General features: G+C 44.4%; 1 protein-coding gene across 4 annotated transcripts; it reads right to left on the bottom strand.

Annotated features, from left to right (window-relative positions):
* Nucleotides 1-11,449: 11,449 nt before the first annotated feature.
* Nucleotides 11,450-46,062, bottom strand: TMPRSS4 (transmembrane serine protease 4). Of its 4 annotated transcripts, none has more exons than XM_045838957.1 (14): nt 45,836-46,062; nt 33,488-33,610; nt 29,752-29,782; nt 26,185-26,354; nt 23,484-23,639; nt 22,356-22,485; nt 19,739-19,843; nt 18,747-18,787; nt 16,387-16,546; nt 14,954-15,120; nt 14,106-14,204; nt 13,776-13,918; nt 12,427-12,576; nt 11,450-12,011 (listed from the first exon to the last, which is right to left on the bottom strand). In XM_045838957.1, the coding sequence occupies exons 4-14, from the start codon at nt 26,210-26,212 to the stop codon at nt 12,000-12,002; spliced, it is 1,191 nt and encodes a 396-aa protein (XP_045694913.1). In that variant the 5' UTR covers nt 26,213-26,354; nt 29,752-29,782; nt 33,488-33,610; nt 45,836-46,062; the 3' UTR covers nt 11,450-11,999. The 4 variants fall into 4 exon arrangements, with proteins under 4 accessions (XP_045694913.1, XP_045694920.1, XP_045694906.1 ...); XM_045838964.1 differs by having other exon boundaries at nt 26,241-26,354; XM_045838950.1 differs by lacking the exon at nt 33,488-33,610.
* Between the last annotated feature and the right edge of the window lie 19,382 nt (nt 46,063-65,444).

Genomic DNA, 65,444 nt, shown 5'->3' with positions numbered 1-65,444 from the left:
AATAGATCTAGCTGTAGGATAGTATTATAATTTGTGCTCCCATTCTCAGGCCATATCTCTCCCCCCCTAATTTATACTGGGGCCAAACAGTGTTACAAAAGAAAACTAATCTCTTCTTTTTTAAATTTTTGGGGTCAAATTTATCCCAGTTGCTAAGAATGCAACCCAATGGTGATTTGGAAGGGATGGAAGATGTAGTTCCCATCTCGACTGCGGTGATCCTAAGAGAGAAGAAAACACAAAGATACTCCTTTGCAGACTAGAGGCGTCCCTCTCTTTGCTGCCCTTAGGAGATTCCTAGTGGGCCATGGGCGTCCCCTGGGATCCCACCGAACTACCAGACGTCTCTGGCGAAAGAGATTCTAGTGAGAAAGATACTCCCTTGCAATCGAGAGGCGTCCCCCCTTTTCTTGCCTCAGGAGCTTCCTAGTGGGCCACAGGGCGTCCCCTGGGATCCCACCGAACTACCAGACGTCTCTGGCGAAAGAAATCCTAGTGAGTGTCGGCCAACAGAAATCGAAAAGACTTGAGAGAATCACCACAGTCTACTTTTGTCTCTAACTATTGGGAAGGAACCAGTCCTGCATTCTTGAGCAATTGCCTATAATCCTGAAAATCCCAGACTCTACCCTTGTGGCCCTAGTACATTTCCATTTCTGTATTCTTCATCTACGGGGACCCTCATTTTCCTGTAAGCTTTAATATCTGGGGAAAAGGAAGTGTCTTACTAGAAAAAATAATTTCTGGCCCTGTAAACCATTAAGAGGAGCACCAAGATGATCTTATTATAAAATGACTCTTTTCCAGATCACAAAGAAGACCCTTAAATATTCTATGTAATTTTCCAGAGCTTTAAGAAATTGTGCCTGTGTCTGAAATCTCCCAGAAGGGACCTCAAGCCATGTCTAAAACACCACCCTTCATACTGGAGGCGTATCTCATGGAGGGACAATGAACTGAGAGGGGAAATTAAAATACCCTTATAGAAACAAGTAAACCACCTTAGAATTCCAAATTCAATTAATTAGGTAAAAGTGGCTCTATGCAGCCATTCTAGTAACCAGCGACCAGCAGGCACCTGTTGTGCAGTTCTGAGCGATGTTGCTGCTTACAATGATAGTATACACGTGGCAAAGATGGGAGTGGCTCATTCCTGCAACTGTACTTAGCGCTAGCCTAACAATGACCCCAAGGTAGATATCTTAGTACAAAGACAGCAGGAACCCTTCATACATAAAAGGCAAGTGGGGTGTGAGTGAAGGTATAAAGACCAGAAGTCAGTTGGGGAGGAAAAGCATAAAAGACTGTCCGTGGGCCTGATGAAAAGACTGCAAAAGGAAGTCATAGCGCAGGTGAGGTGGTGACTGATATCCCGCTTGGAAGGTCCGACTATGCCTACTGGGGAGTGGCCTCGGGGTGGGGGCAGTGTTTTGTGCTTTCCACAGTGTGCCTGACCGTTGTGCGGACATTTTCTTGTACCTGGCGGGGGACTAAGGCTAACCCCTGCTCCGCATCCAAGTTATCCTATCACAGGAGTCTTCAAGCGGCGGGCGCCCTTGTGGCTTTTAACTGCCCGACCTGTGCCCGCAAATTAGCGGCCGACCTTCCATCACGGAACATCAGAGTCACCGAAACAGAATAGGTGATAACGGAAAAGGGCATCCCGGGTGTCAGAGCAGCAAAGGGGGGCTTACCACTCCGGTGTCTTCTCCTAAGCTGGCTCGCCAAAAACTGTCACAGGTGTGCACAGGTGTGCACAGGTAACCAGGTTCTTAGTGATCGAGAACAAAGAATTGAACCGAACACACAAAGTTTATAGCATAAAGAAAGAGGGGAGGTTTATTAAGTGATAGTACACACCACAGGACACAGGAGTGAGCCAGCTCTGAGCAGAGGAAAAAAAAGGGGCACGTGGGCTGGGGGGATTCTATTCTTATAGGGGCAGAAGCCCCCTGCTAGTCTTTGGCGGGCTTTTCCTGCGCAGGTACAAGGAGTTGGATTTCAAAGCTACTGCGCATGCGTGGTTTCCCATGACTTTCTTGATTGGCTACTGGAGAAGGGAGTCCCACAATGTTATTTCATTATAATGATATTATAATGAATCAGGGGTAGTGCGCAGGCGCATTCTATGATTCAGAGTTATCCCAGAAAACAGGAACAACCCGTCTTAGGGGGTCTTTGTCATGTATAGGTGTTTTCTACCTCAGCCCTGTGGGGCCTCGGGAGCTTCCTTCCTGACTACCTCCTGCCTCACTTCCAGCTTTACTGGGCTGCCATCATGAGTCTGTGCAGGGGTGGCCCCATGTCGTGGAGCCAGTCATCTCCAAGCTCTCATGCAGGCGCTGTAACTAGCAGGAGTTACCTCCCAGTTACATTTTGGGGGAAAGTTCCTTCCATCCCCCTGGCTCAGAGCATGGCCACAGCTATTTAACATATCTATGAAACCAGTTAAAGGTTATAGATATGCTAAACGACGAGGCCAGAGGTTAGTTGCAAAGGTTAGTTGCTATGTAAAACAGCTCTCAATGGTCCTGCTCCGTGAGTCCCTTCCCCCAACTCACAGCTGTGGTGGAGTGTGAGGACATCCTATATATCTTTCTAATATTTCCTGGACACCTTGAGTTCTGGACCCCATTACAAATCCTTCTTTCGGGGGCCCCCTGGCTACACCCTCCTACAAACCCACCACACTAATGGGCTCAGGCTGCGTTCTCTTCATCTCTCTCTCATGCCTCCCCTAGTACCTGGCCCAAGTTTGTACTCAGAGCTCTATCCTTGTTGGGAACTGCCCTGCCTGGTATCAGAAGCTGTAACCCCCGCCAAGGCTAAGGCTGAGGGAGTGGCCTTGAGTCCAAGGCCAGCAAGGAGACAAAAGCTTATCTCCCTGGCAGGAGTGCTGTTTCTGCTGCTTCATTCATAACTGAACCCCAATGCTTGGTCAATTAACCAATGACGGGTAAGATTCCCCAAGGAGGGAATGATCTAAGACAGGCACGATCACATGGGAGGCCCCCAAGAAAGGACTTTGGGGGCTATAGCAAAAGGGGGTAATGGACCCTCGCTCCTCGGCTTTGATATAGCCTGAGTCCTCATTGTCTGGGAGAAAATATCCTTATCTCTTGGTTGCCTTAGTTTCCTTGCTCCACCTAAGCCTGAAACAATGACAGGGTTGTGCAGCTCTGTACTGGAAAGGGCGGGTTCCCTGGGTGATCAGGCCTAAGAAAGAATATGTAAAATCCTGTGAAACCTGCTTTGTTTAGAATGCTCTCAGTTGAATGATAAGGGTCCAAGGAAGAAGTAAGTTTGTTCCTTAAAGTTTTACAGCTCTTTGATCCTGACTCAAAATAGGCCCTCAGACTTCCTTGTTATCTATTGTTTGATCCTTACTTCCTAGCAATGAGTAATGAGCTTTTACCTGAATTCTTGTTCAAATGAAACCAATAAAAAGCCTCTCCGGAGGGGGAACGAGGTGCTCCCCACATGAGAAGTGGCCATGGCGCCCTCCAGGAGAGAGGGTGGCCAAGGCGCTCCCCCCATGAGGAGTGGCCCTTCTGTTCCTATTTTCCCACAGGACCTGGTTGTCTCTGTGTATGTTTTTAGCATGTTTTGACAAACATCCGCAGCCGAGATGGATACTGCTGGCTGGTATCTTCCACATATCCTGGTGTAATCACTGGCATTTAGGTAAAGACCTTCTTATGGAGAGAGCTCTGGACCCAGAGCTGCAACAGCCAGGCCCATGTTCCAGCTTATCTTATGGGATTCAGCTCCCTCACTTCCTTGTGGAAAGATTTTTATCCACCAAACTTCTCTCCATACCCTCCCTTCTGGAAATGATGAGGGTCTGCTGTAAGAGTCTCTGTGTTAGTCATAGTATATTGTCTAGTTTCCCCTTGGCCACCCCCATGGAATCACTTATGTCCTGAGTACAGAATGCAAGGATAGGCACATCTTAGCACAAGCCTAGATCCAGAAAGAGCACAAGCACTTCAAGTTTCACTGCTGAATGTCACCCTAAAGCATTCCATGGAAGTATTTTTATAGTATCTCTCTCTCTCTCTCTCTTTCTCTATCTATCATCAATCATATATCTATCTTTCTTGTATGTGAGGTCTGTCAGAAAAAAGTCCAGCCATTGTTGATATAATGAGAATGGTTTGCGTGATATCAATGTAATCTGGCAGCCAAGGAGAGTGGACTGGAATGCACATGTGTGAACAATGATGACTTCACTGTACCAGTCAGTGGGGTGGTAGGTGCCCTTGAGTGAGCATGTATACTATGTGGCTGTGGCATTCAAAATGAATGAGCATGTAGAGCAACAGATCTGCATCAAACTTTATGTTAAGCTTGAACATTCCCCCACAGAAACTATTTGGATGATTCAGAAGGTTGCAGCTATGGGCAACAGGTGATTGGAAATTTCATCATGACAACACACTTACTCATGCATGCATCACATCCCATGTATTGGGAATCATTCTTCCTGGTTTCAGGAGCTGTAACCTTGCCGACAGGTGAAAAGGCCCCATGGCTAGGGGACCTTGGGACCATAAGCCACTAAGGAGACAAAACTTATTCTCTTGGCTGGGGCGTAGCCTCTTCCCCCTTTACTTCACCCTGCTTGGCCCCTGGAGGATGGCTGGATAGTCAATGATGGGTAAGATTTGGAACAACCTAAGATAGGCACAGTCATGTAGGGGCCATCAGGGAAGGATTTAGGGGATTATGGAGTAGGGACAAAAGACATTCACCACTCAGCTTTATCATAGTCTGGGTCCTCATTCTATCTGTAAAAACTCTCCTAATCTTTTGGCTGTCTTGCTTCCCCCACATGATTTAGGCCTGAAACAATGCCGAAGTGGGGTACAGCCTTGTGCTGGAACCAGTAGTTCCTAGCAGGGGTATGGGGGGGATGATCAGGCCTGAGAAAGAATGCATAAAATCCTGTGAAACCTGCTTGGCTAAGAATGCCCTCAATTTAAATGTTAAGGGTCCAAGCACAAAGTAAGTTTCCCCCCACCCCAGGTTTTATGGGTGATTGATGTTACCCTGTCTACCAGACCCTGACTCAAAAGGACCCCCATGATCCCAGAAATATTATTTGTAAACCATACCTCCTTTCTTTGATATGCATCCCTATGCAAGCTAAACTCAATAAAAGCCCATTGAGAGAGAGGCTCAAGGCCCTTGTCCTCTGAGAGATTGGTCAGCATTTTCTCCCCAGGCAGATCATGTCTAGGTAGACTTATTTTTATCTGCTGTGGCTGGGAGAGCTCTGCTGGATGGAGCTCCCTGACACTCATGCAGAGTCTTTTGGTGAAACATCAAATCACCCAGGTGACTCAGCAATCCCTACAGCACAGATTTGATCCCTGTGACTTCTGTCTTTTCCTATAACTAAAATCACCTTTGAAAGGGAAGAGATTTCAGACCATTGATGAGTTCATTAAAATACAAGGGGGAAGCTGATGGAGATTGGGAGAATTGTATGAGGTCCCAAGGCACCTACTTTGAAGGGGACTGAGGCATCATTGTCTTATGTACAGTGTTTTTTGTATCTTGTATCTTCTGTAATAAATGTCTCTATTTTTCATATTACATGGCTGGATACCTTTTAGACAGACCAGATCATTTTATGTTAAGTAAATTTTTCTTCATAATTTCTGTTGTTTTTTTTTACCTATAAGTTACTTAGAAGTGTTTTTAACATCATACATATATTTATACTTTAAAAATTATTGTTTGTGATTACCTTATAACTGAATAGCAGTACGATCAGACAGCTTAATCTGTTTGATAGTCTTGCTCAGGTTGCTTAGAAAACTTAAGTTTTCTAAGTTAAACTCACATTTCTTTTTAAAGAAGCATTTTGTTTTAATTTCAGTACCTAGAAAATAATTCATGTTCACATTATATAATATTTGACACTGATATATCAAGGACATATGCAACATGACAAGAAATGAAGAAGACAGAAGAAAATATTTAAGCAATTTATAGATAAAGGGGCAAAGATACAATGGATTGCTGTTCTAATCTTTCCTACTCCTGAAGCCTGAGCTGCAAACAAAGAAAGAAAGTAAGAAATCATCCATGGTTTCTTCAGTGAGGAGACAAGAAGAGGACGTCAGAACTGATGTATAAGTCTCTGCCACACTTTCCTATCTATTGTAAGTTTAACATCTGAACTCTTTATTAGGCTCAATCCCAAGGAAGCAGGAGTATGGGGAAGGGCAGCCTGGAAGGGACAGAAGGAAAGCAAACATAAAGTCTTGTGATACTGCACTGACCACAGCTCCATAAGCAACTCACTAATCGTCGAATCACAAGGATTGTCTCTGAGGAACCAGGGCTGCTCTGAATAGTTCCGTCTTGGAAAGAGGGGTAAGTAATTTATCTGTTGGATTCTTCCTGTCTCTTGTCTTTCAGTAATCAACATTTGTCCCATTAGACAATAATTTCCAGGCAGCCCCGGGGAAACAAGAGCTCTGTGAGTACAGCTGCTGGCTCTGGGCATGTGAGTTACTGTGGTTCCCACCATGGTGTGACAAAGACCACCCAAGCCAAAGCCCAGCCCTGTTTATAGGGAAGGTGGAGACCAGTGTGGTGTTAGGAGAAGAGGTGATGGCAGTTGCCACCATTTTAGAACCAGGGAAATGAAAGGGGCCAGGGCTGGGTTGGCCTAAAGCAGGAAATCAGGCCAATGACTACAGCCTAGAGGTGGGAGAGTAGGGGATGCAGGCAAGGCTGTGTGGAAATTGATGGGAACACCAAACTGGGTCTGGTGGGTGCTCATGCTATTTTTGAAATGGATTGAGACTTACTTCATGAACTAGTAAGTAGTTCATATTGATTAGCTAAGTTTTTCTGCAAAGACGAAATTTCTTCCTCACAATCTTGAGCCGACTTTGCTACTTGGTTGTAGATTTCTATGGCAAAGCAGAATGCTTATTTTTTTTCTCTTAAAAACCATTTGAGAGTAGGAAGTTGGTATTATAGCCAATGCCAGTGGTGACAAAAGGATTGCTTTTCTTCTTCTTCTTTCTTTTTCCTTTTTTTGGTTTACAAGTTTTAACTTATTACCTTCCTGGAGAATTGAACTTTTTATGATTATGTACTGACTCTCTTTATCTTAAAGGCATTTTTGTCTTTTTGTCTTAAATCTCTATTTAAAAATAATGTTTATAAAGCTTCACCAGCTTAAATTTGGCTGAGTAGTTGCTTTCATATCTTTATCAACCTTTTTAGTTTTATTGGTTCTGTAATGTAGTGTTTTGGGGTTGTCTCATGAATAACAGGCAATTTAGTTTTACATTTGTATCCATTTTGATTATATATAGTAGGCAGTTTAACATTTATTGTGATGTATTGATTTTTTGATGATTGATACTTTTGTTTTTACTATCCTACTTTGTACATTTTACTCATTCCATTTTTCTGTGCTTTCTTGTCTTCTCCTCTTTCTCCTCCTTTTTTTGAGATTGTTTGATTTTTAGTTTTTCCTTAATGTATTTCTTGTTATTATTGTTTTGGAAGTTAGACATTCCTTCTGTTCTTTTGAGCATTTAGAATACTATAACTACACTTTATATAACATAAGTTTAATCAGCATTTAAACTTCCTTATTGAGCAACATAAGCACTCCAAAATATTTTAACTACAACTAACCTTCCACCTCACTTATATACTATTGTTATTCTGTATTTTAGTTAGGCTTTTAAAATGTAACCCACAAAATAGATATTATTTTATATAGATGAAGTTGTTTAGATTTATCTACATTTTTACCAATTGCTTCACTATTCCTTCTTGTATATCAGTTCTTCCTTTTAGGATCATTTTTATTTTTCTTAAAGTATATACTTCATATAGTCCTTTAGAGAATGCCTGTTGGTATTAAACACTCAGTTTTTTCTTTCCTAAAAATACCTTTACTTCTTAAAACTGATTTTATTTATTTTTAGAGAGGGGGAAGGATGGGAGAAAGAGAAGGAGAGAAACTTGGATGTATGAGAGAAACACCAATCAGTTGCCTCTCATATATCCCCAACCAGGGTCCTGGCCCACAATCCAGGCATGTGTCCTAATGGGGAATTGAACTGGTGACCTTTCAGTTTACAATATGATGTCCAACCCACTGAGTCACACCAGTCAGGGCAATGCTTTTATTCTGGAAAGATAGTTTTGTAAGGTTCACAATTCTTGATTGACCATTATTATCTTTTGGCACACTGAAGATACAATTCCACTGCCTTCTAGTTCCTTTCTTCCTGTGGGGAAATCTCCTGTTAGTCTAATTGTGGTAACTTTGTGGTACTGTAGGTGATCTTGGTTTTCTCTCTGGCTACTTGAGAGTTCTTCTCCCTTATCCACCATGTGGTGTTTTGAAGTTTTCCTATAATGTGCCTAGGTGAGGATTAGTTTTAACATTTCCACCTTGTTTATATGGGTATACATACATTCTGGTGACATATGCTGTATTTGTACATTCATATCTTTAATCAGTTCTGAAATGTCAGCTGTTGTCTCTTTCGATATTATCTCTCATTTTTTCTATTTTCTGTCTCTGGATCTCTAACTGGATATGTTAGACCTTATCCTTTTAGCTTTCATTGTTCCTAGCCTTGTTTTCATATTTTTTAAATCTCATCATCTCTTTCTGCTGCAAATTTAGTAATTTCTTCAATTTGATTCCCATTCAGGGTACATACCTAGGTTGTGGGTTTGATCCCTGATTGGAGTACATAAGGAAGGCATCCAATCGATGTTTCTGTCTCACATTGAGACTTCTCTCTCTTAAATCAGTAAAAACATCCTCAGGTGAGAATTAAAAAAAATTAGTTTTTATTTCTAAAAGCTCTTATTTTGTTCTTCAAATCTGCCTGCCATTTTTGGTTGATTATTAAAATATCCACTTTTAATAGAAACTAACAAGTGTTGATGAGGATGTAAATGTTGGAGATACTATATTAAATGAAATAAGCCGGACACAAAAAGGCAAATTCTGTATAATTCCACTTATGAAGTGCCTGGAGTAGCCATATTCATAAGGACAGAATGTAAATTGTGGTTGCCAGAGGTGGGGGCAGGTGAGATATGGGGGATTATTGTTTAATGGTTATACAGTGTCAGTTTTGCAAGGTAAAAATAGTTCCGTAGATGAATAGTGGTGACGGTTGCACAAAAATGTGAATAAAAATACCATTGGATCATATGCTTAAAAAAGGTAAGATGGCAAGTTTTATGTCATGAAGGGGGACTCCAAAAAACTGGAATTATCTTTTGGAGGGTGGGCCCTTTCTAATACAGACTTCTCCTACTCAGGTGGGTGTTTTAGGAACCCATTTGTATCAGTGTACAGCTGCTATTGTGACAGACTATGTTTGGCTTCAGTGAACTCAGTCTTTTTTGAAGACTCTTTCAAACTCTTTGTCCACACTGTGCTGAATGTTCAGCAGTTTTTGACCAAAAATGGTATGACCTCCATGTCCCATCCTCCCTATTCACCCAATTTCACCTGAGCGACTATTTTTTGTTTTCTCAGATGAAAAAATTCATCAAGGGGAAACATTTTACCAATGTGAAAGAGATGAAAGAAAAAAAGGTAGAAGCACTAAAAGGCATCAAAATTGATGAGTTCAAAAACTGTTTTGAGCAGGGGCAAAAAAAATCTTGATAGTTGTATTGCATCAAATGGAGAGTACTTTGAAGGTGACTGAAGTTTAAACATGTAATAATAGATACACACTTTTTTATAAATAAATTCTGTTTTTTGGGTCCCCCCTTGTATGTGTATTTTCTTACAATTAAAAATAATTTTAAAATATGGACAAATCAGCTTTGGATTTATTTAAAAATTTCACAAATTATCATTATATTGGAGGCCCTATAGTCAGCTGTTTATAACATGAATTCTGGAGTCAGAATGCTGATGTTCAGTTTCACAGTATGTAACTTTAGGAAAGGTATTTAAAACCCCTTGTGTCTTAGTTTTCTTATCCTTAAAGTGGGGATAAGAACAATACTTAGCTCACAGGTTTGTGTGGGTATTAAATGAATCAGTATACAATGAAACACTTGAAATAGTGTCTGGTATTCTGCAGTTTTAATAATTATTATGATTATTTGATAATTCTAACATCTGAAGTCCTGGGGATTCTAAATTTGCTGTTTTGGTGATTCCTATTCATGGTGGTTTTTTCTTTTTAGAAAAACTTGGCAGATCTTTGATTATGAACTCATATTTGGAGAGTCTTTGGGAATCCCAAGTCTCTAAATTTGAAATATTTTCCTTCCTCATTACATTTGACACCTGTGACCACATTTGTTTCCTCCAGTTGTCTCTATTTCACTTGGGAGTCCTAGGTTCAGCTTCCCTCCCTACAGTGGATCTGGGTTTAGTTCTGTTCTCAGCCTTCATATTGGGTTACCCTAGGGTAACCCAAAACTTTAATTAGCTGTTGCTCCCAGATCTCCACCTTAGTTTCAGCTCATGATTCTAATGGATTTATTTATTTATTTATTTGTTTTTGAGGATTTCTATTATGTCTTAAATGAACCTAGTAAGGCATTAACAAGTATATTTTATCTAAGATCTGAGTCAATTATAGCAAGAAGGTCCTCAGAATACTGGGGCATTGCCCTGACTGGTGTGGATCAGTGGGTTGGGCATCCTCTTGCAAATCCTATTGCCGATTTGATTCCCAGTCAGGGCACATGCTTGGGCTGTAGGCCAGGTCCCTGGTTGAGAGCGTATGAGGGGCAACAAATCAAAATTTCTCTCACACATTGATACACATTGATGTTTTTGTCCCTTTCTCTCTCCCCCTCCTTTCCCCTCTCTCTAAAAAACAAAAACAAAAGCAACCCCTCCCCAAACTGGAGCCTCCATACAGTGGCCAGAGAAGTCCACTGGGGCTTACTTTTCTGAGTGCAGAAGCTCATATTCCCAGAACCAATTTTGGGGACCACTTCATACCTAGCTGGTGACAAATAACCTTTTTAAAAAAATTAATGATAAAAACCACACCCAGGGCTCACTAGATACATAGAAGTTAGGCCTTAGAGGTGCATGATATTTTTCCAGCCACTTGGGGAGCCATAATTTAATGTCACCCTTGAATGCCTAAATCATCTCCCTCCCAAACCATAGGTTATCTCTGGCCCATGGCTGACACCACAGGCAGTAGGAAGGGAGGAGGGCAATGGGAGATGGCCTGAGTGGGAAAGAGACTTGTTCACTGTGGCTTCCCCAGTCTGCAGCTCGCTATTGCTCCCATTCAGCAGCCCTGGTCTCTCTGTCTCCTTTTCTCCAATCCTCTACTCTGAGAATTAATTGTTTCCCCAAGGCCTGTCCCTACCCAGGCCAAAGAAGAAAGATTGTGGTTCAATAGTCCTAGCTCAGTTCTTATTTAGCAACCCAGTCAAACTATGGCAAAGACTTGACATACCTGTTTAATAAAAGCAGCCATATAGGTAACAATAACAAAAACAGTAAATACGGGTAGCTGTGCCAACAGCAGGACAGTGCATTTTACATCACAACTGGTTTCTTGCCCAGGTAGATGTGGGGATGGGTGGAGAAAGAGAAAGCTGGCTCAGACCCTTTCCTCCCTGCATTCCAGCTTTTGGTGATCTGGGCTCTCACCAGAAAGTCTACTTCTATTTAGTGGAGTGGGGATGTTCCTTCTGAGCTCAGCAATGCCTTCTGAGACTGGCTCAGAGACTGGCCTGTTCAGTGAGCTGTGTCTCCCTCCTTGGGATATTGGGAGCACTGGGGGTTGGCTGTACTGGAGCTCCTAACTTCGTCTTGAGTGTGTGTGGGCTATGGGGTCTCTTATAGGAATGGAGGCCCTTTGTTGCACCTAGAAATGCTGAGGCTGTGGGTGGAGAGGTGTGCCCAAAGAGGCTCTTGCTCTGTGTCTGGCTTCTGGGGGATCCCCAGGTGGGCAGGACAGGGAGGAAGCAGTTTCGAGCACTGTGGAGGAGCAGCAGCATCATGATTCAGACTAGAATAAGAGATCAATGAAGAGAGTCATGCTTTGAAAATGGACAAAACAACAATGTGTGCACAATTGATTTTCCTTTCCTGAATCTCTTTGCTCCTCTCTCTACCCTGTAGGGAAGTCTCATAAGCCTTTCTACTCCCCTTCTCATCAGAATCTGTTCTCTGGAAAGTATCAGATAGTATCATTCTGCCAGAAAATTGACAATGATAAGGTTGGGTATGCATTTAATGGGAATTTCTGATCTAAGGAATTTCAGTTCTTAGTGGTGGAAGGCCAGGCTGTTACTTACTGGTAGGGAAAATTCTTTGGGATATAAAAGGTCTCAGAGCCATTTAAATTAAACCCAAGGATGACTGGGTGTCCTAAGAGTAGAGGAGGGAAGGGAGGGCACAATAGATAGGACAAACATGCTTACCTTCCGGACACTGTAGACCCAGTTGAGATAGGCTGTGACTTTGGTGTATACTCCTGGGGTGCTTGGGCCCCCGCAGCCATGGCCCCAGCTCACGATGCCCACAACTTGCCACAGGTCAGAGTGATACATCAGGGGCCCACCGCTGTCACCCTGTGAGAGGGCAGAGGAGGGGCTGCTGGGTAGAGCAGGTGGCATAAGGTAGAGGGGTGGGCTTCTCCTTTCTCCCCTCCCTGCACTGGCCCATCTCTGTCTGCTGGCCTGCCTCGCTTGACCTGCTCAGACTGTTCCTGAAGCCTAGAACGTCCTTCTCTTTTGGGGTAGAAGAGTTCTGTTGGAGGTCAAGTAAGTTGTGGGTGTACCCATAGCCCCTCTCTTGGAGATCCACAACTCATACCAGCAGACTGAAGGCTCTAAGGGGCCTTGTAACAGGGAAGCCTGGTTATCCCAAATTTCCCAAATTTATTTAACCACCTATGGAGTGCCTATTTCATGCCAGGCAGTGTTCTAGATAATTGGGTTCAATCAATGAAAAGAACAAAGATCTCTGCCTTCAGGAAGCTTAGAATTCAATGGAGGGGGAGAGAGAGAAAGAAAGAAAGGGAGAGAGGGGATAAATAATCATACAAGACACACAAAAAATATCAGATATGAAAAGCTCACTTATTTGGGTGTCTGTCTTTCCAGCACCTATAACCCTTGAGGCCTCTTCCCTCAAAACTCAATAACATGGTGGCCAAACTGCTGTTTATGTGCCCCTATCCCCGACTATGAGCTCCCTGAGGGAAGGCACTGTCTTCAAGCCCAGCACTTACCTGGCATTCAAGACACAACTAAGAGATGCCTCCTGAGTGAAAGAACTGAATGACTGAGAATGCAGGTGGGAGTAGGTTCAAGGGTTTAAAGAGGATATCTCAGAAGATCGTCTGGGGTGGGGCAAGAGGACCTAGCACCAGGACTCATCCAGCATGAGATAAGTTTTCTCTAGTGTGGTTTAGTAGCTTAAAGACAGTTATAGAGAAAATGACCTGGAATTCTTGTCTTCAAGAGACTTATTCCTCTAGATGATGGAAGGGAGGGTAGGTGGGGAAGGTAACCTCACCTTAGTATGTGAAGTACATATATACACTTAAAATCTTTCTGCATGTGTCCATCCATCTATCTCCCTATGTTTAGCTGATAAAATTCTTCTTTCCATGTTTCTCTCCTTTCCTCCCTTCATTAGACATTGAGAACCAAACATATGGTACTCAACAGGACTTTGTGTGAGGCATTCAGCTTTTGGATTTTTTGTCTCTCTAGGATCTACATCCTTATCCATAGGATTCCCTCATGACCCTTAGAGGACTCACCTGGCAGGTGTCCACACCACCCTCCAGGACACCAGCACACAGCATCTCCTTGGTAACTTCCCCCTGGTATGCATCCTCTGCATTGCACTGAGTCCTGTCAATGACCTGGACTGATGCCTGCAGCAGTATGTCAGACATCTTCCCTGGGAGGTTGAAAACATACTCACATTCTCACCCTTGCCCTCTCCCCAAGTCCAGGATAATACTGTGGGTTATCAGGCACCTTGGTGTTTGGATCTCCAGGATGGGATTTTCCTGATGGATGATCCTCCTTCCCATTACCTCTGATTGCTGCTTTCTCTGCCCTGTGATCCTGAGCCTAGGACTTACCTCCACCCGGCTCTGTAAAGCCCCATCCGATGACCCAAAGTGGGGTGGCTGGAGTGAGCTCCTCATCAGAGAAGGGCAGGCAGATGGGTCTGACTGTGCCTGCCAGGAGCAGAGGAGACCCAATGTTCAGCAAGCCTGGTGGTTAAGCATTTTGTAACACAGTTTCCACAGGATGTTAATAGAAGTGATAGGAGAAAAAGGGTTCTGTGGTCAAATATGTTTAGAAAATGTGGGTTAAACACAATAAAATTAATTATTTAAAAAATTAAAAATTCTTTAATATACTAAAGTGCTCCAAGAAAGAGAGCTGAAGTATAAAAATGTTTCCGAAATTTATTTGAGAATAGAACCTTCTTTTCCCCAAGAAGCAACATTTGGAAATGCCGATCTAAATATAGTATAAGGATGAGCCATCTAACAGAGATGTTCTAAGATTTTATGGGCTGCCTTAACAGTAGTGAGTTCCCTAACTCTGAAGGAGAGTGAATGGGTAGAATGAACACTTGGCAGGATACTGTACAGGTTCTTGGCATTGGTTGGCGGAGGATAGATTAGATGAATTCACAGCTCCAAGACTGGATGAATTTATGATCCTCACTTAAGATGCTCTACATGGAGAGAACAGCAGACCATAGAAGCTCTGGTAGGGAATGGGGTGGGATGTCAACTAACAGCTGGAGGAGGCCTCATGGCATTACTGGTGTAAGTCTGGTATATTTGCTGGAAACAAATGGGCAACTGAGGTCTTGAGAGGAGAAGTGATGAGCTCAAGGCCACTTAATGAGCTAGTGGCAGAGTGGGGACATAACCTAACCTAAGGGGCTCTGTTCCCAAGTGCCACCTCTTACCTGAGAATGTGAGTGGGTACTGCAGCTTCACAAGAGCAATGTCTTTCTCTTTGGGGTATGTGATATTGAGCTCAGTGACAAAGATCTTGGCCACAGGCAGGGATGGGAAGTTGCCCATTTTGTCTGAGCCAACTCTCACCTTCCAGTTGGACACATCAAGATGCTTCCTGGGGGCAGAGACAGTGGGGTTAGGGCTTGAGCCAAGCATGAGTAGGCCTTGCTGAAGGCTAGGTCCCCAGGGCCCTGGGGATTGTAGTGCTAGAGGTTCCTGCCTTAGGAGGTAATGATGGTGAAGGCAAGGTGGTGGAGAAGGGACAGTTAGAGGAATCACCCACTATAGATCAAATTCTAAAAGGGGACTTGATCTTTTTTTCTCCAGTGGAACCTACTCAAGAAAACTTCTAACTGGAGGTCTGGGGAATGGGCCATTCCCACTGCCTGAGCTCTGGGGTCTTGGCATTGTCATCTGCAATGCTGTGCATTATTGTTGGCACTCATGTAGTACTTGCAGTGGTACTGTGGCCACTTATCTTATGTACTTGTCTTCCTTCCTTCTGACACTAGATGGTTTTCCAGGAAAGGTTTATAGCTTTTGTCAGATTCTCAAAAACATTTAAGAACCACCGGCCTAGACCGTGAGTTTCTCTAAGGCGGCAATGGTCCCTAATACTATAATGCTTGGTCCCTAGTAGGGACTCACCAGATATTACAGGAATGAATGAATAAAAGTAAAGAAGTCCTGGAACTGGTCCTTCCAGGGGTAGGGGTAGGCATCTCTGCTGGGCTGGAAGGAAATCTATACTTTTTTCCCTTAAGTTTCTGGACATAGTGAGGGAGTGGTAGTGACTCTAGATCCTAGAAACACTTCCTGGAAGACTAGCAAAGAGGGAGAGAGTTCTCAGGTAGATGGGAAAAGCTTTTGTGGAGTGAATGATATGAGATGGACTGAGGACACTGGGTTTCTAATGGTTTCTAACTTGGAAGAGGTCAAACTTGGTGATCACCATCCTCTGCTCAGAGCCCCAGTGAGGGGGATATTATGTCTAGCATCTTATTGGGGTGGCCACAATCTAGGACATAGCTTTTAAGGGCAGAGTAAAGGGCAGTGAGGGCCACAGAACACAAGTCGGGAGACAGAGAGCCAGGCACTCAGGCTCCTCCATGGCTTCTTTATTTTTATTTTCAAGATTTAATTTATTTATTTTTAGAGAGAAGGGAAGGGAGGGAGAGAGAGGGAGAGAAACATCAGTCAGCTGTCTCTTGCATGTACCCCAACTGGGAACCTAACTAGCAACTTAGGCATGTGCCTTGACCATGAATTGAACTAGTAATATTTTGCTTTGTGAAATGATGCCCAACCCACTGAGTCATATCAGTCAGGGCTCCTCCATGGCTTTGGCTCCTATAAGGCCTCCTTGCAGAGTGGTCCTTACCTGAAGCAGTGGGCTGCTGTGAGAATCCAGTGTGAGTCCAGGATGCTCCCTCCACAAATGTGTTGTCTGTTGTACTGGATACTAACCTGCCAAGGCCAAGAATCCACCGAGGCCTTCTCCCCACCGACCACCCGAGGGGCCTTCAGGCTCTTCCCACAGGCTGGACTCAGCAGGAAGGAGGGAGAAAGCAGGAGTCAGGCTCTCGAGAGATGGGGCTGCCTCTCCTTAGAGCCCAAAGTCTATCCTGAGCAGGCTGTTAGGAACAGGAGCTGGTGGTGAAGGGGATCAAGCCAAATTTGAATGATTCATGGGAGATATTGAGTGTCCTAGACCACAGGATTTCCTCCAATCTCCCTCTTTTCTTTTCAGGTTTGGATGTGCTTAGGAGTTTATATTGTGAACATGGGTGCGTCCATTGTGCTGAGAATTTATGACCTTCAAACTAAACTGATGCAGAATTATGAAAGTCCCACCCAGGTAGAGTGTCCCCAGGCCACTCCCACTGAGTAACAGTAAACAGATACCCACAGGCTGCTTTGGGAGCCAGAAGTAGGAAGAAAGTTTCAAAAACTGGTTCTTTCCATCCTAAAATCACCTTTCTCCAAGTCTCTTTCCCCTTTCTGAGTGAATCTCCCAATTTGACATCCTATTTTCTTTCATATCTCACTGTCCTGGCTTTCATATTTGACCCTGGAAATCTTAAAAAAAAAAACACTTCCAATTCCATCTCCCTGCCCTGTTTTCAGCCTCTTCAATCTTCTGGCAGTCACTGCCCCATAGCTTTTAAAGGGGAAAGGCTACCAACTTTTCTGAGCCTATGCTAGCCAGGGACTTTACCAACACCACTGAATTCCAAACAATGCTTTCTACATGTTACCTCACTCACTCAATCAGAGCGCTTCGGCATCTCTCTTTGTTTGTAGGGTAGAGTTTAACTTCCTGGCAGCCTCCTGCTCTCCTTATGTAAAGTTTCCATTTAGCCAAATCAATATGCTTGTAGCTTCCTACATAGTAATTCTGTTTTTGTTCAAGGAAGCCCCTATCTATGAGATACTATCTCCTCTCTGTTTATCTAAGTCATTGATTCATTCAGCAAATTTGTACTGATAGCCTACTATTTCTCAGGGATATTAAGAAGGGAGTGATGGACAAGACAGAAAGACAGACATGGTCCCTCCCCTCCTGAAGCCTATTGTTCACTCTTCGATACTTAGCTTGAGCACTACCTCCTGGCCACTCAGTCCCTGGGGAGTTCCCTCTCTTTGACTTTCCATAGACTGCTCTGGGTGTTGGCCAGCCTTTCATTATTGTCATGCTTCTGTCTTGTCTTCTCAGTGAGACCTAAGGCTCCTCAAGGGAGTATCTGTGACTTAAGCTTTTTTGTAACTTCAGTGCTATTCAGCTCAGCACATCAGATAATATGACTGTTAATTCACTAATTTGTTACCATGTGTTAGCCCCCACACAGTAGCTATTGTGGGGGGTGGTCACATGATAATGACTAAGTCTTAATGTCCAAAAAGGAAGTACATATACTGCTGAACTTCAAAGGCAGTAATGATGGCCTTACTTTCTGTCTAGTTTCCAGCCATCCTTCTGGGCTCTGCTCATTCTTCTCCAAAGAGACTGGTAAAATGAGCTGGGCCACAATGCCTGTTTTCTTTTCTGATCTCTTCTGTTAGGGCTGGAAGTGGGGGGCTCCTGGGATCCTCTTGGGCAGTTGGACTAAATGGTTTCTTGGAAAAATTAATCTCAGAGAGGTCAAGTGAATTACTCAAGGTCACCCTGGAAGCCTATAGGACTGGTGCTCAGGTCTCCTGAACCATTGTGCAGCTCTCTCTTTAGCATGTCAGTTGTGACTTCTACTCAATTTGGTACTTTCCACATGTGGCCTTGTGCCTCTTTCTTTGCTTAATTATTAACTCCTGAGGATAGTGGCCACTTCTTTTACTTTTCTGCTTCCAACCAGCACCTGAGAGTGTTAGACACAAGCTCAGTGACTCTTTGCTAAATGGAATGTGGATAATCTAATCTTAGATAACTGAGCTGATTGTGACAAAGGAAGTTATATGGGCCCTGAGCAGGAATGAGAAGTGTAGGGGCCTCGTCCTACCCTGTCCAGTTTTCTTACTCTCTCTCCACTCAGATTGTGGGGCTATGTGTTGTTGGTAGGAGGAAGTTTCTTAATGTCAATCACTTGAAGGAGCATTGACCTACAAGTCCAAGGCCCAAAGAAGTAATGTTGGGACAAAAACAGAATGAAACTTGAAGTCTGAGAGATTTAGGAATGAGAGTGAAGGTCTTTTGTCATGCTCACTGCTGGCCCCGGACCCAAACCCTCCGAGATGGGACGTACTCACCAAGGCACTGCAGGGAAACCAGGGAGCCTGAGAGACAGGATCTAGAAGGGCGACACAGGGCCCTGAGTTTTCTGCTCCTCTCTTGGCTGGGAGGCAGGAACTCAGGTCTTTTGGCAGTACTGAGTCAAATCCCCTCCCAATCTGGGAAGTATGGAATCTGCATAGGGGGTCTGTATAGAAACTACATTGCCACTCAGTTTAATTTGATTTAATTTGCTTGGATTCAACACCTTCCAGTGAGGAGCATCTACACTGTGCTAGGTCCTGCCTGAGTCAGAACCCAAGTTGGGCTCTCGGCAGCCTGAGATGGAAGAGAGCAGAGCCTGGAGCAGTGTCTGCTGCTCTGCTGGCTTGCCACAGAGAAGAATGGGATTTCAATGAATTTTAGGCAAATGATCATTCTGTTCCTATCCCTGTCCTTTTCAAGATTTACTCTTTGATAAAAAAGCAGCACTCAGTAACATCCCTGAATGTTAAGAAGCCAGAATCTTCTCTGAGCTTGTTTGCTGCAGGGGACAGTTTTCATTTAGATGCTGTGCTCTAATTCACTGTAGTGAAGCATAGGAAGAGACCATTGACAAAGGCCTGCAGTCTCTGCTCTGGAGAGTTGGGAGTGTGGAGAGGTCTTATAGTGGCATGGGTGAGTGGCAGGGAAGGACTAAGTAGCCTTTGGATTATTCCCTGTTGGTCTTAATAGAGAACATAAGGCAGCAGAAAAATAAATGGTTTTGCTCTTCAACTGGTGGAAAGGCCACCAAGGTGGCTTTTGTGCTGGAGAGCTGTTCATTGTATTCAAAAAAGAGTCAATGCTGGAAATCTCTCACAAATGTGATTCTCCACTCTTGGTATCTAACAATTTGCCTGGCCAGGAGTTCTGCCTGTCATCTGGTTTACATGCCCCTGCTGTGTCTGTTCAGGGTGGGCTGGCTGCAGCTCTAAGGGCATCTCCATGTGTGAGCCTTCTGTTCACCAGAGGATGTCCTCTCACTTACCCACTTGAATTTTGCACCTGAAGGTCCTGGCTGTTTGCTGTGATTTCAACAACATGTAGATCTTGGACTGGACCAATCTTTACAGCTCTGAAGGTGGGTTTGCCACTCATGTCAGGAGAGAGAGAGAGAGATGTGAGTTAGGGCAAAAGTTTAGAACAAGATAGTGGGACTAGCCCACATTCAGGAGAGAGGGTGGCAGAGGATGTCTGGTGGGGCATGGCAGGGAGGTGGAGGTGGTCTTGGACAGTGAGGGTGGTGCCTGCTTTGCTATATGATTAGATATTCCCTTGGCACCCCAGGATTCAACTTTAGGCACAATGCTGTCGTAGCCTTGTGTTCTTGGGTGGGCAGGCTTAATCCAGAACACAAAACTTTGAAGAAACATTAGGGACACACTTTCCTAACTCCCAGCTCTGTCCCTATTTCAAGTGTTGCAGCAGTTTCCTCTGTTTCACAGCAAGGGGAACAAGGAGGCCTATGTACCCAGGAAGAACCCAGGTTAGCTCCCCCTACCTTGGAGGGAACTGGAATGTGGATATTTGGTTCTCTGAGGCATGAAGTCTGAATTTTGTAGTACAGGTACATTTACAGTCCACTTGGAAGTAGAACAGGACAAGATCAGTCTTCACATGAGTCCAAACAAACATTTCTCTCACTTGGACCTCTCATTTTTTCTTTCTGCTAATCCATGTTTATCTCCTTTCAAACCTTGGGTTTAAGTGTTCCTCCTCCAGGAAGACTTTCCTGATTAATCCCATCTTTCCAGTTGTTCCTGTACTCTTTTCCATCTGTTGCATCCTTCCCTATCCAGTCCACTAGTACGAGCTCTGAATGCAGGGCTCAGGCCAACCCATGGCACTGGCTGAATGATAATTCTCACATTTGCAGCTAGGAATCTGGCACTACTTGATGGCACTACATTTGGGAGGACTAGAGCCTAGCAGTACTCAGTTTTGTGTTAAGAGCCCTCAAGACCGGGGTGCTTGTCTTGGCTCTGACACTAGCCTGACAGGTTAAACCCCTTCTCTGGGTCTCTTTAAGCCTCACTTTCCCCCTCTGTAAAATTATGGGTGGACCAGATGATCGCCAGAGTCCCTCCCACTTCTAACCGACTAGAATTTTGTGGTGCTGGGACAAGGAGGACCCCCAATGCAGTTGGAAGAAGAAAAGTAGAGAAATCTGAGACCCAGGGGGTACAGTGATAGAAATGGACAGTCCCAGACAAGTTAACTAATGTTCACTGATTATATCCTGATGACTACTTCTGACCAGATTTGATTTTGTAGGTGCTCCATAGCCAGGTGGTTTGGAGCTCCAAGATAACAGAGATTACAGGAGCCTATTACCTTAACAACTCTGAGGGACACCCTATTTTCATAATCAAGCCACAGCCTGCTTGCTGGGTACAGCTGATTCTGCAGTTGGCTGGACTGTAGCATGGAGGAAGGGTGGCTGCAGGAGAAGGGGAGAATAGCAGGGGCAGGGCAAGCCTTCCCAGCTGTCCTCGAAAATGAAGGTGGTGGGGTATCCTCTCCAGAGGGTGTTGGGTGTTTCACCCCATGAAGGGTAGAGAGCAGTAGAAGCCTGTTCACCAGAGAGCAGAGGGCAAACAGGTCTGATGGATCAGTAATGACTGCCTGGAGCATTTACTGAAGAGAACCTTGAGGCTGCTTTAGGGATGGATGGCAGAGTTCTGAGATTGATTGATGGTGTCTGCCTAGCATTTATCATTTCTGCCTAGTCTCTGAGTGCAGTTTCTTAGATTCATGAAGCTTGGGGCCTGCCAAAGAGAGATTGTCCCACTGTGCATCTGAATACATGGAATTTTTCCCATCCTTTCCAGTTAGGCTCAACTGTTCCTCCTCCTCTTTTTATACATGAAATCTTGCAGGAAGAGAAAATGACCCAATGTAGTAACAAATGCTTCTAGAACTCCTGATGCCCACGAATTACAGGTCTTGGGCACAAATTCCAGCCCTTTCCCTCCCAGCTACTACCCAAAGAAATTATTTATTTTCTCCAAACTTATTTCTAAAATAGATAATGACTTTTTTTATTTTTGGCAAGATCAATGAATATAAATATATAATGCTAATTACCCTTATTGTAATTATATTCTTCTTTATCATTGAAGATCTGGAACTGCTTTTGAATTTGCTGAGAGCTGGGATTACAGATGGAACCCCAAGGAAATCAGGTTTGTTTAAACCAAATTTTCATCAATAAGACTTTTGTCTTCTGGGGCAGGAATGCATCGTGTAAAGATAAGAGGGAACAGGGAGGAAAGGAAGGAGAGGACTGCAAAGGGGCGGAACTCATGTGTGTGTGTAAGGGAGGGGTGGTGCACACATTCTCTCACTGGCACTGTATATTTACCCTATGGAGGTGACTTTACTTTCCCAGGTAACTCTTGAGTAAACCAAGGTTTTAGAGATTTAACTTCATGTTGCTTGTAAGTAAAAGTGCTGGGATTAAAGCAATTTTGACTGGCTCCCACACCTATATTTTTAGGAAAGAAGGAGACAAGGAAGAAGGAAATGGGAAAGAAGGGCAAAAGAGGAAGGAATACTGTGAAGGAGAGAGGTCCTAGGGGTGAGGTAACATCTGGGCTGGTTACCTGTCAAAGCCCATCTGCCCACAGGCTCTCTGGGCCAGAGCTTCTGTGAAGTTGTTGAAACAGACAGAAGCCCAGTTCCTTGTGGCTGGGTCCAGCACCTGAAGGGTGGATCTGTCTCTGGAGAGGCGGACTGGAAGGGGAGGAAGCTGGGTCAGCTTCAGGGGCCCGTCTGGCCCATTTCCCTCAGAATTCCTCATGAGACCAGTCAAGCTCCCCATACTCAGAACTGGAGAGCATCACAGAACACTGACCTTTTCAACCTCAAGGGAAGCTCCTTCATTTGGCTTTGCTTGAGCCTTGTATTGACAGAAGCTAGGGTGATCAAATGTCTTGGGGTCAACCTTCATTTTGACCTGTTGCTCTGGCATAATTATTAATAGTTCCTCCTTTTGTTCTCATGGCCCCTACACACGGTACACACAGCTTTCAAGGCCCAGGGAAACTTCTCAATGAGGATCCTTCCCCTTTTCTATGTCAGGGTAGATGGGAGAGGTTGAGTGAGAAGTACCTGTAGGCATCTGATTTTTTTAAAAAAGCAAATATGCAAGAAGTCACTCAGTGCTTCTCCTCAGAATCTCCCATCACCCATAGCCTAGGCTGTCCTTTTTTTTTTTTCAGAGCCCAGGTGCTAGATGGATCAAGTGGGGCTAGCCCAATCCAAGAAAGATCATGGGTTTTTATGTTTAAACATCTCATATTTCTTTGAAGGACCTAGCTCAGTCTTGTTACATAGCATGTTACAATAAATACTTACCTAATGAATAGAAAGAATTAGTGGTCTTCCTGTATTTTCTGGTCTTCTTGACATAACAGATAGGAGGGAACTTCTCAAGTTCATCTAATCCACATTTCTGCCTCAGTTTTACCCAGGTACAGCAGAAATGGGGCAGACTCAGTTATAGTTTCCAATTTCCTTTGGTCCACATTTGTTCACCAGATATTTACTGACAGTTTGCTATACACTAAGTACTGGGATCTAGTAGACCAGATAATGATTTTATTGTCAAGAACCTTACATTAGGGATGGAAACTGACAGTCAGGTGGAAGGTGTTATGCAGTAGAACAATGAAACCTGAGCTGACTTCCCTCTGAGCCCACTTACCTGGTTCCTCAGCCCCTGGACTTACCTGCCACTGGAGGCCCATTGTCAGGAAAGTTCTTGACGCAGTACTGCTCGTCTTCTCCTGAGGCACAGTCCTGATGGCCATCACACACCTGTTTCCTGGGGATGAAGTGGAGGGGCTGCCCACAGAGGAAGTAGTACTTATCCAGGATCACCTTGACTGGAAGGCAAGGACAGGGAGGAGCATAGAAGACTGAGGATCATGTCCAGGGGCAGAAAAGGCTGTGTGTTTCCTGAAGATACACTGTGCTTGGAGACAGGTAGATACTGGTTCTGGGCCCAGTTCTGCCATGTAGTGGCTGGTATACTTGGTCCTGATCCTCAATTTTTTTATCCATAAACTTGAGATAATTAAATCTGTCTCATTCCTAAAGGTAGCTGAGGAATTAAGACAGATGTGTGTGGGAGCCCTTTGGTAACAGCCCCCTGCCCCAGCCTCTGATTGCCAGGTGCTGGCATAATGCCTTTGATAATGGAGGAAACACATTGGGTGTGGAGTCTGAAGACTGAGTGCTGCTGACTTTGCCACCTACTGTGTGACTTTAGACCAATCCCTTACTCTTTCTGGGGCTCAGTTTCCTCATCTGTACAGTGAGATGATAACACCACCTCACAGGGTTACTAAGAACATTTGGTGAGCTGGTGGTTGTGAAAGTGGATCATAACTATCCAGTGCAGTTCTAGGATTCTTTCCTGGTAAGAAGTGCTCTTCCTGCCTCCCTGAACTCTCCCTGGCCTGAAGCCATAAGCCTGATGAACAGTACCCCCACCCCCGCCCCCACTTATCACTGCTAAGAGCTTTCTATGATCCTCACATAATCCTGACCACAACTTTAGAAGGCAGTGCTGTTATTAACCTGCATTAGAAATCAGGAAACTGAGGTTAGAGAGTTAGGGTTTATTTTCTAATGCCACACAGCACTTACATGGTAGAACCAGGATTTCAGTTAGGGTCTGTATAGCTCCAAAGCTCTTTGCTGTCTCTCCACATCTTCCCTGTGAGATCTCAGGATGTTACCTGCTGGCCCTGATTCTACTGGTTTGAGTGAAGCAAGGAAGAAGGAGCAGGTCAAATATTTCCTAGACCTCCAGATTTAAGTTCATGGTCAGGAGCCTGGGTAAAGCAGAATCACTCTAGCCTCCTGGGACAAAGCCAGGACATTGTGCTACCAGTTGAGACCCTAGAAGCCAACAGTTGAGGGAGCCTTGCCCAGGCTGGGAGATCAGGCTATCCATTCTGGTTCTCAAATGCAGAGGGGCCCAGGACATGGAAACCATACTGGGAGAGCCCAGTTGGGAGAGTCCAACTCAAAATTATGCACTAGATCTGCCCTGGCTTTCTATGGGTAAACTTGGAACTTCTTTGTTCTCCACTGTGGTGGGGCATACACTCAGAAAGAAAGCTCATTTTAATATTAGCCTGAACAAAAGAGGCTTAGGATGGCAAGTCTGCTACTGCTTCTATAAACACACTACCACTTCGATCAACTGTACCAGCCACGGTCAAGAAGAAATGATTTGGGGTTCTTTGCATCTCATACCCTGTAGGCCCTTCATGGATCAGGTGGTGTTTGTGTTGTGGATCTGCATTTCCACCACCACAGGTGGTGAAAACGGGGCCTGGGGGCCTGTCTCAGCTGTCCCTAGCTGCCGCGCCTGCTTTCTGAGCCTAAGCACTCAAGTGGAGAATGAGGGGTTAGACCAGATGATCTTTGAGTGTCCTCAGTGAGGTGGTGGTTGTGGCTGGTCGAACTACCACCACAGTTACAAGTGCAGGCTCTTGAAAAGCCCATCCTGGCCAGTTAGCAAGTATGTGGCATCGGTTACATCTCTGCACACTTCACAATGGCCTACACTTCTGCATAACCTGGTTTTTATCCAGGTACCTTACACATGTCATCTCATCGATCCTCTGATGTTCCTCTGAAGGAGACAGGACATTTTATAGGTGAGAAGATTGAGGTTAAGAGAGGTTGAGGAACTTACTCAAGGTTAAACAGTAGTCAATGACAGTGCCATGATATCTGTCCCAGGTACTTCCTAGCTTGATCCCTTCTTCCTTACTTCCTGTGTGAAGCTGTGGGCAAAAACCTGCTATGACTATGGGGCAGATAAAGGCAAGGACTTAATCACAGGATGTGGGCACTGAAAGGGAGGGACTGTGGGAATCCCTGCTTATTCACTTTACTTTTTTCTGTCACAGAATGGTGGGCCCAAGATCACACAGGGTCTTAGGCATTGTCCATGATGAAGACAGAGCTAAAGGTGGGAAGGGGTGCTATCTGCCTGGGTGGTCCCTGATGCCTCCTCTCTTTTTTTATTCCCTCTTCAGGCAGAGCAGAAATGCTCCTTGCTCCTCTAGCCAGTATAACTGCTCAGATCCACTCAGCTCTCAATCTGTAGACATGGAACAGGGGAGGCAGGGGGCATGGCTGCCCCCTGCAAATGACCTGTGTGGGTTCATAACATGTACAGCTGTGCTCTCTCTACAGAAGAAATCATTTGGTATAGAAGCCATCTGGGATGGATGAGGGCTGAGTTCATCTTCTCCTTTCTTAGTGGAAGCTCCCTTCAAAGCAGGGGATGCATACATGTGGATACAAAGCACTATGCAGAATACAAGCCTATGACTCTGATGGGGTGGAAGGGTGGAAGATGAGGGCATCACTCTGAATGAGGGGGGGTGAGCGGGAGCTGCCACTTACTGTGGGGTGAAGTTGCAGGTGGGGGCATTAATGAGGGTGTGAAGGCTGCCACTTCCTGAGGACAGCCATGATGACAATGATTGCCAGGCTCAGCAGTGCTGTGATGATGGGAATCCCCACTTTTTTGAAGGTCTTCAGGAAAGTGCAGGGTTTGCGCAGAGGGGTGACACCTGTGAAGTAGAGGGGAAGAGCCTGTGGAGAGCACTTGGAGACCTCCCCTGATAAGGCCCATAGTCTTTCTGCCCTCTATCCCCTGATGCTGAGCTGCAAAAATGCTTTGGGGAGAGTTTGGTTAGCGTTGGGGGGTTTACTCCTTCAGCATAGGCTTAGCTTCATCAGCACATGGTCACCAACCTCCTTGTACTACCCAGGCTTTTCTATTTCACAAGGGCCCTTCAGATGAGCCTCCAGCCCATGGCATTGTTTTCCTTGTCTTATCTTACTGTGTTCTAGGATGTTTTACCCTGTCCAATCTGACTTGCTTCTGCCCTGGAGAGGCAGGGCCCATTCATTTTACTATCATATATCCTCCTCCCTTAGTTATCTGTTGATTTAACTATAAGCTTGAGGAGGGCAGAGCCTCTATCGCAGTATGTATTTAGTAGAGACTTAATAAGTACCTGTGAATGAATGCATTTATAACTCAATTAAAAACCCAGCAAGTCTCTAGAATGGTCCCTGTCTTTAAGGAGATTATAATTTTGGGGGAGAAGCAAACAGAGACACAGCTGACAGTATCACTCTGGACACATCAAAGCACTTAAATGGGCCTCTGTAGGTGAAGATGGGAGAGGGAGGAGCTGGAGCAACTGACAAAGACCTGGGGTTAGGGACTGTGAGCTCCTGGTGGGCCTGGGATATGAGGTGGGTGGCAGCATGTTATGAAGGCAGGACTGGCAAAGTCAGTTGTTAGAGAGTTTTGAATACAATTCTAGTGGTTTGGATTTTATTCTGAAGGTAGTGAGGAGACCTGGGAAGCTATGAGCAGCAGAACACATGATCATGTTAACATTTAGCAAGATGTATCTTTTATCAGTGAAGAGATGGATTGAAACAAGAGTCTGGAACTCGGGAGACCAGACAGGAGCCTACTGATACTTAAAGCAGAGGTCATACTAACTGTATTGTTCTTTTCACATTGTTATTCACAGAGGTGGTAAAAAGCTCAGGAAGTATCAGAAAAAGATAGGTTCTCCTGTGTCCACTCTTCTTGCAGGTAATAAGCTGGGGAGGTTCCATGGGGACTTTTCCAGGGAGAACTAAGACAGTTGTCACAGGAAGACTGAGAATCCCTAGAAAGCAGTAGATAGGCTTTCTTCCTGGTCACTTCCACATGGCTTGCTCCCTCACTTTTCAAATTATTCTTCAAAAGTCACTTCTCTATTAGGTCTTCCTTGACTTCCCTATTTAAAAGACAATCTTCTAAAATTTCCTATCTTCCTTTCTTGCTTTTTTTCTTTCCCAAAAAACACATCTCCTCTAATGTACACTATATTTTACCCATTTTGTGTCTTTTCTGTATCCTTCCATCCCTGCCTGACATGAAGACTCCATGAAGATAGGGATTGTTGTCTGTTCTGTTTACTGCCAAATCCCTGGTGTCCAGAACAGTGCCTGGTTTGCCGTAGGCACTCAGCAAATATTTGTTGAATGGATAAAGGAATTGCTCTTTGCCCATTCTCTTAAGCACATCCCTCCATCTTTGTTACAGGTCAGATTTTATTCTGCCTTTAATTATTATGGCTAGTTATGTCTGCCTCTATCACTTTCCTCAGCTCTTCAAAATCAGGGAATGGAAACTTTCCAGAGCCTGATGCACAGTAAGTACTGATATTATTGAACTTGTTAATAGGGAAAGCACAGGAAATTTTGTGTTTCCTCCAAAGGGAGAATTTAAGCCACAGACACAGAGCGCAGGTCCTGAGGATGTGGGCTGGCATTACCTGTTCTTATCAGAACCTGGCATATAGTAGGTTATCGATAATGTTAGCAGATGTTGCTTTTAAAATTCCAGCAGTCAGTGTTCAAAACTGTCCTCTTTCCTGTGGCCATGGACAGGTGACATTTTATTCATTCATTCATGCATGATTTATTTATTGAGCACCTGCCTCTGGGGACATAAGGTTGTCTCATTTTCTCAAAGATGAATGATCTTTTGGGAGCCCCTTGACAAGTTCCCGTGTCCAGAGCCTAATGTCTTTGACTCTCTGAGGTTCTCAGGGAGAACATCATGAAGGGAAGGGATTTCTTGGTATATTGTCTCATACTTGGTTTAAGTTAATGAACCCTCTGTACTATGAATAGCCTTCCTGCCTGCCACTGTTCCTTCCTGTAGCCAGTCCTGCCCAGTGCTGCCAGACTTTTATCCTGTAACTTCCCTGCTCAAGAAACTTCAAGGGGTCCCCATGACCTCTATATCTGGACCAGCTCTATTCAGGACTTTCAAAGTCAGTGGAATTTAGCCTGACTCTCCTAGCTAAGGGGTCCTCCCGCTGCTAGTCCTTGCCAACCACCAGTTCTATGTAAACAGGTTCACTTTCTGGTTTTCATGCAGCCTGTATTCATTCTTACCTTTGAGTCTTTGCTCCTGCTCTTCCTTCCACCACTGAGATCGTCATCCCTTCCTTCTGTTTTCTGACAGTTTACACCTGTAGGGCTTTTGTCAAAGTCTGTCTGACCCATGACACTATCTCTGATCACTCGGCACTGATCTCCCCCTTCCCAGAACTCTTCACCATGGGCACTGGTAGCAAATTTAACTTGTTTTCTGGGTTGGCAGTTCTCAGGCTCACTCAGGTCGGGGAGCACTAGGACATCTGGTGTGCTTTAGGGAAACTTTGGCCTATTGATATCTGAAATTCCAAAGTATAAAACTTGCTGAAGATTATATCATTTGTGATAATTATTAACTTGCAGCCCTGAAATAAATAAGCTGTCAAAGTAAGCGAGATTGGTCATTTCCTAATTGATCATACTAGTTTCTTCTGCTCAATCATTTTACTGATGCAGGAGGCTATCAGGAGTAGGTATCAGTGGAAATTTAATATTTCCTCCCATATTAAAACAAAATGGGAGGAAAAAAATTCTTAAATTTGGGAATACTTTTACTATTTACTTACTTTTTTTCCTGTAAGTCAGGGAAATCCTGCTATTTTCTATCTACCAGTGAAAACACTTTTGTCCAGTTTTTTCTTGGTAGCATGGTCAGATGTAAACTCCCCAGGGACAAGGACTTTGGCTGTCTTATTTACAATTGTGTCCCTGGGCTCAGCCCAGGGCCTGGCACATGGCAGGCTCTCACAGTGTTGTTGAATGGATGTGAGAATGAGTACTTGAATGAGTGAATTAAAGAATCAGTGCTCTTGGGGTTTTAGGTTTGTTGGTCCTTTCTCCCCAGAGACCATGTCTCCTAGTTCTAGAATAAATCCTGGGTCTTATAGTTGTTTAATAGTGTTGTTGTATGATGAGTGGATGGGTAGATGGATGTCTCCCATAGCATTTAACACTTGGAGGTAGTAGTGAGGGCCATGCAAGAGGGGTTAGTGTCTATGTGATAACTGAGCTTACCAAGGTTCAGGGGTTGATCACTGTCAGGATCCTGTAAATGAATGAAAAATAGTCAGTGAATTGAAGGAGAAACCTCTCAGTTTGGGGCTAACAGCCCAGGGGAGGTTCTTGTTTCTTTGTCTGCATTTCCTTCTCCCTGCTGAATCTAAGTTGAAGGATCTCTGTGGTATCCAAATAATTGGTTCAAAATATAAGATTCAGTTATATGTCTATATGTCTTGGTACAACCAGTTTACTAATTGTAGCAAATAGTTAGCAGTTGGTGAAATGACCAGTTACTGCCTTGTTGTGTGTATTGCTGAATTTCTTAAGATGATTCTGCTTTACTGCCTGTTTTGTCATCATTTGTCCACTTTTTAAAAAATCTTCACTTAAGGATATGTTTTTATTTATTTCACAAAGAGAAGAATGGAGAGAGGGAGAGAAAGAGAGAGGGAGAGAGAGAGATGGAGGGAGGGAGGGAGGGAGGGAGAGAAAGATAGACATTGATTGGTTGCCTCCTATACACGCCCTGACTGGGGACCAAACCTACAACCTTTTGGTGTATGGGACAACACTCCAACCAGTTGAGCCATCTGGCCTGGGCCATTTGTTTTTTTTTATAGATGTAGTTCTGTAAGCACTTGACAGTACTCCACAAAAGGGTTATTCCAGTGGCCAATTAGTGCCAAAAGATGCTCACTGTCATTACTCATTAGGTAAAAGCAAGTTCAAACCACAATGAAATATCTCTATATAGACCAGAATGGCTAAAATTAAAAAGGCTGACAACACTGTTGATGAGGATGTGGAGCAAGTGGAATTCTCATACATTGTTGGTGGGAGTGTAAATTGGTTTGGAAATGCTTTGGAAAATAATTTGTCTGAATCTACTAAAGCTAAACACATGACTATTCTATGATTCCATGACTCAGTAATTATAGCCAAGAAAAACAAGTGCATATATCTAGAAAAAAACCCTGTACATTAGTGCTTATAATAGCTTCATTCATAATAGCTAAAAATTGGAAAACCCCAAGACATCAATCACTGGTATATTCATATAATGGAATATAATTCAGCAATGGACAAGAACTAATGCTAAATGCAATGACAAATGGATGAATCTCAGACATAATAATGAAGGAAAGAGACTAGACACAAAAGAGCATTGTCTGTATGGTTTCATTTATATAAAATGTAAATGCCAAAGTTAATCTATGGTGATAGAATTCAGAATAGTGGTCACCACTGGCAAGGTAAGGAAGATTATTGAAAGGAACATAATGGAGCCTTCTGTACTGTAGTGTTCCATTTTATGATCTAAGGCTTGGCTATGTGGGGTATATATATGTAAAAAATTATTGAGTGGTATACTTTACATCTGAACACTTTACTGAATATATATTACACCTAATAAAACAAACAGGCAGACAAACATACAAAACTACCAGAGCACTAAGGCATTTCTGTGAGTGTAGTTTTAAGTCACCAGTGATACCCATAAACAATAAAATGCAAGGCTTTGTGCTTCCACTTAGTCACACCACTTTCGGTGCAGTCAGGGGCATGCATGGGAAGGGGCCACACACAAAGGCTCATCTACAAGGTACCTGCACACCCTTCTGCAAAGCAAAGGGTACAGGAGAGGGTGCTCCAATATTCATGCTTTCTGATAATACTTCCCTTGCTCCTGTGCCTTCTATAAACCTCTCTTCTCTTTCTTCCCTTTCCAAATCTGGCACAGGACATGGAATCCCCAGTCTAGGAACAGCAGATCTGCCAAGCTCTAGGTCTCCACCCAGGGACTCGACTGCTGTTGTGTTGAAGATCTGAAGATCTGACTGTGTTCACTCATGGTGGGTGGAGAAACCACAGGACCCTGGACATTTCTGGCTGGGGATTTTTCCAATCTCATTTGAGAGGGAGTGAGTGTCTACAGATATGGGGGCGAGGTCCCCAGGTGGCACCTGCTCCCATGGCTGAGCACGGCAGACACAGTCATTGGGAGAAGGAGGTCTTTCTTCCAAAACTCTGTAGTCTGCTGGAGGGATATGCCTGGCTTTGTCCTTTGGTGACACTAGGACATGGGCAGCTGGGAGATGTAGCAGACACAGCCAGGCTCCCAAGTCTGCAGGGGCTGAGTTGTAATACAGGCTCTGCTTCTTATTAACTGTGAGCCTTTGGGTAAGATAATTAACCTCTCTGAGCTTTAGGTTTACCCTCCGTAAAGTGTGGAAAATATACCTACTTCTGAGTGCTACTGTGTGGATGGACAGTGCCTGGCTCACACACTGAGTCCCCACTCTGTGCCCTTCCTTCCTTCCAGGATTTGGTATGGACTTTATTACATCACTTTGCCATTTGTTAGTGCCATTGTGCCCTCAGTGTTTTGCATTGGGCTTTTACCTGGCAAAGACTGGATAAATGACTGCTACATGGAACTAAACTCTGGCCTCTGCACTATAGTTCATTTCCAGCCAATTTCCTCCACCATCACCAGGGCCTGGATGGGGGTCAATTTCCAGAATAGTGACGAGAATGAATTGGGCCACTCTGCCTTGCTATGGCCACTGAGTCAGGTGATAATAATACCAGCAGTAATCTATATACAACTGGCACATAACAGCTTACGAAGTCCTTTGTCTAAGTCAAATTTAAGGGTTAATAGGATTGATACCAATTGTCTGATAACCAGTATGTGTAGCATTAAATAATTAAGTACCCTTTAAAAATCCTCACCTGAGGATATATTTATTGATTTGAGAGAAAGAGAGAGAGAGAGAGAGAGAGAGAGAGAGAGAGAAACATCAATCAATTGCCTCCTGTGAGTGTCCTGACTGGGATCGAACCCACAACCTTAGGTATGTGACCTAACCTGGGATTGAACCTGCATGTTTTGGTGTATGGGACAACACTTCAACTAACTGAGCCACCCAGTCAGGGAAATATTTAAGTGTTAAATTAAACAAATATTTGTTGAGTGTCTGTGTTATATCAGGCATTGCTCTTGAAGTTGTGGATTCAGACAAATGAGAAATGATTGTAGCAGGATGAGAGAAGTGCCCATATTAGACAGGTGAGACACTGTCCTAACTTCAGGTAAGGCAAGGATTGGGGGTGAAGGGGAGTAGTAAGGGGAGGACAAGTCATACACAGATAAACAAGAAAAGATCAGAGAGTGATGGGTGCTATGCTGAGAGGAAAGCAGGTTATAGGAGACAGTGGCTGGATGGATAGTTAACATGGGAGGTATAGGGGAGGGGTTAGGATGGTTAGGGAGTGCCTCTGGGCTGAGGCTTGAATGACTTGAAGTAGCCAGGCAGGCAGGGAGGCAGCAGCAAGCTTGGTGTTGGAGGAACAGAACAGAGATCTATGTGGCTGGATAAAGGGAGGATAAGAGGAGCGGGGAAAGACACTGGTGGTGGAAAGTTTCAGCATGTGGATAGATAAAGGCAATAGTCTTTGCCAGTAGATTGGATGCCCTTGGGTTTTTAGTGAGCAGATTGCTGGGATGTGAAAGGCTACAAGAGGGGCTGGTTGGAGGGGGTATCATGGACATCCATTTAGTGGCCCTTCCTCTGTCAACTCATTCTTTTTCCCTGAGTCTTCCTGCATATACAAGGCCTGCATTAGTTGAAGTAGGTAGGGGAAGTCCCCTTTGTTTACTATTAATTTAGCAAATATTGACTGTATGCCTTTGATGTACCTGGAATATGCTAGAAGCTGAGACACAGAAGGAACAAAGGATGCTTACAATCTGCATTTTCTGGGGCCTTGAATTCCTTATCCTGGAACTGAAGTGAACTCAGTACTTAGTTGATTAACATGTTTTCAACTGCTCTCCGCTGAATAGTGGTTATACAGAAAAATTTCACACCTTTTTGGAAACAAAGGAGAAAGAGAATATAATCAACTGAACCAAAACTGCAGGCTAGAATTAGAGGAACTGTGGCTATCTTGATAATTACTCCATCCCTGGGGTCTCCTACAATGCTTGGCACATAGTGGGTATTTAATAAATATTTGTTGAATGAAAGAATTAAGGAAAATATCTCAGTTTCAAGACTCAGCCCCAGGCCAGCCTGGAAGACACTGACTATGGTATAGCCAACCAGTGGAATATTATGCTGCAGTCAAAACAAATAGAGCATGGTGCCACAAACAATGTAGATGGTGTTAGCAATTCAATCTTGGAGATAAAGTAAGTCCCAGAATACAACATAGAACATAGAATCTTCTCCATAAAAAAGCAAGGAAATGATGAACATGGGGTTCAGGGTGGTGCTGACTTTGTGAGAGCTTTCTACTATACTCTGGCCTACCACAGATGTGCAGTCAAGACTTGTCAAGATGTGAAAACAAAAGAGACTTGCTCACCTACCTCAGCAGAAGGATCTCATGATTAGATGTAGGTTATTGTTGAGTCCTAACTTTTGTTTTGTGTGGTGGATTTATGGAGGTTTATTACATTGTTAAAACCATCTAACTGGCTGATGAGTTACAAGTGGGTCCTGCATGAACCAATAGTGAAAAATCAATGATTATGACCCATTTAGTGCTGTGCACCTGCTGGTCAAAGAGAAGATAAACATGCAGCTGCCTACCTACACTGAGGATTGAAGGAGTCCAACTGCTATTCTGTCTCTGCTCTGCTTCTCCTTCTGCCTGACTTCTTCCATTCAGTGGCCCACTCTGGCTTTTCGTGAAGTCTCTCTAGCAAACATTTCTGACACAGAGATCAGAGATGATGGGTTGCTAAATTTCTGGGAAGGGGAGTTGCTGGAGGTCACAGGTATTGGGGGTGATGGGCAGGGAAGTGTGGGTACATTTATTCCCAGCTTGATTCAGCCCCTGGCCACGGTGGCCAGGCCCAGCACAGACCATGGGAAGGCATCAGCCTTTTCCTTTGTGTTGGGGCTGCTGACTGGGTCAGGTCTGTCTGCTCTATTGAATCAGTCTGTGCAGAGCCCTGACTCATGGGTCCAGCCCAATCAGTGTTTGACTTAGGGCACTTCTGGGAATGAAGTTCCTGCTATCTGGAATACTGAGGGGCAGGAATGCCCGGATGCCCAGAGTCCAGGAAGGCTCAAGTTGGAGGAGGTAGGCAGTAGGGCAGGGAGGTAGAAGTGGGCATGTGGAAGGATGCCTGGGAAACACCTCCCAATTGCCTGATTAGCTCAGAGTCATCTTTCCCTGCCTCTCAGTATTTTTCTGGTGGCTGAACATTAATCCAAGACTCAAATGTGGAGGCGGAACAATTAATTACTGCAGCTGGGTATTGTTATATAGTTTACAGTATATGTCATAAATGCTATTACAGTTAATTCTCAGAACAACCCTGAGAAATTATCCCCAATTTACAGGACAGAAAACCACTATGGCCTCAGAGCAAGTAAGTATTGAACGCAGCTCCTAGGGCCAGACTTTTGGAACCAATGGACAGTTGTTTTCATTTCTCCACAGCTTCAGGACCCTATTTGGATAAGTGTCACTAGCTGGTGCTGCGGTCTTTTGATTCTTTACTCTCCTGCAAAGAAGACTAGTTGCATATAAATAGTATCCATCAGCATGCAGAGATTACACCAGTGTCTTCCCAGCCCTCCCTCAGTCTGAAGGCAAACCCACCTCTGCTTGGTTTCTGGCTCTGCCGAGTCATTCCCGAACAGGGGTAAGAAGACCATTCTCTCAGAGTGTATTGGGAAAGGGCCTACTGTAGTGCTTGGTACCAATGAGGGTCTTTATTGATACCAGCACCCCTTCTTTTTCCTCTTCCATTAGGATTGCACCTTTCTCACCTGCTTCTCTTTCCCTTTGTTACCCATTACCCAGAGGCTCTAATGTTTTAGATCCCAGAGAAACTCCTGGTTGGGCTTAGCTCAGCTGCCACCTTCCAGCTCAGGGATGATGAGTCAAAATACATGGGGTGAGGGAGTGGGGGAAGTTCTTATTTTTAAATGGAGGTGAGGATTAAGTGCGCTGTAGACCCATCCTGGGGAGTATGATTTCTCATCTTGTCTTGTCTTCTGACTTGCTGTGTGGCCTTGGCATGCCCTTCAACCTCTCTGAACCTCAAGATCCCCTAGGGTAATGGGGAACTCTCTTTCAGGGTTGGTGAAGCAGATAAAAAGGTTAAAAACCACAAGGTGAAATGGGTGTGCTGTACTGCGGTAATAATGCGACGAAGAAGAGGTGGTAGCTCACAGAGGTGAAGGAACAGAGAGCCTGGCCAGCTGCTCTGTTTGCTGTTCTTGCCAAGCAGCCCAAGCAGCCTGTTTCCAGGGCCTTTTTTCTCTCTTCCTCTCTGCAATGCTTCTACTGTAATTCCTTGTTCTGGAAGGAGCTTGGTAGGGGGTAGAGCTGGGATGGTTGAGGTGTAGGAGAAGGGCAAAAAGCAGGGGCACATAAAAGGGCCTTTCTGAGCCTGGTTCAGTCTGTGGAAAATTCAGGCTCCCGTGAGAGCTAAAGCCCTAGCTTCCCAAGGTCTCCCAGGGAAAACCTAGAGCCAGGGATGCTGTTGTTTCTAGGTGATGAAATAAACAGACCCTTTGTGGCCCTGTCAGGTGGCTGCTAGGTTGCTGAGGCCAGTGACACAACTGGGGGAAAACCCAGGGGAGAGAGGGGGTGGGGAAAGTTCTGGGTAAGGCAGGAGACCAGAGGCTGCTCCTAGTCATCGCGCAGAATAGATGGGCCACTGGTCATCTCTGGCTCAGGTATTCAGGGGGCTGTTCTGAGGGGGCCTCACACTGCTCTCTGGTCTTTGAACCTGCATCCTACCCTCAACCTGACAGTAGGCAGCTGTCTGCTCTCCACCTGTGGCTGGGATAGGGCAGTTTGCTATCTTTGCCAGACTGGAGCAATAACCTCTCTCGGGTGCCTCAGCATGACAGGTAAGGTGAGGAGAGGGGACATGAGGGCTGGGTGATCATTAGTCAGGAGAGGAGGGCATGAGTTTCCTGAGGTGAGACTGGTTGTGATGCATCAGCCTTCATCCTAGATTTCAGGAAGCCTCTGAACTGTTCCCCGTCTCTAGACAGATCCCCCCATCCTGCCTGTGCCATGTGCAGGTATGTATCCAGGTTCTCCCGTGCAGCGCCTCAGGAAATGTCTTACTTCCTCTACCTTATGTTTGGGTGTCCTACAGCAGCACATTTTCCTTAAGGACTAACCTCAGACTCGGCTGCTATGTTAGAAATCATTGTGCCTTGTTCTAAGCCACGTAGGTGCTGACCTGTTGGCAATTTGTGCTGAATACCTTGGCCCCCATCCCAGCACATAATAGCTCAGGGTAGGGCCTTGGGCAGACAGGAGGTGTCAGGTAGCCCACTATTATCCCAATGCCAGCCTGCTGCCCAGCTGCCTTCATTTAAGAAGAATCAGCATTTGTGTTTCAGCATGACTCTTAACTCTAGGTAGGGCCAGGAGAGAGGGAAGAAAATGAAACACAAGCACAGAGCCACTATTCTATCTGTCACCAAGTCACATGTCAAACAGTGAGGTGGGCAGGAGTGAGGTACACGCCTGCTGGGTTGAGTTGAACTGGAAGACCTGGTTCCTCAAAGGAGGGCCCTTGACACCAGGTGGTGCTGCTGTTAGCTGTTGCTCTTATAAATCCTTCCCAGGTCTTTCTCTTGGTCCCAGGGAGGCGGCACATTCTCTTCAGCCAGTCTGAGTTCCCAACAATTTTACTTTGCTCAGGAACTTTCTGTCCCAGGGTAGTAGTTCCATTTACCTTCTCTTCCCAGGAGAGTCAGATGGGAAGGAAGAAGCTCCACCTTTGCACACCTGAGGGCAATGCCTGGGCAGCGGCCGAAGGGAACACTTGAGAGCCATCAGGGGTCAGGACACTGAGACTGACAGGGACTCTCAGAAGTTTGTGTTTAGGAAGGTCTGATAGATCTTAAAGGTTGGAGTATTCTCTAAACATTTCAATTTACCTGAACAAAGAACGTACTATCCATGATGCAGTCTGATATTTATGAAAGAATCCCACACAGTTTATACAGCCTTTGAAAAATCATACTTTTACTTGTTCTGAATTGTCCTTTGAACTGTAAGGAGGAGGGGAGTGGTAGGAGGGCAGAGGGGCTTTGGTTTTACAAAGACTCACTCTACTTTTTACCAGCTGAGCAACCTTGGGCAAGTCACTTACCACTTCCTGGACCCAGTTTGTGCCTTTGGAAGTAGGTATGATAGAACTATGATAACAGTGGAGAGTGGGAAAACTTCCACTGGGTACTGCACCTGCTGGTTACAACGTGCCTTTCAGGCCCACAAGAACCCTATTTAGCCCTCTCATATTTTTACAGGCTTGCTCATGGCCCCCCTTGTTTGGTCTTTGGGGTCAGAGTGGACTCAGCTACTCCTGAGCTCTGAGTCAGAAGTGTAAGGTTTTCTTAGACCCTGCCAAGGAAATAAACAGCCAATTAGCTGAAAACAGGTAGATGAGCTTTATTTTGGAAGTTTGTGCTCCTGGGCCACGTTTTCCCCACCCGGAGAAGGCGCTAAGAAAAGACCTCAAGGGAGAAGGGAAAGGGTGGGAGTTTTATATGGCTGGATTTCTCACGGGAGCCAAGGATTGGTTCTTGGTGAACAAAGAAGCAACTTAGCATTGGTGGTTCCTGGTCTGATGTCAGGCACCTCTTCTGGGTCAGAGTTCACTCACCATATTACTTGTAGTCCAAACAGTGGCCATATTTGTAGTCCAAAATGCTAATTGTAACTAGATTCCCACTTGTCCTACCTCGCCCATCCTGACTAGAAGCATTGACCTCAGTCCTGCTGTGCCCCATACCAGCCATGTGCTCCTGGGCAAGTTACTTTGTTTTTCTGAGTTTCAGTTTCCTCATCTGTAAAATGGGGAAAATACAGTCTGTTTCACAGGTTGTTGGTGAGGATTAGCTGAGATGATGCATGTGGTGCACCTGGCTCAGTGCTCTACACATAGAGGGGTTTAGCATGTGAAAATAGTCCCCTCATGGGCAGTTACCCTGGAGGCCTGGGGAATGAAACTCCACACAGTGTTGGAGGAGGGGGTGCCGGTGTGTCTGTGCAAGGGCAAGACTGAGCATTCTCCCTCATCTGTCCCAGAGCAAACTGTCTCTGGGAAACTGTTTGACAGCTGCAGTAGAGCTACCATCTCCTCATCAAGGTCTGTGGTAACTCCAGGTCACTCCTGTGAACTGAATGTGGATCTTCCAAATAGTGCTTCAGTGGTTTGTCAGTGACTTCCCTGCATCTATCACTTTGCAATTGCATAAGTTCCTCTTAACAAAGGCCTCTTTACCACTTTCTCGACACTAGAATACTCTGTGTGTGCTTCATGAAGGTTTCCTTGCTGGGCTGCTGTCTGCCAGGGGAGGTTATTTTACAGTGGATGGAGCACAGGCCTTAGGCAAATTAACCACTGGGAGCCTCAATTTCATGAGAAAGAAAAAAAAGTCTTTCTCTTAATGAGATCAATGTGCTTATTGAAAGCATATAGCACATTGCCTGGTACATACATAGTAAGAATACAATTAATATTAGTAATAATAATGAAAATTATAAAATAATACTTGATTCATTCAACCAGGCACTGTTTTAGGGGCCTGGTTGAACGAATATACAACAGTGAACAAAAGCAGCAGTCTTTGTGCCCATGGAGTGCCTATTCTATTCTTTTTATTAGTAATTAATAACAATACAGAACCTAGCAAGTGCTAGGCATAGTAGATACTCAAAAAATCATTAATTATTGCCTAATAGAGGGCTGAGCATGTATGTGAAAGGAGCTCAACAAATGGTGCTATTTTTATGGTTTCACTAGGTCACGGGGCCTGATTTCAGGAGGGGAATCGATGGGCTAGAGTACACTGGAGGAGAGTGACCCAGGCAGTTAGGGGACCTGAAGTAATGTCATATGACATTTATTCACCTCTTTATGAACAAAGGGTGGAGGGTGCAGTCCAGAGAAGTGAAGACCTACATTAGCACAACTATAGACCTTTAAAATGAGAAGGGCCACACTGACCAGTGTGGCTCAGTTGGTTGGGCATCATCCCATAAAGTGGAAGATTGCAGGTTCAATTCCTGTTCAGGGCACATGCCTGGGTTACATGTTCAGTCCCTCACTAGGTATGTATGAGAGGCAACTGATTGATGTTTTCTTTCACATCGTTGTTTTTCTTCCTCCCTACCCATCTGTCTAAAAGTAAACAAAACCTTACACAAAAAATGAGAAAGGCCATCTCAAGAAAGAGGCAAAGATGATCCTGGGGATTAATGGGGAAAGTAAGAGGGCCTGCTTTCTCTTGGCACAGGGAAGATTATTTTAAGCAACAGAAGGTGTGTGAGTAGAAGCTAGATGGTGAAGGAGATTTCCACCAACAAAGGCAAGGCCACATAAGGGTTCCACAGCACCCTGGGGTGGGAGGAGGGGCAGAGGTTGTTGCAAAGGGAGGGAAGCGGAGCAGGAGTGGGTGGGCATCACAGTCCTGCATCTCTGGTTTTTTTCTGTTTTCCACATGTTGGTTCTACATTAGACGTCAGTGGGGCAAAGGGCTGTGAGGCTGAAACTAATTTGGGGAAACCTCTTTTCTAGAAGACCTCAGAGGTCCTTTCCTAGGGCTGGTGATTCTGAAGGGCTTGCTTTAGTCTAGAACTTCTTTGGTTGAATCCTCCCACAGATGACTCCTTTTAGGTCTGGTTAACTTAAAATTGTTCTCTCTTTAAATCAGTTTCTATCCTTCATCATCTCATGGTAACTTGGTTTTGTTTTCCTAAGCAGCACTGGGTGTAAAACTAGATCTCTGTCTTCTTAACAGTCTATGTTTTCTTTATCTAAGAGGGTTTTTTTTTTTTTTTAATCTCCTTAGTGACCTTTGGTAGAGTAGTGAGGGATGCAGTGTCTTTACAAAAACAAAACTGTCTTTCCTGTAGTTGGCTGTGCCAGCTGATGCAGTCTTCACTCAATGAACAATTTATTATAAAATCCATCAGCTTCTAGGTAAGGAAGTGAGGACCCCTGGTTCTTCAGTTTCTAGTTCTGTTTCAAATTCAAGTTCTAGCTTCAGTTCAGGTCTTGTAGTTACACATATTAGAGGAGAAGGAGGGCATAATGGAAAAGCAGGGCACTTGATATTGAAGTCCTAGAGCTCAGCCCCAACTCTTCGTGGTGGAGTGACCCTTTTCAAGTCACCTAAGCTCTTTGAGACTCTATTTCCTCATCTGTGGAATGAGGATCATGATGCCTTCCAGAGTTGAGGTGATTCTGGGTGCAAATGTGCTTCCCAAGCCTCAAAATGCTGTACTTGCTACATTGGGGTGGAGATGAGTTGTGGTTGCAGTTGTTATTCTCGTTAAGACCACTAGTGATTTCTACTCATCAAGATAGTTCCTCTAAACAGCCTGGCAGGGACCCTCCTCTCTGAGTTGGGATAGACCAGTGTCAGGGTGGGAATGAGGTAAAGATAAGGCAAGGTGACCTCAGCTACACTTCCCCCTTCTTGCTGACATCTGTGGTTGAACAAATTTCCACTCTACCTGGGGTAGGGGAACAGATACCTCTGTTCCACCTATGGATTATATGGAACTGACAACTTCAATTTTGTATATTCTTCTCTGAATCTCTCACAGGGTCTTGTCAGCATGTAGCACATAGTATATGCTCAGGGAATTCATGCTGAATGCATGAATGCATATTATAAAGGAAGAAATTGAGATTGCAGAAAATGCCTAAAGCATTTGTGGGCTCAGCCACACCAGCAGGCAGAACCCAGGCCTACCTATGTGCAGGGTATTTTGTGATGAAAGACATTGCTGCCACCCCTGGATAGATTCCTATCCAGGACAACTGCTGTCTCTGGCTGCATGTAGATTATTCTAGGAAGCTGGATGCTGCTCTGGGAGGGAAGGGCAGGGGAGAGGCACTGAGGGATTGAGTCTTGTTTACAAGTTTCTCTGCTGCAATCACGATAGAGTCTCAGGGGGGTTGCCACATTGGCTCTGCTCACATACTTTCTCTCTTCTTTACCACTGGGGTTTCTGGGTGGGCTCAGGCCTGTCCCTCCCTCACCCAAGTCCTGTCTGGGTTGAAAACACCTAGGTAACACCTTTGGTAGAATTTGGCATTTTTTTCCAATTGGCTTTGGCTTATCTTGTCTTCAGTGTCAGGTAAATCAGATAGCTGGTTATAGGGGATTCAGTCTTGGTCACTTGTTTGTCATTCATTCACAAACATAACAGTTGCCTATTGTATGCCAGCTCTTGTTAGGTTTGGGGCTAAAAAATGGAAAAGACATAGACTCCAACCTAAAGAAGGTCACAGTCTGGTGGCAGCAAGTTTATAAAAATATGTAGCAGATGAATGTACTTTAGGTTTGAGGGAATTAACTATTTTGGGCAATCATTGCTTGGGAATTTGAGGTGTTTACAGAGGCAGATGCTTTCAGGTGAGCAAGAAGGGAGGCTGAGGGTAAAGAGCTGTCTGGGAAGTCTGAGAGGCCTGCATTCATCTCCTGCTGTTCTGGGTTGTCTCTGGGGCTTCAGAAAGTTTGTCCAGAGTTCCTGAACCCTCGTTTCTTTTCCCTATTACCCCCTCTGCCTTGCAGTCATCTCTCCTCATTTCCTATATTCAGCTCCTCAGATTCCCTTGGGCTTTGTTATAGGGACAAGCTAGGGTCATTTGCTGCAGGTGACTGCTGGCTTTCTCAGCTGTACAGAGGAAGACTGAGGAGGAAAGAGGCCTGAAGCAGGGGGAAGGCCTTACTTCACTTCTCCCTGTCAGTAGCCAGGCACAGAGCTGACCCCTAGGGTAGGAGAGAAGAACCCTCAGACAGGGAAGAGGGCCTGGAGGTGGTGCTTCCACATTTGTATATGCTGTTCCCTCTGCCTGAAATGCCCCATTCTCCCTACCCTCCCAGCTCACATGCAGCCCTCATCCTCCTCTGACCTTCAACAAGGTCACAGGCCTGGTAGAACACTCAGAGTGCCCTGAGTTTCAGTCGTTGCTAGTTAAACATGAGTTTAGATGATTGTTTGATAACCCCCTATCTCTCTCTCCACGCCCACCCTCTCTGGACACTAAGAGCAGGACCCCTGTCTGTTTCCTCCTACCAGCATGGCTGGTGCTGGTACTGAGGAGGCATGCCACCTATTCTGTGGATGAATGAATGGGGCTAGACACCTGCTTCCCTGCCTGGTAGGGGAAGGGTGGTCTGGGCCAAATTCTGGAGGGGGCCCAAACATGAGACCCTGTCAATTGTTGGGGCCTTTCCCTGGCCCAGCCCCACTGGGCTCCAGGGAACCCTGAACCTGAGCTTAATGTAGGGGCCTGCATGACTATGCCATGGGGGCCCCTGACCTTAGCTATGCCCTCCTCCCTGCCCCGCTCCCCAGGCCTGTTGCTCTCTAGCCAAAGCACCATCCTCCTTGTCCCCACTGCTACTCTTTCCTGTTCATATTGCTTGGAGAGAGCCTGCTCACCTTTCAAGGTCCAGAAAAAGTACTTTCTCTTTTTGGACAACTCCCCAACTACCCTAGAGAGAATTTACTCCCTTTTCTGCCCCTGGGGTACTTTGTGTCACCTATTGTATGACCCCTCGTGTCACCTATCCAATACCATAGGTAATACAAGGTCACACTCTCTTAGTACCCTTTTCTTATGGAGTGGTCTACCTCTGCATTCTGAGTACTTCCAGGGAAGAACATATGCATTGCACCCTATTGTCCCCAACCCGCTCCAGCCACCTGGAGGTAGTCAATAGCAAGGACTGATTAAGTGGTGGTTGGAAGGATGAAGTTACTTTGGGGGTCATAGTGGAATCAAGAACCTCTCCCCTCTCACCCCCAGGTAGTGAGGGGTCCTGGAGAACAGGCAGGGCCTAGCCTTCTTTTGCTTATCTTGCCCTCTTGGGTCTTTTACTGTCCACCCATTTTAGGCAGCCCAGAATGACATCCACCAGGCCTGAGTGGGCTCCTGGACTCTGCCTCCATCTGGGGTGGACCCTGCCCATGCTCCCAGATCCCTGCTGCCAGCAGGCTGGCCTGCTGACCTGCCTCATTCCTTAGTCCCAGCCAAGCCCAGTGAACCCCTTGGTCTGTACCAGCTGGCAAGGTGGGAGGAGAGGGTAGGAGAACCTGCTTCCTCCATAGCAGCCAGAGATTGGAATTGACCTCAAGCATTGAACACTCTAGTCTGGTGGCTCCTGGGGTATGGGAGGCCCCTTGGGAAATGCTGATCAAGACCAGGATGGCTGGTCATAAAGCCTGGGCTTCCATTCAGGGCTCAGATGCAGCCTAGGTGTCAAGGGACACATTCACCTCCAGGACAGAGATTGTGTTCAGATCTCCACACATGGCCTTCTCCACCTCCTGCTCTCACTAGGCACACCTCATTGAATAGGCTCAAGTGAGAACCATTGTTAAGAAACAGCAACTCTGTAGAACTCTGACTCTCAGTCCCAGGAAGGACCTGATGGGTGTGGCAGGAGGCAGGGAGGGGAAGGGGAAGAGAAGGGTGGGCCTGGGCAGGAGGTGTCCTATCTTTTCCCAGTGCTGGGAACTATGACTGTCCTGGCCTCACTAGAAGAAGATGACAGGGTAGTTTCATGCCTAGCTCAGGGGCCAGAGGCTTCCTGGTCTTACCATGGATCCTGCCCATGTTGCTGCCTTGCCTTTGGGGCCCCAGGCATGGTCCCTATACCATAGCATGCCTACCTGCCTTCCCTCACTTACATAATGCCTTTCCTGAATGGTGAAGTGTAGGGTTGGCCATGCCACTGACCTGTCATTCATTTCCTGGAGCGAATTCCTCTTCAGTCATAATCCTTACATTTGCACAGGACTTCATGGTTTTTAGCCTATTCACATACATTATTAGTGTATTCAGCTTTTCCATTGATGTTGTGTGTGTGCATGGGGGTGTGTGTGGATAATATTTCTATTTTACAGAGGGAGAACATGAGTCTTAGAAAGACTAAAGTCTCAAGACTAATATGCTTCCAAGGGAGCTGGCTATTTGGCCTTTTGATTCTATAGTTAGTGCTCTAGTTATTTGCCCTAGAAACTACTGTCGTCTGCATTGCTCCCCCAAGAGGAACCCCAGGTTTCCTCAGGGCAACTCACAGCCAGGTGGGTTGGCACTATTTCCTGTTCTCTTCTGAGAGCCCCAGCGGGATGCAGCTTTTCGGCACACAGGCTGGGCTTCTGGGAGCTTCCTTGGATGGGGACCTGGGCATCTTGTGTGACTCAGGCAAGCCCCACCCCTTTCTGACCCTCAGCCACCTAAGCACTAGGGCTAGAACTTTGCCAGGCTTTTCAGAGGAGTCCCATGGAAAGTGCTCAGGCCAGGAGTCATCTGAGGGGCCCCAGTAAGTCACCTCTTTTCCTCTTTGAGGGGATGCTCCCCTTTCCCTTCTGGTCCCTTCCCTCCCCTCTCATTTTCATGTTAATTGTTGGGCAACTGTGCATGTTGGTGAACGATTGGAAAAGGAAGATTCCCTGGGTCCTCTCTCACACTCACCATTTACTTTATCTCTCCCCTTTGTGTACTCAGATGTCTGGGATTTATTCTCTTTGCCTCAAGACAGTGAAGCAGGTCAAGTGTTCAGAGAAGGGGGGAGAGAGGACAGGGCCAAAAAAGAGACTGAAAGGAAGATCCCCACAGGCACTCTAGATTGTTTTGAGGCAGCTGTCCACTGTTTTCTTTAAAAAGAAAATGAGCCAGTTTCTCCAAGGAAGTGGCAAAAGGCCCCTGTGGCATCAAAACAGCCCCCAGCTCTTAGAAAAGTACCAGCCTCTAGCTAACAGACCAGAAGTCAGTGGGCAAAAGAGCAGGTAGGATTCAGGGGGAGAATAGTCAGAAAGGATAGGTCTGGCCTCAGTGTTTCGATTGCCTTGCTGCTGGTGCAAGGGCTATTGGAGGGGAGGAAGAGAGCAGGGCAGGTGGGTACTGAAAGAGGTAAGGGGCTGGAGTGTGGCGTCAATGCAGGTGTGACCTCTTTTTAACCTGGAGGGTGTTATAAAATTCTCAGCTGATGATAACCTCTCAGGCTGCCTTGAAGACTCTTTGTGGGGAGACCATGCACCCTCACCCTCACCCTCATGCAGAGGGCCCCACACTCACCATGCTGGTTTTGAGATCTTGATTTCTTGATGGCTGGGAGCTGAGATCAGCAACTGAAATCAGGAGGAGGTCCTCCCCTGGTGGGCTCCTGGCTGGTCAGCAGGTCAGAGATCCCCAGCAGCACTGGTTGGAAGAAGCCTTAGTGCAGAGCAGGCCTTGGTCCCTTGTGTCCAGCATCTCTTTCCCCTTAATGATCTGTCCAGCTCCCTCTGCAGTATTACAGGAGTGATTTGGGGACTGTGGTGCAGGTTAATTAGAACAACCCTACAGCTGAAGTTGCTAAACTGGAATGATTATGTGTCTTGTAACCTGATATCCATCTTAGGGCTTGGAGCAACACCTGGAGTCATTCATAGGCCCTTTACCTTAGAACAAGTGGCACACCTAGTTGTCACAAAAGCCTTCCTGCCTGAATTACTCCACCCAACCTGATGTTGGCTGACAGTGATGTTAAAAGGCTCTCTTTCTCCTAGTTTCATGATTTCTCACCTGTGTGAATGTTTTTGTTTCGGGTTGTAATAAGTTGGAGGAGTTTGGGGGTTGGGATGACAAAATTTACTGCCCAGTGGAACTGGATTGTTTCCATCCCTTGAGATGGGATAAACCTGGCCCCCAGGTGCGAAGCTTTCCCATGCAGGGCTCATACACAACGTTACCAGCCACCCAAGAGCTTCTTGACTTTGCCTCACCAGTTATTTAACATCCTGAATATCACTGTTGGTGCTGTGGCTCAGACCCAGGTCTTCCCTCCTGGCAGGGTAATTTATAATTCACATCCTGCTACACCCTGAGGCCTGCCCTGCCCCTGGCTAGGATATGTGAAGGCAAGACCTTGGAACTGTGGAGCTGGAGGAGTCTTGGGCAACTATCTTCTCCTGCTCCTTTTGTGGGTGAGGAAACTAAATTCTAGAGAGGCAAAATCAAGTATCAAGATCACATAGTAAATGAGTGTTGGATTCTGAACAAATCCAGATCTTCCTCCATTTCTCAGCCTTGGCCCCTTTTGGAGATCAGCACAGGTTAGACTTGAGCATTTGCCCTTCCATTGAAAACATGCATCTGTGTGTCATCTCTTTAGTTCTTACAACAATCCTGTAAGGAATATTTTGTTCCCACGTGACAGTTGAGGAAATCATAGCTCATGGCTCATGAGGTGACTGGCCCTTAAATCATACCAGTTTTGGGGGCAGACTTGAGGCTTGCACCTCATTCTCCTACAACTACCAGCCATGTGAAGAGGCTGAATATAACACAAGTGTCTGAAAGCTCCCCTACATGATCTGGGGAGATATTGCTCATGGAAGACCTAGGTGACATCTGAGAAGAAATATAAGGTAGATTTGACTGACTGTTGGCCAGATCTCAGCTGCTCAGTGCAGTGTGGCCTTGGACTTTTCTCTGAGCAGGAGAGATCTGAGGTTAGTCTGGAGAATCTTTTGAACTAACATGCTTCCCCAATACTTCTCCACTCTAGGTTGGTAGCCTTTAGAGTTGGAAGTTTTGGGTAGAGTCAAGAGTCTGTGATCTCAGAACAGGTGACTTAAGGGCACAGGCTGCAAAGACCCAGGCGGGCATCTCCTTTTTTGAGGATGACCCAGCAGTGGGGCAGTGAAAGGCTAGTGGGCTACCCTGGAACAAGCTTTCCTCCTCTTTTGTTCCTGTATGTGCCAGGCTAAATATCTGGCCCCAGGTTTTTTTTTTCTACTGGAAAAACACTGATGGGTGCGGCTGTTTGGAGGGCGATTACTCAGCCCTTCTGGCTCCTGCTCCAGTCTACCTTCTGGGGGTTTGGGAGCCTGGGGAGAGGCTTGGGTAGGATGTCAGCAGGGTCACTATAATGCTGGAGGAGTAGGTTGCAAGGTATATATGTAGAGGCATAGAGGCCTGGACAGAGCAAAGGGCCCTTCCACCCAGGGTCCAGGTGGGAGCAGCTGGCTGAACCCCACCTTCACCTCTGATGAATGAGGGATTCATCAGAGGCAGCTGTAGCTCCCCCCAGCCCCTTACTGTCCTGCCCTGCCCTGCCCTGAGTGCTTTTTCTCTTTTCGATCCATCTCTTTAGATCCCTCTCCTGTTTTATTCTCCTGCCTCTCTTCCCTTTTGCCCCCCTTTTATCTCTTCCTTTCTTTCTTCAACCAATTTTCCTTTTCCTCTTCCTTTAGCTCTTGTGTCCAGCATGGGGGTCCAGATGAGAGGCAGTGTTGGCATGTAGCTAACAAAGCCCAAGCCACAGAGCCCCTCCCTTGTACAACTCACCAAGGACAGGAGGGCCCCCATGATATGTTCATATGTTTTTGCAAATTTTGCAGCATATTTTTGGGGTGTACTTTCTTCTTAAAAGGAGCATCTCAAAAAGGAGCACCTTCAGGCTTTACCAAACATGGCTGTCACTTGGTCAGGAGCACGGGCTGTGGTGGCCTGGAGTCCTGTGTCCCAATCCCAACTACTGATTGTTTGTGTGGCTGTGGGCATTTTACTTAATTCTCCTGAGCTACACGTTCCTCATCTATAAAATGGGGAACATAATAGCACTGGCCTCATAAAATTGTTTTGAGGATTAAATCTGATAATCCCTGTGAAGTGTCTGGCTCCTAAAAGAGACTTCATGAATGGAGCTGTTAGCCCTATTCATCACAGAATGGTATTTATGGAGCTTCTGCTAGAGCCAGCTATTGTGCCAGACACCAAGGCTTAAAAAATAAAAGACACAGGCCTTGAACATGTACCATGTAGTCTGCTGGAAGGTATATGACTCAGCCATTCATTTGACTACATTAGAAAGAAGTTCTAGGAGAGGTGAAAACTCTTTGGGGGTTCAGAGATCCTTTTTCATCTTTCAATGCCCTCTCTTCCCTTCTTTTTTCTTCCTTCCTTTTCCTTTTCTCCATTTCCCCCTAAGACATTTTTTACCTAAATATGTAATTTATAGGGCAGTATATTATTTGCCAGTTGTTTCTGATTGCACATTTGATCTTAATATCAGCAACCATCCACCTATCCATCCATATGTGTTTCACAATCCATCCATCTATCCAAGAAATATTTTCTATGGTGTTATCAGGCCCTCTGGTTAGACACTGTGATTGAAAAAAATAACTCTTGCCTTGGAGAGCTCAGTCTGCACATTTACTGCACTTTCCTTATTAAAAGTGGGAGCTCCTGGGGGCAGCTAGCCCTCTAGATCCTTCCTGCTCAAGGCATGTCTGTGGAACCAGCAGCATTGGCATCACCGGGTAGCTTGTTAGAAATGCAGACTCTCAGGTGCCCCCCCAGTGCCTACTGAATCTGCACTATTGTTACAGGGTGCAGCCAAGAGGGGGGACCCCAAATGGGCATTTGAAATGGGGTCCAGAACTCAAGGTGTCCAGGAGATTTTAAGATGTCTCCATCCCCCCACCCAGGGTGTGGGTTGGGGGAAGGGACAAATGGAGCAGGGCCATTGAGAGCTGTTTTTCATAGCAACAGCCTTGCAGCTACCCTCTGGCATGGTCATTTAACATATCTATAGCCTTTGGCTGGTTGCATGGATATGTTAAATAGCTGTGATCATCTCTGAGCCAGGGGAATGGAAGTAACTTCCCCACCAAGACGTGACTGGGGGCAGATCCCCCAAGCTACAGCACCTGCGTGGGAGCTCAGAGAAGATTGGCTCCAGGACATGGGGCCATGCCTGCCCAGACTCAAGATGGCAGCCCAGTAAAGCTGGAAGGATACGAGTTCTGGCAAGTGAAGCCGAGTGTGGGAGGAGTCGGAAATGAGGGTGCAGAGGAAGATTGGCTGCGGGGATTTAAAACCCAGACTTGGCGGCCATTGGAGAGAGAGAACCGTGGTGCTTTAGGAAGGAGAACCATGCTGCCTTGAGAAGGAGAGCCAAGCGCAGCCCTGAGGAGGAGAGAACCATGCGGCTTTAGCAGAATAGGGAGGACCTCAGCCATTGAGGGAGAGAACCATGCACAGCCCTGAGAGAGAGAGAACCACACAGCTTTGGCAGAGTGGGGACTCTTCCCCTTCCCGCAGCCCTGAGAGGGAGAACCACGAGGCCTGGACAGAGCGGGGACCCCCACAGCTTTAGAAGGGGAACCACCACCTGGTTTTAGCAGAGATCCCGGCGACTCAGCCGAGGGTGCCGGGAACCCAGGGAGGTCTCCCAGTCGAGATGGAGGACTAACTAAGAACCAGAGGACTGCCTGAGCCATGGACTTCATTTTCCTTTCCTGAGATACAGTACTCTGGACTGGGCAAAGGGGGAAGGAAGGAAGGACTGTGTCTGTTTGTGGGTGTTTTAAGGGACTTTAAGATTTTTGATGAAGACATTAGGTCACTACTTGAAGTCTGTATAGCATTAAATAAACATTTCCTTTACTTTTCACGAATCTCTGGCATTGAGAGACATCTTTCCTAGAGCGGAGGACATAACGGACCCGGGGCCTTCTTTCAATAATAGTATATTGTCCCAGGCCCCACCCCCCTTGTTTGTTCTGTAACACTATTGTTACAGAACACAAGGGGGCCAAAGGGCAATAACTATTACCGAAAGGAACCCCCCAGGTTCGTTATGTCCGCTGCTTTATAGGAAAGACATCTCTCAATGCCAGAGATTTGTGAAAAGGAAAAGAAATGTTTATTTAATGCTGTACAGACTTAAAGTAGTGACCTAATGTCTTCATCAAAATCCCAAAGTCCCTTAAAAGACCCACAAACACACACAGTCCTTCCTTTCCCCTCTTTCCCAGTCTGGGGTACCATATCTCAGGAAAAGAAATAGAAGTCCGAGGCTCAGGCAGCCCCCAGTTCTTCCCAGTAATCTGTGCTCGACTGGTAGGCCTTCCTCGGGTCTCAGCACCATCAGCTGTGTTGCCGGGATCTCTGCCAAAGCTGCATGGTGATTCTCTCTCACAGGGCTGTGGGAGCCCCCACTCTGCTAAAGACCAAGTGATTCTGTCCTGCACTGGCTGTGGTCCTCCCTCCTTAATGGCTGCAGTGTCGGGGTTTAAATCCCTGCAGCAAGCTTGCTTTGCAGCCCCATTTCTGACTCCTCCCACAATTGACTACACTTGCCAGCACTCTCGTATCCTTCCAGCTTTACTGGGCTGCTATGGTGACTCTGGGCAGGCATGGCCCCATGTCATGGAGCCAATCTTCTCCAAGCTCTCAGGCAGACACTGTAACTTGGGGGACCTGCCTCCCAGTTACATCTTGGGGGGAAGTTACTTCCATTCCCCTAGCTCAGAGTATGACCACAGCTATTTAACATATCTATGCAACCAGTTAAAGGTTATAGATATGTTAAATGACCAGGCCAGAGGTTAGCTGCAAAGCTGTTGCTATGCAAAACAGCTCTCAATGGCCCTGCTCCATTTGCCCCTTCCCCCAACCCATACCTGTGGGGGTGGGGGGGTTGCAGGGGGGGCGGGGCCTGAGGACATCCTAACCTTTCCTGGACATCTTGAGCTCCGGACCCCATCCCAAATCCCCATTTGGGGCTCCCCTCTTGGCTGCACCCTGTAACACTATAAGATCCCTAGGTGATTTGTCTGTACTTTCAAGTTGGCGAATTACTGTTCTAGATCTCATGCTCAGGAGTGGGTAGAGGCTGTTATTCCTGGAGTGAGCTGGATTCAAAGACTAGATCTTGACATAGATGAACCTTGGGGTTCTTTTTAACCAGCAGAATCTACAGTTTTTCCTCTGAGCCCAAGTAATTTGACATCAGTAATAGTAACAGACCCTTTTGTTCCAGCTTCTCCAGGAAATTAAGTGGAGAAAGTCAGTTGGTGGGTGTGTGTTGGCCAGTGGCTCTGAAATGCAGAAGATAGAGAAGGCACTGCCTGTGTCTGGGGACAGCAGAGACATCTTGGCTCACTGTGAGTGGTCCTAGTTTGGCTCTCTGTTGTTTCTCTAATTTTTTGGAAGGAATTTTTACTGCATGACAGCTCTTTTTCTAAGGTGTGGTTTAGGCCCCAGGATGTAGATGGAGCCTCAAATATCTGCACCAAAGAGCTGGGGAAATAGAGATTCCCTAACCCTGGCTGATTTCTATTGAGTGGGAGCTGAACTTCCTCTGTAACCCTTCCCAGGGTCAACTTCCACAAGTGTGGGCACTAAGGCTGCAGGTTGGTATGAGGGTAGACAGGTGTGTCTAACAGAATGACAGGGCACATTTGCTTCAACAAGCCACAGAAATAAAAAGTAGCTTACAGGTGATATAAGCTACTGTGCCTCTGTATGTCAGGCTTTTATGCCTCTGCAAAGAAATTGTATTTCCTCATTTTGTCCTTGCAGTCTCTCTAGGATTTGGGTGCTCTTGATACCTTCATTTTACAAGGGAGGAAACTGAGGCTCAGAGAGTGTTGGGATTCAGATCAGTGTAACCTAGGACACCCAGGCCTTTCCCACTATATTGTGCATGTGTAGGCTCTGCATGGATCTTGAAGAGGGTCTGTAATGGTCTCTGCAGTCCTCTGGAGACCTTGCAAAGCCACTCAGGCCTTGCAGCACCAGGTCTCTGTCTAGGCCTGTGTGGATCTGAGGGGCAGTGTCCACATTGCTCCGTACTTTGAAATCAGTCTCAGAAAAACCATTTTCATTCAAATCTCTCCTCCCAAATTAGACAAAGAATGAATTTCAGGTTATTTCTGAGTCTGACCTCTTTCCTTGCATCTGTCTCTAGAGGATACTCTAAACCTCACTCTGGAGCAGCCCAGTAGTTTTAAGAAGTAGGAAGGACAATGGGCTGGGAGATACTGCTTTCCATCCTAACTGAGCTATAGAACATATTGAACTTTGATGAGTGTTTTTTTTTTTTTTAAGAGTATGGCTAGAAATTAAATAGTATTGATGGAAATTTTATTATATTTTCTCAGGATCTAGATAATAAACAGCTTATACATGGAATAATCTCTATGTACAGCTTGAATTTTAACTATAAGGGCTCTGTCACCTACCAGCTCTGACTCCTAGATGTTTTATTTAACCTCTCTGTGCTTCACTTTAATAATAATAAGACCTATCTTCTAGGGCTGTTGTGAGGATTAAGTGATGATATTTGTAAAGTGCTTGCAATTGTGCTGGAACATAGTGAGTGCCATATAAGTATTATCAGTGAAGTGAAAATGATTTTTATTTCAGTCATAGCTTAAATGAATCATTACCTTCAAAATGTATTTTTTGATGACTGTGTGCCATATATTCTATAGAACTCATCTTGTATTGCTTCATCAATATGCATGTTTTTTACAATTAATTTTTGTATTTTTAAATAATTTTTCAATTATAGTTGACATATAATATTATATTAGTTTCAGGTTTACAACATAGTGATCAGACATTTACATAACTTACAAAGTGATTAGCCCAATAAGGTTAGTACTCACCTGACACCATACACAGTTGTTACAATATTATTGACTATATTACCTATGTAATACAGCTAATATAGTCAATGTACTTTACATCCCCATGACTTTTTTGTATGTGCCAATTAGTACATCTTAATCTCTTCCCCTTTTTCACCCATTGCCCCAAACCCTTTCCGATCTGGCAAGCATCAAAATGTTCTCTGAGCCTATGAGTGTATTTCTGTTTTGTTTGTTTATTTTGTTTTTTAGATTCCACATATAAGTGAAATCATATAGCATTTGTTTTTCTCTGTCTGACTTATTTCACTCAGTACAATACCCTCCACCCATGTTGCAAATGGCAAGATTTCATTATTTTTTATGGCTGAGTGTTATTTCATTGTATATACAAACCACCTCTTCTTTATCCATTTGTCTACTGATGGACACTTAGGTCACTTTCATATCTCAGCTATTGTAAATGATGCTGTAATGTACAAAAGGGTACATATGTCTTTTCAAATTAGTGTTTTGGGTTTCTCTGGAAAAATAAGCAGAAGTGGAATTGCCGGGTCACGTTGTTACAGAGCACAACAAGGGGGGGCCTGGGACAATATACTATCACTGAAAGAAGCGCCAGGTCTGTTATGTCCACCGCCAGAGGAAAGACGTCTCTCAATGCCAGAGATTCGTGAAAAGGAAAGGAAATGTTTATTTAATGCTACACAAACTTAAAGTAGTGACCTAATGTCTTTATCAAAAATCCTAAAGTCCCTTTAAAACACCCACAAACAGACACAGTCCTTCCTTCCTTCCCCCTTTGCCCAGTCCAGAGTACCATATCTCAGGAAAGGAAAACAAAGTCCATGGCTCAGGCAGTCCTCTGGTTATTCCCAGTTAGTACTCTGTCTTGACTGGGAGACCTCCCTGGGTTCCTAGAACCCTCAGCTGTGTCGCCGGGATCTCTGCTAAAACCAGGTGGTGGTTCCCCTTTCTAAAGCTGCGTGGGTCCCTATCCTGGCAAAGGCACATGGTTCTCTCTCCCAGGGCCACGGGAGTCCCCACTCAGCCAAAACTGCGTGCTTCTTTCTTCAATGGCTGCTGTGTCTGGGTTTAAATCCCCGCGCCAATCTTCCTCTGCAGCCCCATTTCCGACTCCTCCTACACTCGGGCACACTGACCCTCAATCTGCTGTCTTTTCCAGCTTTTTTGGTCACCATCGTGGGTCTGGGCAGGTGTGACCCCATGTCATGGAGCCAGTCTTCTCCGAGCTCCCACGCAGGCACTGTAACTTGGGGAATCTGCCCCCAGTCACATCTTGGAGGGGGAGGTCCCTTTCCGTCCCCCTGGCCTAGAGCATGGCCATAGCTATTTAGCATATCTAAGTGACCAGCCAAAGACTATAGGTATGTTAAATGACCATGCCATGGATTAGCTGCAAAGCTGCCCTGCATGTTCTTGCTTTGTGTGCCCTTTTCCCCAACTCACACCTGTGGGGGAAGGGGTGGGGACATCTTAAAATCTCCTGGACACCTTGAATTCTGGACCCCATTTCAAATGCCCATTTGGGGTCCCCCCTCTTGGCTGTACTCTGTAACAATATGGTAGTTCTATTTTCAATTTTTTGAGGAACCTCCATATTGTTTCCCATAGGGGGTGCACCAATCTGCATTCCCACCAATGGAGAATGAGGGTTCCCTTTTCTTTACATCCTCTCCAACACTTGTTTGTTGATTTATTGATGATAGCATTCTGACAGGTATGAGGTGATATTTCATTGTCGTTTTGATTTGCATTTCTCTGATGATTAACGATGTTGAACATCTTTCCATATGTCTATTGGCCATCTGTGTATCCTCTGTGGAGAAATGTCTTTCAGGTCCTCTGCCTATTTTTAAATTGGATTTGTTCTTAGTATTAAGCTGCATGAGTTCCTAATATATATTTTGTATATTAACCCCTTATTGGATGCACCATTGGTAAGTATCTTCTCCCATCCAGTAGGTTGTCTTTTAGTTTTGTTGATGGTTTCCTTTACTGTGCAAGAACTCTTTAGTTTGGTATAGTACCATTTGTTTATGTTCTCTCTTGTTTCCCTTGACTGAGGAGACATATGCAAAAACATTCCTAAAAACAATGACAGAGTTCCAGCCAAGATGGAGGCATAGGTAGAAACCCTTCACTTCCTCAGACAACGAAAAGGAGAAAAATAACCAATCTAAACTCAATAAACAACCAGAAGTGCAAGATATTCAAACTTCATGGAACTCTGACAACCAAGGAATTATAGAAACAGTCAAACAGAACAACCAGACTGGTAAAACGGTGGATGGAGAGAAACCATGGTGAGGTGGCAGACTGTGGGGGCGGGGCTGGCTGCAGTGTGGTGGCAGGCTGTGAGGGAGGGGCTGACTTAAGGGGAAACTGAGACTCAGAGGTGTCTGTGGACTACGGCAGTTGCCGTGGTGGGAGAAACTCCCAGTCTCACACAAGTTTGTTGAAAAGAGACAAGCAGGTGAGCTGCATTGTTCCCTCCATGGCCCCTCCCCCACAGGCAGTGCCACAGCACAGCAAGGAGGTTTGCCCTGCCTGAGTGAATACTGAAGGCCCTGCCCACTTACAACTTATCAGGGGCCCCTAGCAAAGAAATAGGGCCAAATGAAAGAACAGAGCACAACCTCAGAAAGAGAGCTAAGTGTGGAGGATATAGCCAACCTATCTAATGGAGAATTTAAAGCCCTGATAATCAAAATGCTCACAGAACTCATTGAGCTTGGTTGAAAAATGAAAGAACAAATGAAAGATACCCAAAATGAAATAAAGCAAAATATTCAGGGAACCAACAGTGACAGGAAGGAAACCAGGTCTCAAAGCAATGATTTGGAACAAAAGGAAGAAATAAATATCCAACTGGAACAGAATGAAGAAACAAGAATCCAAAAACATGAAGACAGGCTGAGGAATCTCTGAAACAACCTGAAATGTTGCAATATCCTAATTATAGGGGTACCAGAAGGAGAAGAACAATAGCAAGAAACTGAAAACTTATTTGCACAAATAATGAAGGAAACTTCTCCAAGCTGGCAAAGGAAGTAGACTTTCAGGAAGCCCAGGAAGCCCAGAGAGTCCCAAAGAAGTTGGACCCAAAGAGAAACACACCAAGGCACAGCATCATTAAAGTTACCCAAGATTAAAGACAAAGAGACAATCTTAAAAGCAGTAAGAGGGAAGGAAGGAGTTACCTACAAAGGAGTGCCCATAAGGCTTTCAGCTGATTTCTCAAAAGAAATCTTGGACACAAGAAGGGGCCTGGAAGAAGTATTCAAAGTCATGAAAGGCAAGGACCTGCATCCAAGATTACTCTATCCAGCAAGGCTTTCATTTAGGATGGAAGGGCAGATAAAGTGCTTCTCAGATAAGGGCAAGTTAAAGGAGTTCATCATCACCAAGCTCTTATTCTATGAAATGTTAAAGGGACTTATTCAAGAAAAAGAAGATAAAAAACATCAACAGTAAAATGACAATAAACTCACAACTATCAACAAATGAACCTAAAAGAACAAAAGACAATGAAAACAAAACTAAGCAAACAACTAGAACAGGAACAGAATCAGAGAAATGGACATCACATGGAGGGTTTTCAGTGGCGATGGGGAAGGGAGGAATAGGGGGGAAAGGTAAAGGGAAGAAGCATAATGGGTAGACATTAAATAGATGGGGAGAGGTAAAAAATGGTATAGAAAACAGAGAAGTCAAGGTGATGGAAGATGGCGGCTTTACTCTAGGCAGCGTGTTTCTCGGCTTCTGTGAAGAGGAGGGAAACTCACAGATCGGTGGAGAAACAGAGCAAGTGGACTAGGTTACCGAATCACTTTTGAAAACAGGACATCAAAAATTATTGCAATCACTGAAAAACCAGACAGTAAGGAGACTGCTTCAGGACAAAAGGGGCCCAGGGATCAGCGCGGGGTCTAGGGGTGTGCAGCCCCCAGGCCCGCCCCGTGCTCCCGGGTCTGCATCAGGGTTCTTGGGAGAGGGGAGTCGCTGCTCTCTCCCCTGAATACGGGGGGTGAGCAACTCCAGGGGAGAACGTGTTGCTAGAAGGAACAGATTGGCCAGTTGGACTGGGAAAAAATCGCTCAGGGACTATGAACACCTGCCCAGAGACCTGGGAGAAGTGAGGGCCTCTAGCCTACAGGACCAGGGGCAGCCTGGAAGAGCGCCTGCACCCCTAGCCTGGTGGAAGTGCAGATCAGTGGAGAGCACAGAGTCGAGCCGCGCTCGGCTCGCGCCCCATAGGGAGGCCTGAATCTTGCGCTGTGATCCCGGGAGGGACATGGCACTTGGTGGGTTCCTACCATAGTGGCTCAGAAATTTCCAGCCAGCCCCACCGGGGGAGCCAGGAAAGGCGCCAACACCCGGTCGGAGTGCAGTTCGGCGGGAACATGGAGCTGGAAAGGGCTCGGCTCGCGCACCATCAGGAAGACTGACTCGTGCGCGCGCTGTGAACCCGGAAGGGTCGTGGCGAGGCGCTTAGGGCAATCCTAGACCCCGAATCTCAAAAGTTTGGGGGAGGGGCGTGCCCTTTTACAATTCCCAGGGAGGGCGCAGTGAATCCCAAAATGTCGCGGGTGCCTCCTGAGATCATAGAGCTGGAACCCTTGCAGGACCCCTGGAGTCTGGAAGAACGTGGAAGAGAGATCCAGAGAGCCAGTGTGCTCGGGGAGCGCCCAGGGTACCTGACAGACCTGCTGAGATCTGGCTGGGAGAGAGAGAAGCATTTCAAAGGTCCCTCAGCCAGCTGAAGCCAGGAAGATCAGAAAAACTGGTCTGGCCAGTTAGAAACCAACAAGAGGTTTTTTTGTTTGTTTGTTTGTTTGTTTTGTGTGTGTGTGTTTTTTGTTTGGTTTGGTTTGGTTTGGTTTTTGTGGCTGTTGTTGGTTGATTGATTTTATCTTGTGTTTTATGTGACTTTTTTTTTCAATTCGTATTATTTTTATCTCGCAATCCCTTATGTTTCTCTTCCATTCATCCTAATATTATTCTTTCCACTCCAAATTTATCTCTCCTGCACTACATCTTCTGCTTTTTCTTTCCTTTTTTTTAATCTTGCAAGTTACTGTAAATTTGTATTATCTTTTTCTCACTTTTCCAACATTTTTTATTTTAATAATATTTTGGTATTCTTTTTCTTTCTGTATAATTTTCTTTGCTTGGCTGGTTATACTGTCATTTGATAGGTTCCCCCTGGTATCTCAGTCACAAGGTATTGATAAGTTACTATCCTTCATCTGTGTTCCATTAATACACCTCTCAAGGTTCTATACTCTTTATTCTTGTTATCTAGACCTCATCGATTCTGCCACAAGACTGTCACTTTACTATTACTGTTAGTAAGACCTAGTCTATACAATTGTAAATACTTCTCAATACCCCTACCTGATCTCAGCCCACTTTGCAATTTTCTGAACTATACTATTGTGGGGGGTTGTCTCTATTCTTTTACACACTACTCCTATATACTAATCTTTAATCCAACCCTACCTTAGAATCTGACCTCCCACAGCCTCACAGCTTTCTAGATCCAACTAACAATCCTCTCGTCCCCAATAAGAGTCTTACCTTCTTTCCATCCTTTCTAAAACGTGGATAGTGGGGTGGAGGATCACGGTTAACACTATAAGGAGCCAAAGGATAACCCATCTCTTCTCTACTGGCTGCTAATGTAAATATCATAGTATACTGTCTTGCTGTCTTAAAGCCATTTTGCCTTACTCCTCCAACTGATCACAAAAAAGAGTAGGGGGAAGCTGTGAACACCAGGGATACACGAAGGAGATTGTACCACTGAATCTCACAAATATTCTACCACAGAAGTTCACACCATAATTACAGGGAATCAGAACAGATCAAATTAACAAACAAGAAGAAAAAAAGAAGAAACCCACGAACAATGAGAAAACAAAGAAACAACCCCCCAATTGAAAGGGAAACAAGGAAGCCTCAGGAAAAATGCTAAATGAAATAGAGGCAACTCAACTATCAGATAGTGAGTTCAAAACAATGATTACCAGGAAGTTCAAATGAACTCACAATGAGCTTTCAGAAATTAGAGGGAAAACTACATCAATCTCACTGCAAACTATATAAACATGAAAAAGGAAATAGAAACTCTCAACAAAGGTCAAGAAGAAATGAAGAATACAATTTCTGAACTGAAGAACACAGTAGAAGGAATGAAAAGCAGGATCGATGAAGCAGAAGATCGGATTAGCGAGCTGGAGGACAAAGTAGAAAACAACATCCAGAAAGAGCAAGAAAAGGAAAAGAGGCTCAGAAAGAATGAAGAGGGATTAAGAGAAATGCAAGACAATATGAAACGTAATAATATCCGTATAATCAGGATACCAGAAGGAGAAGAAGAAGAGCAAGGGATCGAAAAACCTAGTTGAACAAGTAATGAAGGAGAACTTCCCTAATTTGATGAGAGAAAAAGTCACACAAATCCAGGAAACACAGAGAGTCCCAATCAAGAGGAACCCAAAGAGGCCCACCTCAAGACACATCATAATTAAAATGGCAAAATTTCAAGACAAAGAGAGAATCTTAAAGGCAGCAAGGGAGAAAAAGGAAGTAACATACAAGGGAGCCCCAATAAGGCTAACAGCTGACTTCTCAATGGAAACACTTCAAGCCAGAAGAGAATGGCAAGAAATACTCCAGGTAATGAGAACCAGAGGTCTGCAACCAAGGCTACTATATCCAGCAAAGATTGAAGGCCAAATAAGAAGCTTCCCAGACAAAAGAAGTCTAAAAGAATACACCTCGACCAAACCAGCTCTGCAAGAGATTCTAAAAGGACTGCTTTAAGGAAGGGAAGGAAAAGAGAGAGAGAGAGAGAGAGAGAGAGAGAGGAACACACATACATAAAAGACAATGAATAAATACCTATCAATAATAACCTTAAACGTAAATGGATTAAATGCTCCAATCAAAAGACATAGAATAGCTGAATGGATAAGAAAAAATGACCCACATATCTGCTGTCTACAAGAGACCCACCTCAGGATAAAAGACCTACACAGACTGAAAGTGAAGGGCTGGAAACAAATCTTCCAAGCAAATGGACAGGAAAAAAAAAGCCGGGGTAGCAATACTCATATCAGACAAAAATAGACTTCCAAAAAAGGTCCATAAAGAGAGACCCAGAAGGTCACTTCATAATACTCAAGGGAAGAATCCATCAAGAAGACATAAATATTGTAAATATATATGCACCCAACATAGAAGCACCCAAATACATAAAGAAAATCTTAGAGGACTTCAAGAAAGATATGGACAGCAACACAATTATAATGGGAGATTTTAACACCCCGCTATCAAAAATGGACAGATCTTCCAACAAAATATCAACAAAGATATTGTGGCATTGAACAATACCCTTGATGAAATGGGCTTTACTGATGTATACAAAACCCTCCATCCAAAAGAAGTTAAATATACATTCTTTTCAAATGTACACGGAACATTTTCAAAGATAGACCACATGATAGGACACAAAACAAGCCTCAAGAATTTCAAGAAAATTGAAATCATACCAAGCATTTTCTCAGACCACAAGGGACTGAAGCTAGAAACCAACCCCAAGGAAAAAAACCCCCAAAACACTCAAAATCATGGAGATTAAATAGCATGCTATTAAACAAGGAATGGGTCAAGAATGATATTAGGGATGAAATCAAAAGGTTTCTGGAAACAAATGAAAACGAACTCACAACAACCCAAAACTTATGGGACACAGCCAAGGCAGTCCTGAGAGGGAAGTTCATAGCGATACAGGCCCACCTAAAAAGGTTAGAAACATTCCAAACAAACAACCTAACCCCTACGTCTACAAGAACTCGAGGAACAACAACAAAGGCAGCCCAGAGCAAGCAGAAGGAAGGAAATAACCAAGATCAGAGCAGAATTAAATGACATAGAGACTAAAAGCACAATTCTAAGGATCAATGAATCCAAGAGCTGGTTCTTTGAAAAGATAAACAAAATCGACAAGCCTTTAAGCAGACTCATCAAGAAAAAAAAGAGAAGACCCAAATAAACACAATTAGAAATGAAAGAGGAGAGATTACAACAGATACCACAGAAATACAAAGGATTGTAAGAAATTACTACAAAGAACTGTATGCCAAGAAATATTTGAAAACCTAGATGAAATGGACAAATTTTCTAGGAAAAATATAATCTTCCAAATCTCAATGAAAAAGAAGCAGAAAGCCTGAACAGACCAATAACAACAAAAGAAATTGAAGCAGTAATCAAAAATCTCCCAACATACAAAACCTGGGATCAGATGGGTTCACAGTAGAATTCTACAAAGCATTTAAGGAAGAGCTAACCCCTATCCTTCACAGACTATTCCAAAAAATCCAGAAAAGATGGGAGTCTCCCAAACTCTTTTTATGAGGCCAACATCATCCTAATTCCAAAACCAGATAAAGACACAACAAAGAAAGAAAACTTCAGGCCAATATCACTGATGAACATTGACGCTAAAATCCTCAACAAAATACTGGCAAACCGCATCCAACAATACATGAAAAAGATCATGCACCATGACCAAGTTGGATCCATTCCAGGGATGCAAGGATGGTTCAATATTCGCAAGTCAGTAAATGTAATACATCACATAAACAAAAGCAAAGACAAAAACCACATGATCATATCAATTGATGCAGAAAAAGCATTTGATAAGGTACAGCACCCATTCATGATAAAAACACTCGGCAAAGTGGGAGTAGAGGGAGCATTCCTTAACATAATAAAGTCCATATATGAGAGACCTACAGCCAAGATCATACCTAATGGGTAAAAATTAAAATCTTTTCCACTAAGATCAGGAACAAGACAAGGCTGTCCACTTTCACCACTTCTATTCAATATAGTACTGGAAGTTTTGGCCACAGCAATCAGACAAGAAAAAGGAAATAAAAGGCATCCAAATCAGAAAGGAGGAAACAAAACTGTCACTGTTTGCAGATGACATGATAGTATACATAGAAAATCCTATAGACTCTACCAAAAAACTGCTTGACCTAATAAATGAATTTGGCAAAACAGCGGGATACAAAGTCAATATCCAGAAATCAAATGCATTTCTGTACACCAACAATGAAACAGCAGAATCAGAGATCAAGGAAAAAATCCCATTTGAAATAGCAAAAAGAAAAATAAAATATCTAGGAATAAACCTTACCAAAGAGGTAAAAGAACTGTATTTCGGAAACTACACAACACTGAAGAAAGAAATCAAGGAAGACACAAACAAATGGAAACATACACCGTGTTCATGGATTGGAAGAATTAATATCATCAAAATGTCCATACTACCCAAAGCAATTTACCCATTCAATGCAATTCCTATTAAAGTACCAATGGCTTATTTCACAGACATAGAACAAACATTTCAAAAATTTATATGAAATCATAAACGACCCCGAATAGCTGCTGCAATTTTGAGAAAGAAGAGTAAAGTAGGAGGGATCACAATACCTGACACTAAACTATACTACAAGGCCACTGTAATCAAAACAGTCTGGTACTGGCATAAAAACAGGCACATAGACCAATGGAACAGAACAGAGAGCTCAGAAATAAGCCCAAGTCTCTATGGTCAATTAATATTTGACAAAGGAGGCAGCAACATAAAATGGAGTAAAGATAGCCTCTTCAACAAATGGTGTTGGGAGAACTGGACAGCTACGTGCAAAAAAAAGATGAAACTTGAGCACCAACTTAGACCATATACAAAAAATAAATTCAAGGTGGATAAAAGACTTAAATATAAAACATGACACCATTAAAGTCCTAGAGGAGAACGTAGGTAGGAAAATCTCAGATATTTCACAGAAGAAACTTTTTTACTGACTTGTCCCCTAGAGCAAGGGACATAAAGGAAAGAATAAACAAATGGGACCTCATCAAAATTAAAAGCTTCTGCACAGCTAAAGAAAACAGTATCAAAATTAAAAGAGAACCAACTGAATGGGAAAACATATTTGCCAATGATACCTCAGACAAGGGTTTAATCTCCAAAATATATAAAGAACTTACAAGACTGCACTCTAAGAAGACAAGGGATCCAATTAAAAAGTGGGCAAAGGACTTTGACACTTCTTCAAGGAGGACATACAGAAAATCCAAAGACACATGAAATGATGTTCAATATCGCTAGCTATCAGAGAGATGCAAATTAAAACCACAATGAGATACCACTTCACACCAGACAGAATGGCCATCATAAACAAAGCAACAAACAAGTGTTGGAGAGGATGTGGAGAAAAGGGATCCCTAATGCACTGCTGGTGGGACTGCAGACTGGTGCAACCACTATGGAAAGCAGTATGGAACTTCCTCAGAAAATTAAAAATGGATCTGCCTTTTGACCCTGCAATTCCACTGCTGGGACTCTATCCTAAGAATACTAAAAACACCAATTCAAAAGAACCTATGCATCCCAATGTTCATAGCAGCACAATTTACAATAGCTAGATGCTGGAAGCAACCAAGATGCCCATCAGTAAATGAATGGATCAAAAAAACTATGGTACATTTACACAATGGAATTCTATGCAGCAGAAAGAAAGAAGGAGCTCCTACCCTTTGCAACAGCATGGATGGAGCTGGAAAACATTATGCTAAGCGAAACAAGCCAGGCAGTGAAAGACAAATACCATATGATCTCACCTTTAACAGGAACCTAAATAACAAAACAAAGAAACAAGCAAAATATAACCAAAGACACTGAAATAGAGGCCAGGCTGACAGTGCCCACAGAAGAGAGTAGAGGGAATTTCAGGGGACAGTGGGAAGGGTTCACAGGAACAAACTTAAAGGGCACATGGTCATAAACTAAGGGGAGGGTGGTAATGGGAAGGAAGTGGGGATGTGTGGGAGGGGGGACTGGATTGGGAGTAAAAAGGAGAAAACTGTATTTGAACAATGATTAAAAAAAGAGAAAATGTAACAGATCAATCAAAAAGGCTTTTGAATCAGACTCAAAACCTCAACTTACAGCCAACATCTGATCAGCCTTAAACATACAGCTCTAAATTATTTACATTTTCCTCTGGTGAAGGGGCAGACTTAATTTGTTTTTTCTTTTCTCATCTATTGTGTGTGCCTTCATTGCTCAAACTATCAGTTTTATTAGTGGCTTCATCTGATATACTTTCTGCAAGTCAACAATTCATAAACTGAGCAGATCTATCAGTTAAGAAATTTTGCAATTACTCAAATTGATGATCCAGTTTAATTTGCCAAGCATTCTCATTGATCTTACCTGACTATGAATCAATTTGTTGCCAAATATATATGTGTGTGTTTCAGTTACAGTACAAGTTAAAAATTGATTTTTTCAAAGAGATTTAGTTTTCAACAAATCATCCTAGTTGACTTGAAGGGACGCTTCCTGAGAAAATAAGTTAGTATAGATTTTGTAAATTTGTGTGAAGATCTTATTTGAAATAAAGATGAAGTTTTCAATTGTAAATTGTTTTAAGGATTTGGAGAAGTGGTATTTCAATAAAGACTGATGCCCCAGTCTTTAATAAATAAATATATATATATTTAATGAAATATTATGTTTAAGTTTTAAATAAATTTAATTATAATATGTGGTAGATGTAACATAGGCAATTGCATCTAACTACACACTTTTCAACATGACAGGGACATATTTGATTATTAGGATTGCTTTTTTGTGCAAATATATGTTAACATAATAATAAATAACAATTCTTTAGTTTTGTAAGTTGAGGGTTTTATTAAATTTTGGTTTATATTTTGGAATAATAAATCTAAGTTCTGCAGAGAAAAAAAGAACAGAGAAGTCAAATAACTTTTATGTACAACGGATGGACATGGAGTAAGGGAAATAATTGCTGGAGGGTTGGAGGGTTCAGGGTGGAGGGGGGAAAAAGGGGGAAAAATTGGGAAAACTGTAATAGCATAATCAATACAATATAATTTTAAAAAAGCAGTGACAAAAAGTTAACTGCCTTGTTTTCTTCTAGGAGTTTTACGGTTTTGAGTTTTACTTTTAAGTCTTATTTATTTTAAATTTATTTTTGTATACAGTGTAAGAAAGTGATCTAGGTATATTCTTTTGCATGTGTCTGTCCAGTTTTCCCAACAAAATTTATTGAAGAGACTGTCTTTACCCTATTTTATATTCTTGCCTCCTTTGTCATATATTAATTGACTATATGGGT

Source organism: Phyllostomus hastatus, unplaced genomic scaffold (assembly GCF_019186645.2).
Source record: "Phyllostomus hastatus isolate PE091 unplaced genomic scaffold, TTU_PhHast_1.1 phas_contig_113, whole genome shotgun sequence".
In the NCBI taxonomy this organism is placed as follows: domain Eukaryota; kingdom Metazoa; phylum Chordata; class Mammalia; order Chiroptera; family Phyllostomidae; genus Phyllostomus; species Phyllostomus hastatus.
The sequence above is the reverse complement of the archived record's forward strand: the minus strand, read 5'-3'. Positions and strand labels throughout refer to the sequence as shown.

Excerpts from the sequence above, each read along its gene's own strand:
- TMPRSS4 (XM_045838964.1), bottom strand. Across the intron at positions 16,547-18,746 it reads GGTTTCCCTGCAGTGCCTTG|CCTGTGGGAAGAGCCTGAAG; the intron begins GTGAGTACGTCC and ends TGCTGAGTCCAG. Across the intron at positions 12,577-13,775 it reads GTGGTGTGGACACCTGCCAG|GGTGACAGCGGTGGGCCCCT; the intron begins GTGAGTCCTCTA and ends GCCCTCTCACAG.